The sequence below is a fragment of the Salmo trutta genome, chromosome 14 (assembly GCF_901001165.1).
Source record: "Salmo trutta chromosome 14, fSalTru1.1, whole genome shotgun sequence".
Taxonomy (NCBI): domain Eukaryota; kingdom Metazoa; phylum Chordata; class Actinopteri; order Salmoniformes; family Salmonidae; genus Salmo; species Salmo trutta.
The window spans coordinates 16,374,519-16,446,607 of NC_042970.1; the positions used below are offsets into that span (position 1 = coordinate 16,374,519).

General features: G+C 42.0%; 2 protein-coding genes across 6 annotated transcripts; both read right to left on the reverse strand.

The window, feature by feature from the left end:
* Positions 1-1,008: 1,008 nt before the first annotated feature.
* On the reverse strand, positions 1,009-21,659 carry LOC115207515 (tumor necrosis factor receptor superfamily member 1B). 4 transcript variants are annotated; one of them, XM_029774644.1, is made up of 9 exons: positions 21,455-21,659; positions 6,855-6,960; positions 6,367-6,492; positions 3,218-3,373; positions 2,980-3,091; positions 2,604-2,791; positions 2,109-2,183; positions 1,928-1,992; positions 1,009-1,812 (listed from the first exon to the last, which is right to left on the reverse strand). In XM_029774644.1, the coding sequence occupies exons 1-9, from the start codon at positions 21,530-21,532 to the stop codon at positions 1,333-1,335; spliced, it is 1,386 nt and encodes a 461-aa protein (XP_029630504.1). In that variant the 5' UTR covers positions 21,533-21,659; the 3' UTR covers positions 1,009-1,332. The 4 variants fall into 4 exon arrangements, with proteins under 4 accessions (XP_029630504.1, XP_029630505.1, XP_029630502.1 ...); XM_029774645.1 differs by having other exon boundaries at positions 2,980-3,073; positions 21,455-21,658; XM_029774642.1 differs by lacking the exon at positions 21,455-21,659 and having other exon boundaries at positions 6,855-7,222.
* Positions 21,660-22,904: 1,245 nt separating this feature from the next.
* Positions 22,905-32,154, reverse strand: LOC115207516 (tumor necrosis factor receptor superfamily member 1B-like). Of its 2 annotated transcripts, none has more exons than XM_029774647.1 (9): positions 31,880-32,154; positions 30,667-30,712; positions 26,166-26,270; positions 25,871-26,051; positions 25,440-25,651; positions 25,075-25,200; positions 24,732-24,887; positions 24,109-24,485; positions 22,905-23,332 (listed from the first exon to the last, which is right to left on the reverse strand). In XM_029774647.1, exons 1-8 carry the CDS (start codon positions 31,937-31,939, stop codon positions 24,427-24,429), a joined length of 945 nt encoding a protein of 314 aa, XP_029630507.1. In that variant the 5' UTR covers positions 31,940-32,154; the 3' UTR covers positions 22,905-23,332; positions 24,109-24,426. The 2 variants fall into 2 exon arrangements, with proteins under 2 accessions (XP_029630507.1, XP_029630506.1); XM_029774646.1 differs by having other exon boundaries at positions 25,075-25,275.
* Between the last annotated feature and the right edge of the window lie 39,935 nt (positions 32,155-72,089).

The following is a 72,089-nucleotide window of genomic DNA, read 5'->3' on the forward strand; positions in this document are numbered from 1 at the left end:
GCTGAACAGTTAATCAAATGGCCACCTGGACTATTTGCATTGACCCCACCCTTTGTTTTTGCACTGCTGCTACTTGCTGTTTATTATCTATGCATAGTCACTTTACCCCTACCTACATGTACAAATTATCTCGACTAACCTGTAACCCCACACATTGACTCAGTACCGGTACCCCCTCTATATAGCCTCATTATTGTTATTTTATTGTGGGACTTTTGTTTTTACTTTAGCTTATTTAGTAAAGATTTTCTTAACCAACAATGCAGTTTTAAGAAAATTGAGTTTAGGGCTTAAGGAAGCATTTCACTGTAAGGTCTACACCTGTTGTATTAGGATCGTCTGAGACCAGCCGCCCGGACAGCTGATGAAACTGAGGAGTATTTCTGTCTGTAATAAAGCCCTTTTGTATAACGACACAGGGCGAGACCCAGATGCAGACACAGGAGGCAGATGGTTTGAGTCTCTAATATTTATTAAAATACAAGGGGCGGGCAATAGGCAGGTCGAGGACAGGCAGAAGTTCATTAACCAGGTCAGAGTCCAAAAGGTACAGGGAGTCAGGCAGGCTCGAGGTCAGGGCAGGCTGAATGGTCAGGCAGGCGGGCTCAGTGTCAGGGAAGGCAGAACAGGTCGGAACCGGGAGGGCTAGAAAACAGAGACTAGGAAAAACAGGAGCACGGAAAAACATGCTGGTATGCTTGACAAGACGAACTGGCAACAGACAGAGAACACAGGTATAAATACACTGGGGATAATGGGGAAGATGGGCGACACCTGGAGGGGGGTTGAGACAAGCACAAAGACAGGTGAAACAGATCAGGGTGTGACATTTTGTGGGGGAAAACTCATTCTGATTGGCTGGGCCTGGCTCCCAAGTGGGTGGGCCTATGCCCTCCCATGCCCACCCATGGCTGTGCCCCTGCCAAGTCATGAAATCAATAGATTAAGGCCTAATTAATTTATTCCAACTGACTGATTTCCTTCTATAAAATGTAACTCAGTAAAATCTTTGAAATTGTTGCATGCTGCGTTTATATTTGTTTATATTGTATATTTACAACATTCACAGTAATTACATACATTATTCACATATCAATCATTCTTTGAACAGTCATTGACAATCTATTCAGGTGCTCAAGGCTTTCCAGCACAGCACGTTATGACAAGTCCATGCCTAAGACACATGAACAGTCATTCTGTGCAGTCTCTCTCCACCAATTCAGTCAGCAACAGTAGTAGCATTCATATAAAAATAGAGACAACAACCAGCGTGAAAAAAAACATAATTAAAACAAATCTATTGTCTGGTGCTGTCCTATTTGCTGCCAGTCCTCAAACATCATTTCCACTCTCCTGTATTGCCGTAAGTGCCTCTTTTCCGCCCTCTTGCTGTGGCATGTTCACATACACCTCCTCCTCCCTTGATAGAGGGAGCTCAGGGTCAGCCTGGGATGAGTCTATGTGGGTGCTGGTAGGTGTGGGGCATGACCCATTTCCTATGGCCACAGGGTAGTTAACAGTGATGTTGACATTAACTAGGGGACTAGATGGCAGGGGACTGGTAGGCTGGGGGCTGGTGGGTTGAGGGCTGGGCTGGGTGCTGGGCTGTGGAGGAGTGGACTGGAGGGGGCCTATTGACAGGCCCTCCAGGCTGTTGGAGCACCCTGACACCCAGGTCCTTCTTGTATCCTGCTGGTTCTCTGCCTGACTGGGATTGCTGCAGTTTCCCTTTCCCAGCAAACATTGCTGCTGTTCCTGATAGCTGGTAATGAATGAACTGTTCTGAAGAACCATTGGTCCGTCACTATCAAACTGAGAGAGAGAGAGAGAGAGAGAGAGAGATGTTTAAGATTGAGTTGAAGCTGTTGAAATGTTCTTGTCTCCAACATATGCTTTACTTAGGTCAAATGGCAACAAAAAAACTCACTTTAATGGCCTCACAATTTCCATTTCTATCTTCTGTAGAAGATACAAGCCTGGACCCTGTGAAGACTGTAAGAGAACATAGTAAACCTACACTAAAATGTTGGTATATGCATATCCATCCTTACAGTCGGTCAATTATATTGTTATTACCCTAATCAAGTGCTTAATCTCTAATGCTTTACCTTTCTTGTAAATGATTGTGCCTATGATCAGCAGCAGGATAACACCTCCGATAACACCTCCGATAGCACCTGAAACTAATAGACACAGGAGCAGAGGTACAACAAAGCGGTTTCCGTACATAGGAGAGATGGAGGCAAAGAAATTAAAAAATCCTGTGTGGTTCAACAACTTCATATCTCTGACACATGGACTGCTGTACAGTTGTAGAATCTTAATTTGATCACTCTTTTTTTGCTGAGAATTCTCATGCACAGCACGAAATGCAAACGTAATGTATTCAAGGTTTAAAAAAACTTCTAAAGTTTGTCATTTCCACTTTAAAATGTCAGACTTGATTTTCCATAACAAAAAATGTATCAACCCCTACAAAATATTTCCATGAATTGTAATCCACATAATAATTCACATTTCCTCTTGCTGCAGGATTATTTTCTTGTTGTAGCAAACTTTCTCAATTTAAGATCCTACATCTGTATTTAGCTGCCTATATTTACCTATACGAAGGTCAAAGCCTGGTGATTTGCCCTCTGTATGCAGGCTCTGTAGACTTGGTGTGGTATGCCCTGTACCAGAGGTCGGAATTGTGGTCGGTGGGCTGGTTGGTGGTCTAACCTTAGGTCCACACACCGCATTTGACGTGGTGTTACCATAAGTCAGTACACCCCTTCTCTGCGACACACAGCTGAGGATACAGTGTCATTGTATGAACATAATAAAGTTTGTGTGTGTGTGTGTGTGTGTGTGTGTGTGTGTGTGTGTGTGTGTGTGTGTGTGTGTGTGTGTGTGTGTGTGTGTGTGTGTGTGTGTGTGTGTGTGTGTGTGTGTGTGTGTGTGTGTGTGTGTGTGTGTGTGTGTGTGTGTGTCACTTACTCTGTGTGGTGCTGGCAGGTCTGGGTGTAGGAGTGCTGGTCAGAGAAGGTTCCATCAGGGCATGGTGCACAGTTCACATCTGAATCTGTTGTCCCTGAAACATTCACCAACACTAACACATTTACAGTGAAAAGTCATATTCAAACTTTCAACTTTCAGTATAATTTTTAATGAGGGCAGAAACATGTTGAATTTGTGAGAAATACTGTCAGGTCGAACTCCTGTCTAGCTATAGTACCTTCTATGGCAACACCATGGCCAGGCTGGCAGTGTGTATAACTGACACACTCCTTACAGTTTGGGTGTTGTTCCAGTATGCAGAACATCCCAGTCTGGCACATACACTGGGTTTTGGTGGTGCTGGAGCAATTCTGGGCATACTGCAGGCCTTTGTCTTCTCACATAAACAAATAAGATGCTCATTACAGATTAGATGTATCAACTCACACACACACACACACACACACACACACACACACGTACGCACGCACACACACACACACAAAGGAATAAATACAACAAATCTAAATCACTGCTACAGTGCCTTCAGAAAGTATACAGACATTTTTACAAATTAATAAAAAATAAACACCTCTTACATCTAGATGTTCCGCTAGCGGAACGCCTCACCAATATCCAATGGTAGAGCGTGGCGCGAATTACAAATACCTAAAAAATGCAAAAACTTCCATTTTTCAAACATATGACTATTTTACACCATTTTAAAGACAAGACTCTCCTTTATCTAACCACATTGTCCGATTTCAAAAAGGCTTTACAACGAAAGCAAAACATTAGATTATGTCAGGAGAGTACCCAGACAGAAATAATCACACACCCATTTTTCAAGCTAGCATATAATGTCACAAAAACCAAAACCACAGCTAAATGCAGCACTAACCTTTGATGATCTTCATCAGATGACACTCCTAGGACATTATGTTATACAATACATGCATGTTTTGTTCAATCAAGTTCATATTTATATCAAAAAACAGCTTTTTACATTAGCATGTTTTGTTCCGGTGAATTTACTAAATTACTCACAATAAACGTTCACAAAAAACATAACAATTATTTTAAGAATTATAGATACAGAACTCCTTTATGCAATCGCGGTGTCCGATTTTAAAATAGCTTTTCGGTGAAAGCACATTTTGCAATATTCTGAGTAGATAGCCCGTCTAGCTATTTTGACACCCACCAAGTTTGGCACTCACCAAACTCAGATTTACTATAAGAAAAATTGGATTACCTTTGCTGTTCTTCGTCAGAATGCACTCCCAGGACTTCTACTTCAACACCCAATGTTGTTTTGGTTCCAAATAATCCATAGTTATATCCAAATAGCTGCATTTTGTTCTTGCGTTCAAGACACTATCCGAAGGGTGACGCGCCGGCGCGTATCGTGACAAAAAATTTCAAAATATTCCATTACCGTACTTCGAAGCATGTCAAACGCTGTTTAAAATCAATTTTTATGCGATAAAATAGCGATAATATTCCAACCGGGAGACGTTGTATCCGTTCAGACACTGAAAGTAGAAAATTGGGTCTTCACATGCACGTGCACACCCGTGTCACTGTTCTCAGAACGACCACTTTCCAAAACCCCTACTGTTTTTCGTCCACGTTCTGGTGCCTTCTGAGAGCCTATGGGAGCCTTAGAAAATGTCACGTTACAGCAGAGATCCTGTATTTTCGATAAAGAGGCTACAAAAGGCCAAAAAATGGTCAGACAGGGCACTTCCCATATAGAATCTTCACAGGTTTTGGCCTGCCATATGGGTTCTGTTATACTCACAGACACCATTCAAACAGTTTTAGAAACTTTAGGGTGTTTTCTATCCAAATCAAATAATTATATGCATATTCTAGTTTCTGGGCAGGAGTAATAACCAGATTAAATCGGGTACGTTTTTTATCCGGCCGTGAAAATACTGCCCCCTATCCTAAACAGGTTAAATGTTTTGAGTAAATAAGTATTCAACCCCTTTGTGCTTAACAAGTTGTATAATAAGTTGCATGGACTCCCTCTATGTGCAATAATAGTGGTTAACATGATTTTTGAATGACTACCCCATATCTGTACCCCACACATACAATTATTTGTAAGGTCCCTCAGTCAGGTAGTGAATTTTAAGAACAGATTCAACATCAAAGACCAGGGAGGTTTTCCAATGCCCAGCAAAGAAGGGCACCTATTGGTAGATGGATAAAAAAAAGCAGACACTGAATATCCCTTTGAGCATGGTGAAGTTATTAATTACGCTTTGGATGGTTACTCCACAATACAGGAGCTGAAGTACGATGTTCGGCTGCATTAACAACACTGTTCGCTTGAAGGGTTTAGTAGGAAACCAGAAATCTAGTCGTGCTGAGAGCTTTTGTGAAAGCTGTCACTTCCGCAGGTAAGATAGGCGAAAATGACCAGTTGGTGGGCCAGTGACTCCATTTATGTAGGCAAGGGGCTCACTTCATTCGCCACTCAACCTGTCTGTCTCCAACAGATGATGTGATTGGTTACTTCAAATGTTCTCAAGTGGTTTAGTTACAGTTTTGACTTAAATCAGCTTGAAAATCAATGGCAAGATTTGAAAATGGCTGTCCAGCAATGATTAACAACCAACTTGTTGAAAATGGCCGTCCAGCAATGATTAACAACCAACTTGTTGAAAATGGCCGTCCAGCAATGGTTAACAACCAACTTGTTGAAAATGGCCGTCCAGCAATGATTAACAACCAACTTGTTGAAAATGGCCGTCCAGTAATGGTTAACAACCAACTTGTTGAAAATGGCCGTCCAGCAATGATTAACAACCAACTTGTTGAAAATGGCCGTCCAGCAATGATTAACAACCAACTTGAAAGAGCTTGAAGAGTTGTAAAAATAATAATGGACAAATATTGTACAAACCAGGTGTGCAGAACTCTTAGCAACTTCCCACTGGTACACACTGGTTGAATCAACGTTGTTTCCACGTAATTTCTATGGAATTAATTTGACCCAACGTGGAAAAGACATTGAATTGACGTCTGTGCCCAGCGGGTTACCCAAAAAGAGTCACAGCTGTAATCGCTCCCAAATGTGATTCTAACATGTATTGACACGTTGAATAGTTATCTAATCAAGATATATTAGTGAATCAAATGCTTTATTTTTTAAATAATGAAAAAATCTGTCTACAGACAGAAACAACATAACACATTCTGATGTCATATAGGGCAGAGTCTTACAGGCATGGAAACAACATTGGCTATGGATACGGTGGGAACATGTGTGTCTGAGCAAGTACAACGTCATTAATGTTTGAGAAATGTATGAATACTTTCTGAAGGCACTGTATATAACATGACCAATCATTTACTGCAATATATTCCACCCACCTTCTGAACACTTGGGACATCTGAAGCATTTTGTGAAGTAATTGAAGGTCCCACTGTATTGGCCACTGGGACATGGTTCACACACTGTGTCTGAGGTAGTGCTGCATTCATTCTTTCGGCGTGTCCCTGTCATGACATTTAAGCAATAAGGCATGAGGGGGGTGTGGTATATGGCCAATATACCACCGCTAAGGGCTATTCTTAGGCATGACGCAACATGCAACCCCCGAGGTGCCTTATTGCTATTATAAACTGGTTACCAACGTAATTAGAGCAGTAAAAATAAATGTTTTGTCATACACATGGCAAACTGTCTGATATACCACAGATGTCAGCCAATCAGCATTCAGGGCTCGAACCACACAGTTTATAATAATGCATAACTTACAGTAATCATCTCAGTACATGTACATCTTTCTATCCCTGAAATCCTGACTTTCATATTATGTACGGAAACAGTTTAATTAATGTTGACGATCATCCCTTACCAGGAGCACACTTGCTGCAGCACAGGTTTCTAGGTGTGTTATAGTATTCAGCTATTTTGTTGCGACAGGCATCAGCAGAGTCTGGTGTGTATGGCAGAGTGTACACCTGTAGGGAAAAAGAGACCATGAAGTGCACCTGATCAGAAGGAGGAATGATGAGTAACATATCCACCAATATTTTCCTTTTTCTTCTATTTAAACTCCTAGTACAACCCAAGGGTTGGATATTGTGTCCGAATAAAGACCGATTATATTCTATCTGTTGGAGACTAGGGAATGTACACTGAAACATTAGTGGTATAGTCATTATTTGCCAGTAGACACAGGGCATGTAAAACACACAATGTACTGACAGTAAAACAAATTTTAAAAACCTGTGGTAGGAGGAGTGGTAGGTGGTAGGAGGAGACAGGAGAGAGAGAGATTGAGAGAGAGAGACTTTTGATAAGCTGCCAGGACTGGCTACGTGGTCTGACTGAACAATACAGCTATACCACTGCCAAGGCCTCACGCTATCATACTCCCTCGCAGCCTTTAGGACAGAATGCCTTTAACAGCCATTTCCTTTTCACGTATGGCAGCCACCCAAAACAAACACATAACAAATCAGGAAAAGTGAATCTGGAGTTTTCTTGACTGGAGGAAACCCTCAATCTTTTTCTCTGGCACTCCCCTAGGACTAGTGTCATTGAGGAAAGTGGTGACTACAGAGGCGTACACAGGGTGGGGAGCAGTTACACGAGGGAAGAGTAATAATAGATTGTGGTCCCCACAGCTCTGCCACATTCATATAAATAACCTTGAACTGATGACAGTGCTTCATGCTTTGATGCCCTTCAGGACAGACAATATGTGTAGAATATTATGTTCATTATGCGCTGGGAGTGTGACCCTAGTCCCTGTGTCTTTGGTTCAAATGACGATGCAAGCCGATCATTCACTGTGAACACTTTAATTCCAATAGTAGCCAGAAGAATGATGGGAATAGTTCTAAACATGTTGTCACGCCCTGTTCTTTCACCTGCTCCTGTGATTGTCTCCAACCCCTCCAGGTGTGGCTTATTTTCCCCAGTGTATTTATCCCTGTGTTTCCTGTCTCTCTGTGCCAGTTCGTCTTGTATGTTTAGTCAAGTCAGTGTGTTTTTCCCGTACTCCTTTTGCTATTCTCCTTTTTCTAGTCCTCCCGGTTTTGACCCTTGACTGTTTTTGGACTCTGTACCCTCCTGCCCGACCATTCTGCCTGCCTTGACCACGAGCCTGTCTGCCACTCTGTACCTCTTGGACTCTGATCTGGTTTTGACCTTTTTCCCTGTCCACGACCATTCTCTTGCCTACCCCTTTGGATTAATAAACATTGTAAGACTCCAACCATCTGCCTCCTGTGTCTGCATCTGGCTCTCGCCTTGTGCCTTGATACATGGAGTTATAAAGATGTGGTTTTAACAAGAGAGAAACAATAAAAAAAGATACAATTAGTCATGTATAAGGAATCATCAACAACACAGTAATGGCAATTTGTTGGATATATGCACAGTGGCGTGTATTCATGGCTGCCAAGGGAAGCCAGGCTTCCCCCCCAAAAATTGGCCAAATTATCTTTTGTCTCTCTATTTCATAATTTTCCTTAAATTCGCAAGAGGCTGAATGTATCTCTCACAGGAGAAAGCATCCAACCGAGTGAAACGGCGCCCATCTGTCTCTCTATGTGTAAGCCATCTGATGATGTCTGGTCCAAATGAGTATGACATTGTTGCCACCCGTAGCATTGATTGCAAGGGAAGCCAGCGAGCATTTGGCCTCCCTTGATAGAAAAAATATACAAAATTTGCCAATCAGCGTTGAGCTAAACTGAGTTGAGCTCAATTGTGAATGGTCCTGGCACACTCAAAAAATGTGTCAAGGGAAGCCAGCTTGGATTTTGGCGTCACTCTAATCAAATCGCATTGAGCGAATTGTTGCATCTCGTTGTGTTGTTGTCCTCCGGTGGCTAGCTAGCTAAAATTGGCACTTTCCGAAATTAGCCATGGATAGGGAATTGGACTTGTGGTTGTATTTAATTCTCCGTACTGGCCAATGATTATAACGGCGATTCTGATCCAACCATTAATTCATACATTGTTGTCCCCCTGGCCTGAGAGGATGGAAGTTCAATATGTAGCTAGATGTAGAAAGCTAATGTTTACTAGCTAACATTGCCCATGAATGGAAGTTAGGCTAGCGAGCAAGCATTTTAGCCAGGTAGCCTAGGACAACAAAAAATAAAAAGTGGACTCTATGACAGAGTGATAGACCGTTTCGTCAACATGAAAGAGAGGAGGATGGCATTGGCATTTCTCTACCAGTAGGCTGAGTCAACATGTTTTTCTACTTACGTGAACGCGCACGCACACACACACACACACACACACGCACACAGAAACCAGAACCATGGACAGCCACATCATATTTAGCTTACGTTGATTGGTGCTGGAATAGTGGAGGCAGCGCTTTGTGGACTTCACTGGACAGAGGTTGATATCCAGTTGTATGATAAAACAAAGGTTGAATGTATTCTGCCACTGTGTCTTCTTATTGTCTCAGCCTTAAGGCCTATATATCACGGTCGCAAAGCCAATGAATTAACAGGTTAAGGAGCAAACAACGCAATTATCACAACACATTGCTTGGAATATGGCTTTTTTCTTGAAACTTGAAACTTAGCTCAATGACTGGAAATCTGCAGGAACACTTAGCATGCTAGCAGTTCTTGTTCATCCGACTCTGGGAAAGTAGATAACGGTCTTCATTGCCAAAATGTCAAACTATCCCTTTAATATAGAGGAAATTGGAGACTGAGCCCGCTGCACCGGCTCATTCCGGGGTACAGGAGCTGAAGCACTCCTGAAAGTGTCTGGAGTTGGGAGTAACGCATAGGGGTATTTTGCATCTGTGCGGTCATCAAATTGGCTAAATTTGCGACAGGAAAAAGTATTACATTTAGTGGGGTAACAGGGACAGAATCTAAAGCTATGCAATTACTACCCATGCTGTTTACAATAGGTCCAGTAATAATACCGGGCTCATTCTTTATGGTAGCTGGCGGAGAACCAATTTTGAGTTTGGATAATTTTTGCTAAATGCCAGGGCAATGGATTCTAAAAGGTAACAAATTAAAATTGGCACGACCAAACACTCCTCGCAAGCTCAGAAAACCTTAGGTAGGGGTTTTAAGTTCGTGAGACACTTTATTCCATGTTATTCTGAAATAGCTTTACAGAATTGACGAAAGGGAAGAGGTGTCCTCGCGAGCAATTAGAGTGGAGTTAATATTGTGAACAATTGTTTGTAGAGTTAACCTGTCTGGGCTAGGGGGCAGTATTTTCACGGCCGGATGAAAAACGTACCCAATTTAAACAGGTTTCTACTCTGGCCCAGAATCTAGAATATGCATATTATTAGTAGATTTGGATATAAAACACTCGGAAGTTTCTAAAACTGTTTGAATGGTGTCTATGAGTATAACAAACCTCAAAAACATGAGAAAAATCCAAGCAGGAAGTGGAAAGTCTGAGAATTGTAGTTCTTCTTTTGATTCTCTATCGAAGCTACAGTGTCTGGGGTGACGTTGCACTTCCTAAGGCTTCCAGTGGTTGTCTAAAGCCTTCAGAAAGTGGTTTGAGCATTCTCCTGTCACTGGGCAGAGTATAGGAGCTCAGTTACTGAGTGGTCTGCCTGGCAACAAAGGGATTGAATATGCGGGGTCACGCGAGCACGCCGTTCCTTCTTTTTCTTCTTGAATGAATATGCTATTGTCCGGTTGGAATATTATCGCAATTTTACATTAAAAATACCATAAAGATTGATTTTAAACAGCGTTTGTCATTCTTCTAAGTATGGTTATGGAACATTTTGACTTTTCGTCTCTCGTTCCGCGCTCACGCGTTATGTCTTTGGATAAGTGATCTGTCCGCACGAACAAAACGGAGGTATTTGTACATAAATATGGATTATTTCGAACAAAAACAACATTTCTTGTGGAAGTAGGAGTCCTGGGAGTGCATTCTGACGAAGATCAGCAAAGGTAATACAATATTTCTAATACTAATTCTGAGTTTAGGTTGCCCCGAACTTGGCGGGTGTCTGAATAGCTCACCGTGATGGCTGAGCTATGTACTCAGAATATTGAAAAATGTGCTTTCTCCGTAAAGCTATTTTAAAATCTGACATAGCGGTTGCATCCAGGGATAGTCTATCTATAATTCTTAAAATAATTGTTATATATTTTGTCAATGTTTATGATGAGTATTTTTGTAAATTGATGTGCACATTCACTGGACGTTTTGGTGGGAATACATTTTCTGAACATCACGCGCCAATGTAAAATGCTGTTTTTGGATATAAATATGAACTTTATCGAACAAAACATACAGGTATTGTGTAACATAATGTCCTAGGAGTGTCATCTGATGAAGATCGTCAAAGGTTAGTGCTTCATTTAGCTGTGTTTTGGGTTTTGTCCTTGCTTGGAAAATGGCTGTGTGATTATTTTTGTCTATGTACTCTCCTAACATAATCTAATGTTTTGTTTTTGCTGTAAAGACTTTTTGAAATCGGACAATGTGGTTACATCAAGGAGAAGTGTATCTTTAAAATGGTGTAAAATAGTTGTATGTTTGAGGAAGTTGAATTATGACATTTTGTTGTTTTTGAATTTGCCGCCCTGATATTTCACTGGCTGTGTCCCGCTTGTGGGACGCTAGCGTCCCACCTAGCCCATAGAAGTTAAAGAAACAATTGTAATTGTAGAGTTTAAAAAAGCAAGTGTGTCAAGCGCCAGCATATCTTTGCCTTCTTGGGTACAGTATCCCAAAGGTCTAGAGTCAGGCTAAGGGAGGGTGGGAATCATGTTAAACTTCAGTTTTTGCCATATATGACTATGCGTAGCTTAAAATAAGCATTACTAATACTTGTCATATTTTGTGTTTCTTTTTCTTTTCAAGTCTTTTGCTATCACTCTCTTAGGAACCCGAAGGAGGAGGAGAAAGTCAAAAGCTCCAGCTGAAATGGCATTATCAGTTGTACAACAGGAGGGGTAATGGCAGATAGAGTATGCATAGTGTGATTATAAATTTGAGGCCAGGGCTTTATGCCATGGAAGCAGATTACATAGTCAGTGGCCATAAGTCTCTGAGGTATAAACATACAAATCAACTGAGAATATTAATCATGTATTCATTTCAAAGTCTTTATAATGTTGAACAGTATGGAGTTACTATTCAAAAAGGAGGGACTGTTGGATTTTAGCTTGAAATATACTTATTCATGTTACCATACTAGAACTTATTGATTACCTTACATGTATAAGGAATATATATGTTGGGGTCAATGAAGGGTGGATAGGAACTTGGTGTATGGAAAGTTACTGAGTGAGACAAGGGGAAGTGCAGAAAGTTCATATTCTGTTCCATGTTTCTAAGGAGGGAGGTGAAGGGTAATAGTTAATTTCTGATAAGACAGGCCAGCTGTGGGACTAGGGAGGAGCGAGGACTTTGGCTTGAGGTCAAGTCAACAGATGACGTGAAAAGAAACCCTTGGGAGGGAGGCCAGAGGGGCCACCACAACGACCCTCTTACTACAGTCCTATCTCACACACATACACTTCCACACCCACAAAGGTTCAAGCATCAGGCAGGGCCATGACTACACCAGTGAGAGGAACCAATTAAGTTCCTGCCTAGCAACAGAGATGTATTGGCTGTCTAGATGTGTAAGGAGTAGGAGGTTATAAATATATGTGATTGTGTAATCATGCTGTCTTTGCAGCTGTATGACCCAGTGGGTGAATAAACTTGGTTTGAGCTTTTTCTAGTGATCCGTTTGAGTTTTTACACATTTTAAAGAAGACACTGGGATTGCAATATTTTTCCTAGAGTAGACTTTGGCACTAATTACAGGCAACTTTGTGAGATTATAAATAATGTTACAATCAAAATGTTTAGGGTTATGTATGTTATAGCAGAGGTAACATGAGGTAATGTGTAAAGTTACCACTCAAATCTTTAAACAGTTTTTCCCAAATTCCACCAAAATGTCTACTGCCCCACTGGAGGAGACAATACAGTAGACCACATGTATACAAACATTCCGAAAGCTTACAAAACCATTACCCTCCCCCACCTGGGACAGTCTGATCACCTTTCACTCTTCCTACTCCCCAATTATTTACCCCTCATTAAACACCATCTGTGAGGAAAGTCAAAGTGTGGCCAGAGGGGTCAGACTCATTACTACAGCACCAGTTTCAACACACAGACTGGAGATTGTTTGCCACACAGGCCACCCTTGAGCCAGCGACATCTCCATCGCCAACGAATTAAACAGGTTCTATGCTCACTTCAACAGGGACAACAAAGATCCAGCCATCAAAGCTGAGCTCCCCCAAGACGACCCCCCCCCCCCCCCCATCGATCGCAGATGTGTTTTCTGCACTGAGCAGGGTGAATGCATGCAAGGCTGCTGGTCCTGATGGCGTCCCCGGTCGTGTGCTCAGAGCATGTGCTGGGCAGCTGGCCGAGGTCTTCACTGTCTTCACTGACATTTTCAACCAGTCACTGGCCCAGGCGGTTGTTCCCATAGGCGATGTTGTTGCCGGTGATGTCTGGTGAGGACCTGCCTTACAACAGGCATACAAGCCCTCAGTCCAGCCTCTCTCAGCCTATTGCGGACAGTCTGAGCACTGATGGAGGGATTGTGCGTTCCTGGTGTAACTCAGGCAGTTTTTTTGCCATCCTGTATCTGTCCCGCAGGTGTGATGTTCGAATGTACCGATCCTGTGCAGGTGTTGTTACACATGGACTGCCACTGCGAGGACGATCAGCTGTCCATCCTGTCTTCTTGTAGTGCTGTTTTAGGCATCTCACAGTACGGGCATTGCAATTTATTGCCTTGGCCACATCTGCAGTCCTCATGCCTCCTTGCAGCAGGCCTAAGGCACATTCACGCAGATGAGCAGGGACCCTGGGCATCTTCCTTTTGGTGTTTTTCCAGAGTCAGTAGAAAGGCCTCTTTAGTGTCCTAAGTTTTCATAACTGTGACCTTAATTGCCTACCGTCTGTAAGCTGTTAGTGTCTTAACGACCGTTCCACAGGTGCATGTTCATTGAATGTGGTTCATTGAACAAGTATGGGAAACAGTGTTTAACCTCTTGACGGTTGCCTAGGATAGGGAGCGATTTTTGAAAAAAAATTGTGCCCATTTTAAACGGCCTCCTACTCAAACTCAGAAGCTAGGATATGCATATAATTAATACTTGTGGATAGAAAACACCCTAAAGTTTCTAAAAATGTTTGAATGGTGTCTGTGAGTATAACAGAACTCATATGGCAGTCAAAACCCCGAGACCGATCGTAACAGGATGTGGAATTCTGAATTGCGGACTCAACTTCATCACTTTGCCTATAAATCCCACCGTGAGCAATGGTTCATTGAGCACTTCCTATTGCTTCCACTAGATGTCCCCAGTCTTTACAAAGTGGTTTGAGTCTCCTACTGTGAAAACTGACAGAATGAGAGGCTGTGGAATGTGGTCACATGAGGAGGGCAATCACCATTATGAAGCCGGCGCTCCTGGCTACCCTCCCCTTTCGAAACGTTTAGAAAGACAATGCAATCGTCCCCCTTGAATCTTATTGGAGCTCTGGTTGAAAAAGGCCCTAAAGATTTATGTTATACAACGTTTGACATGTTTGAACGAACCTAAAAAAAAAAAAAAGCATTTTATTGAAAGAGGAGTCCCGCGGCCGACGGAGCTTTTGGAGCAGCCTTCAGAACGCGCTAACAAGAACAAGCTATTGGGACGTAAAGGATTAACTTTTTCGAACGAAAATACATTTGTTGTGGACCTGGGATCCCTGGAAGTGCTTTCTGATGAAGATAATCAAAGGTAAGGGATTATTGACAATAGTATACAAGAGTAGATTTGATATGCGATTGTTCCAAGATGGCGCTGACCTGTAACGGTAGCCTATTTTTCTGAGTATCGCATCCCCTTTTATCGCAAAGTGTGATTACCCAGTAAAGTTATTTTTAAATCTGGCATTGCAGGTGCTTTCAAGAGATGCTAATCTATAAATCTTAGAAGTTTAACAGTGTAGGTTCCGTCCCTCTCTTCGCCCCAACCCGGGCTCGAACCAGGGACCCTTGCACACATCAACAACTGACACCCACCGAAGCAACGTTACCCATCGCGCCACAAGAGCCACAGCCCTTGCAACACAAGGGGAAACCCTACTTCAAGTCTCAGAGAGAGTGAAGTCACCAATTGAAACGCTATTAGCGCACACCACCGCTAACTAACTAGCCATTTCACATCAGTTACACTCACCCCCCCTTTGACCTCCTCCTTTTCCACAGCAACCAATGATCCGGGTCAACAGCATCAATGTAACAGTGTAGGTTCCGTCCCTCTCTTCGCCCCAACCTGGGCTCGAACCAGGGACCCTTGCACACATCAACAACTGACACCTACCGAAACAACGTTACCCATCGCGCCACAAGAGCCGCGGCCCTTGCAACGCAAGGGGAAACCCTACTTCAAGTCTCAGAGAGAGTGACGTCACCGATTGAAACGCTATTAGCGCGCACCACCGCTAACTAACTAGCCATTTCACATCGGTTACAGAAGGACAATATTACATTTTAAAAATGTTTTCGAATAGTAATTTAGTAAATTGTAGCGCTGTTTCACCGGATGCATTTGAGGGAAAATAGTTAGTCAACGTAACGCGCCGATGTAAAATGCTGTTTTTATATATAAATATGAACGTTATCGAACAAAAGAATGCATGTATTGTGTAACATGATGTCCTAGGAGTGTCATCTGATGAAGATTGTCAAAGGTTAGTGCTGCATTTAGCTGTTTTTTGGTTATTTGTGATGCATGTGGTTGGTCGGAAAATGGCTATGTGGCTACTTTTACGATATACTCCTCTAACATAATCTAATGTTTTGCTTTTGCTGTAAAGCCTTTTTTAAATCGGACAACGTGGTTCGATTCAGGAGAGGTGTATCTATAAAACGATATAACATAGTCCTATATTTAAAGAAAAATAAAAACACTTTTTTTTTTGTTATGCTAATGGCGATCGGATTTTTCGCTGGATGCCTGACCAGGGGTTAAACCTTTTACAATGATGATCTGTGAAGTTATTTGGATTTTTACGAATTATTTCTGAAAGACAGGGTCCTGAAAAAGGGACGTTTCTTTTTTTGCTGAGTTTAGTTCAACTTGCAAAGTGCATTTTCAAAAGCCAGATCAGGATGATTGCAAAAAGCTATTTAGAAAAAAATCATAAAATTATTAGTGGGTCTTATGGTTGTGGAAGGCTTCTATTTAGCCTGTCACAAGCCCTGAATTCCTTTGATTATTGCTGAATGTTTGAAATGCAGTGTATTTTACCTTTAAATTGTACAACGCTTATTTAGAGAAAATATTCAAATTGAAATGTATATGTGAATTGCCCATATGTTTTCTTTTTTTAGATTGTTAGGCCATATTGCCCAGCCCTTGTCATGATCAAGGGCTAGCTTTGGGCTACCACACATGTTATTGCATCCCACTTTTGCCATTCATATTGTGCTCTTGCTATGTTGTTGCTATGTTTGTATAGCTTAATCATTAATATGTTTTTTGCAAATTGCTATTGATATGTTTAATAATGCTATTCATAGCGCAATGTTTTACAATTATAGCATTTGATAACCTAATTATGCATTCATGTACTAACATTATTGCTTGTTATTATTTGCTTCCGACTTCAACTGTAGTTCTGTTTCTTTATGTCTAATGCTTAACTCTGTGTTGGACCACTCCTGCACTTCCATATGGTTTCGACCTTTATTCTGTTTACATATGTCTAATGTTTAACCTTATACTGCTTCTTCTTCCTACTTCCAAAGGAAATAGTATGGGCACTGGAAAATTACTAGGCGACCGGAGACTCTCCAACATGGGTACTGGAAAATTACCAAAGAGCTGGATTTTTCACCCTCACATACAATGACATTCTAGACGATTCTCTGCTTACAACTTTGTGGCAACAGTTTGGGGAAGGCCCTTTTCTATTTTAGTATGACACTGCCCCTGTGCACAAAGTGAGGTCCATACAGAAATGGTTTTTCGAGACCGGTGTGGGAGAACTTGACTGGCCTGCAAAGAGCCCTGACCTCAATCCCCATCGAACACATTTGGGATTAATTGGAACACTGACTGCGAGCCAGGCCTCATCACCCAACATCAGTGCCTGACCTCACTAATGCTCTTGTGGCTGAATGGAAGCAAGTCCCCACAGCAATGTTCCAACATCTATTAGAAAGCCTTCACAGAAAAGCAGAGGCTGTTATAGCAGCAAAGGGGGGACCAACTCCATTTTAATGCCCATGATTTTGGCATGAGATGTTCTAGGAGCAGGTGTCCACATACTTTTGGTCATGTACTGTGCCTTATCAATATAAAAATGTGAAAGACTGTTCAAGTTTTGTAATTTAATAATAAAATAAAGCACTGAAGCTTCAATCATTTATTGAAAATAATTCTGTACAAAATTATTATTCTGGACAACACTCATGTTTGTTTGAGCATAATATTGTACATTTGACCGTCTGTAATTACTGAGGAGTTTATAAACACCATGTATAGGGGCGGCAGGTAGCATAGTGGTTAGTGTTGGACTAGTAACCAAAAGGTTGGAAGATCAAATCCCTGAGCTGACAAGTTAAAAATGTCGTTCTGCCCCTGAACAAGGCAGTTAACCCACTGTTCCTAGGCCGTCATTGAAAATAAGAATTTGTTCTTAACTAACTTGCCTAGTTAAAGGTAATAAAATAAGAGCAGGGAAAATTCTACAATAAGAGGGTCTCCCATTTACAGTATTTGAAAACTCCAGAAGAAGAAGGGATTTAATTCTGCAATAGACAGGATTCAAAACATCATAGTGTTTAGGAGCTTTAGAGAGAATAAGCAGCAAGAGGAGGGGATATAATTCTGGACTTGAAGGACTTGAAACACCATAAATGTTTTCAACCTTTTCTGGTTTAGTGCTCCCAGTCTCTGGCAAAGTGTTGCACAACTCTTATGTGGTGTTACATCACATGGCATGTTTCAGAACCCCTCTGGCTGAATGTTTCAATAAACCTTAAATCTGTCCCAATACCTTCACAAGCATGTGTTTAAATACTCCAGCAAAGTTAAGGTTTTGTCTCCTTTTTAAGGTGGTGGCAACTCAGTTGCCACTTTCTTAGTGTTACAAAGCACTTCATTTTAACAGTGTAGTTGCTCATTCAACATAGGTTAATTTGCTGCTACTTCACTCAATCCCGTTTTAAAAATCACACTTTCCAAACAGAAACATTGATGCCCAGACATATCCCATAGTGAGACATTGCAATGATATTCTCATAGAACCAGGGTTACATAAGTAACCTTATGTTTTGTTTGAATAACAGTAGTACACAGTGAAATATATATTGAGTTTTGCAAAAACAGTAGTATTTCTTCTGATGGTAAAATTGGTACCCGAGCGTGTCTAACGGTCATTGTGACGTCATCAGAAGGCGCAGCTGAACACTGTATGCTGGAAAACACTTGGTTTGTTCATTTTGATTAAAACGAAACCGCCATTAATTAAATATGAATACCAAACGTGTTTTTGCGTGGATTCCGCGAATGCTAGCTGGCTGTACTACAGACACCTGTCGTTGTCGTGGGAAAGACTCATTGTTATCTTTTCGTTAAACAACTGGTTACAGTAAATAGCCAACCTGGATACTATGAATGAATTGTGGTTTATTTGGTAGCATTTCGTAGTGTTACTCATTTTACTAATTGCATTAGTACTGTACAAGGTTAGATGTGTGTTATTTGATAGATTCCCCGCTCCCCCTACCTCGAGGGCTTCCAGTGGGGAGACCTGAGGTCAACCTACCCCCACCCCCCTCCCCATCTCGTACTTCTGAGTGGGAGACCTTCCCAGGCAGTAGCCTGCCTAGCTCAGAAGCTAGAATCAGGGCGCCCACTCCGACAAGGTTAATTGACCCACAGTCCCATACGGTTGTTATGGGTGTAAGATGGCACAGTGATGCCATCTGTTGGTAAATGTTAATTACTGCAACTCCAGTGTTTTCGGTGTACTTGAAATACCCGGATGTATTTCAATGTACGGAACAAGTCTGGTTACTCGCATCAATGCCTCTGTCTCGTCATTTAACATTCAAACAACGGTGACATGATATCATTGCCGTGAAGTGCAAATGAGCAATAGAAAACCGATCGCGCAAATGACATCATTCTGAATTTTTGCCCCCTTGGGCGGCTGCCCATGTCGCCTATACCTAAATCCGCCACTGATCCACAACTAGATAATTTAAAAAATTAACTATTGACCATCTGGGGCTAAATTGTAGGTCTACTCCTGGTGTGGTATTTGGATTTATTTCATTCCTTTCTGAACAGACAGCAGGAATTCTATAACTTTGGCAAATGTATTTCAATGTATATTGGCTGCTGCAGCACCTCCAGAACCCCTTCATTCTGCTATGATTCTATAAGGAAATAAATGATTTAGTGCAACGCAGGAGAGATGAGAGTTGCAGGCTCATGCCTATCAGTAGAGAGTGGGAGAGAGATCATAGCAAGTCAATGTCATTCTAGTTCTCTGCGAGATACAAGTGCGCTTCTCTTACCACAGCAATGGCCACGCGATGGTCTATATAGGCTACAATGTTGCGCAAATCTTAAACCCAGGCTCGCACAACGAGAATCAATTATCTGCTTTCACATGACGTTTTTTTAGAGGGCAGCCAGGAGAATTAGAGGAGTCAGATTGAATTAGCCTAACTCTGATTGCTTTTATTATAATTTCTACATTGCAAACAGTGAAAAGTATTTGTAATGCCAGGAGAGATACCGGATCCTGGTAAATGGGTTCAGGAACGAAACCAAAACTGAGAGGTACCGGGTCCTGTTCAGTAACAGACTGTTAGTTACATGACCTACAAGTATATTTTCCGACATTTTCGGACCACTAAACAACTATTGATTTAGGGCTCCGGAGTGGCACAGCTGTCTAAGGCACTGCATCTCAGTGCTAGAGGCGTCACTACAGACCCTGGTTTGATTCCAGGCTGTATCACAACAAAGTCCCATAGGGCGGCGCACAATTGGCCCAGCGTGGTCTGGGTTAGGCCAGGTAGGCCGTCATTGTAAATAAGAATTTGTTCTTAACTGACTTGCCTCGTTAAATATAAAATGAAATAAAAAACAATTAAAGAAGTCGCAAAGAAAACAGGAGCTGCCTCCACCATTTCAACGTTATCAAATCACCTCTTATTCTAATATAGTGACAACTGAAAGATACCAAAAACGATTTACTCCAGTAAGCTAAATATGATGTGGCTGTCCATGGTTTTGAGTTGTGTATGTTGTGCAAGTAGAAAACATGTTGACTCAGCCAACTTGTTGAGAAACGCCAATGCCATCCTCCTCTCTTTCATGTTGATCAAACATCTATCACTCTGTCATACAGTACACTTTCATTTGTTGTTGTCCTAGGCTACCTGGCTAAAATGTTTGCTTACATTTTAGTTATTTAGCAGACGCTTTTATCCAGAGCAACTTACAGTAGTGAATGCATACATTCCATATATTTTTTCCCCTACTGGTCCCCCGTGGGAATCGAACCCACAACCCTGGCGTTGCAAACACCATGCTCTACCAACTGAGCCACAGCTTGCTAGCCTAACTTCCAATCAAAGGCAACATTAGCTTTCTACATCTAGCTACATATTGAACTTCCATCCTCTCAGACCAGGGGCACAATGTATGAATTAATGGTTGGATCAGAATCACCATTATAATCATTGGCCAGTACGGAGAATTAAGTTAAACCACAAGTCCAAATCCCTAACTCCATCCGTGGCTAATTTAGGAAAGGGCCAATTGTAGCTAGCTAGCTGGCTATCCACTGGAGGACAACAACGACAACGAGATGCAACAATGAACGTTTTTCTGTCAGTGATGTACGCTCTCAATGGAATATGATAGGAGTGATGCCAAAATCCAAATTGGCTTCCCTTGACACCTTTTTTTGGTGCGCCAGGACCATTCACAGTTCAGCTCAGTTTAGCTTAACGCTGATTGGTTAATTTAGTATAATTGTAGTATCAAGGGAGGCGAAATGCTCGCTGGCTTCCCTTGCCTACAATGCTATGGCGGAAACAATATTTGGACCAGACAGCATCAGATAGATGGCCTACACAAGGGCGCTGTTTCGTTCGCTCTGATGCTTCCTCCTGTGGGACACATTCAGCCTCTTGCGAAATGAAAGAACATTATGAAACAGAGACACGAAAGATACATTATTTCATATTTTGTTTGGTCAATTTATTTGAATACACGCCTCTGTTAGCACTGGACCTACCCGCATTTGTCCTATAGAAACTGTCGTTTGCATTTTCCGTTTGGGGTAGTTTTTTGGGGGGGTTGCATTACCCGCCCCCTCCCCATTACACAGTAGTCTCGCTTGTTTTGGTCGCTCAACTCTCCTTAAAGTCCGCAGGACACTTACCGTGTTTTCAACAGGCTGAACCGTGATCGCGAGAAGAATCCTTACTGTAAGAATGCCACGTACAGTGTTTAGTATCATGATTGATTCAATTATTATTGGCCCTTTAAGATCTTGAGGAAATAGTCCATATAATAGTGAAACCGCGTAGATTGCCTAGCCTACAGAAGAATGCTCGAATTACCGCCCGACGGGAAGATAAATGAGCGTTTCCTTGAAATGCTGAGTGTTTGAGGAAACAGAGGGCGTCTTTCTACTTTCAGCAGTTACCCATTTAGTAACGGAATTACGACATCTAAACACTTAATAATTCAGAAACAAAATCTCTAACTTATTGGTAGGTCTACCATCAAATCCAAAATCAAATCGATTTATTAGTCAGATGCTTCGTAAACCACAGGTGTAGATTAACAGTGAAATGCTTACTAATCGGTCTTTTTCCAACAATGCAGAGTTAAAGATGCAATTAAAATATAAGTAGTGACACGAGAAATATATACTTGTTACTTCTGTGAACTTTCATTGTCCTCCAACCTCATGAGGGAGAGAAATTAGAAAATATCTTAACGACAGTATGTGGGTTTTTGGTAACGGAATTACAAGGCACAAGACAATATTTCTTAAACTTACAGAAGGAAAACAATTTTGTGTTTTGATGCATTTCCTATACCTTTTAAGACTTTTTCTATTATGTTTTCTAAGACCCCTTTTCCATTGATTTGTCCAGAAATCAATGCCTTTACTTATGCCTAGTTTTTAAGATGGAAATGTATCTATGCCTTCATTTCCCAAAAATATAGACCCTTACCTTTCATTTGACACCTAATTTGATATTCTCCTATTTCTGTCAAGGAACAGACTGGAGATCATACATGTACGTTACTGTATAGCAATGTCTTGAACATAAATTCACAGAACAATGCTTGTGACCAGATGTAGGCTACTGATAACATAGCAATTATATGCGGCTTCATGTCTGCAAATGTGGATCATTTTATTTGAAAGAGAATTGTATGATTATTGCTCTTCCCTGTAAGAGGACATTAAGACAGTAGCCTTGTAAAATTGTCATGTGATGCTGTCATTAAAATTATTCAAATGAAAATATGACCTATGCTGAACATGGCTATGTTTGAGTATAAATTGCCCAGACAGTCCATGTATTACTTCACAATGAAAATGACATGCTCTTTACACCCCAACTATCATGGTTATTGAAGTTACTTCACACCTCGTATGAAGTGCTTGTCTTTGCGGTTTCTGTGGTTGATACAGTTCAATTTGAGCAGAACGCTGGGTGCAGCTCTCACACTGTTTGGCTGCATTATGAACATGTACATTAGCATGGGAAACTCCAACTCACAGAGTCATTACCGCATATCAAACAGAACACGCATTCATCTCTTAGGTACTGCCCCAGCACTGCTGCTGTGAAGTAAGACCATAACATACAGTTCAAACAAGTTGTCACTCTTTAATAATAGAAGGCCTATAGACAGGCCTATAGACCCCAGTGGATTTCGCAATTCAGTCTGTCTTTACAGTAGCAAATAATATTCAGTCTCCACTCTCCCAGAGATGGTATGATATTGACTGAACTTCCTCACACTCTTCCCTAAATGAATCCTCAATTTCCAATTTTTTCTAGTTTTCAATTGCTGGTGGCTGGGACGGGGTAGCTCAGCTCTTTGCAGGTATCCTTCGGTGTACTCATTCTCTCTGGCCCCAGAGCGGAGCCCCAAGGGAGGGGGTAGGAGGACTCCTGCTGGGGCTTGCTGGTGAGGGGACAGCCCTCTCCTCCACTCTCCTCTTGATCCCCCTCCCTCTCTGATTTGTTGGATCCCAGGACAACCGTCCCTGGAGAGTAGATGTATATGGACCCTGAATCAAACACCAACAAGCACAAACATTATTAGATGAAACTATTGAAACAGGTGACACAAATTCATATATATTATGCACAGTAAATGCTGATGTAAAACCTGGTGGACTTAGTAGTGTAATAAATTAACAATATCACAGAGAGGAAGTGAAAAGCTTGCATCACTCAGCAGCATATGCTTCTGTTTTTGTATGCATGATTCTGGCTTCCTGTATCCTCACTAAATTAACCTCTGACCCTGATTTAAAGTATGCACTGCACTGGTACTACTGTTTCTTGGCAGGGAAACGTTAACAGGAAGTTCAAACTAGAAGAAGTATGTCTCAACTCGCGACCAAAGAAAACAACTGGAAAGGGTAATGTGAACTCGGACACAAGTGGGGGGAAAAAAACTCACTTCCTTGCGAAGAACATGGAGTCACATTTTTCCAGACCTGAGTTTTTCCGGCCCTATAGGCCAGGGGTAATCAACTCTTACCCTACGAGGTCCAAGCCTGCTGGTTTTCTATTCTACCTGATAATTACTTGCATCCACCTGGTGTCTCAGGTCTAAATCAAACCCTGATTAAAGAGGAACTATGAAAAAAAGGTCCAGCGTTTTGAGGTCCAGAGTTGAGTTTGAGGGCTCTAGGCCCTAGTTATTGGACAATGTAGCAGAAAATATGTCTCTCCAAATGTGTCTGCACATCACGCAAACATAAGATACAGTGTAATAATATGACATTCATGCATTTAATAAATCAGTAACAGTGCAGACTTGATGCACTACACCTACCCACTATGTTGCTAATGTTTTCTCCTCCAGAGGGGTCTACTGAGACATTCTGCATGCCCCCTGGAGGTTGCGACCCTGCACCCTCCTGTCTAGGATCTCCCCCAGTCTCCCTCCCCAGAAGATGCTGGGCCTCCAGGTGTGGGATTCTCTCCTGTGGCAGCTTGGCCTGCTTATAGGAAGCTGTCTGTAGGGCAGCAGGACAAGGCTGGCACTCCCACACTTTATAGCTCCCTCTTAGACTTTCCTTACAAATCTGGTCGTCCCAAAGGCAGAGAAGTCAACATTTATTCTTCTAGCAACAATTGACATTAGTTTGATTCAAACTTTATGCAAATAGAGAATAAGTACTGTACTCACATATTTCCTAAATATTGGACCTAAAGGAATCAAAATTATCTTTATAAGTGGTCAAGTCTTAGACTGAGTATAATAGTAATCAAAATACATTGTTTTTCACGTATGTATACACACAATGTTTCACTGTCTCCCCCTGCAGGGGAGTATAGGTGGTGTTAGTGTTCGCTTTGTCAATAATTGTTGCTAGTGTATTTTATTTCTTCTTATAGAAATATTCCATGCATCACTGCATATGTGTTTGTTATCTAACCACTTTACTCGCTCACCTTTCCACTTGTGCATGGACTCCAGTGACCTCCCCCTACACCCCACAAAGTAACCAACCAGCAGCAGAGTGACCCCTAGGAGCCCAACTATCAGCAGTGGCCAAGGGAGACTGGGAGGGCTCTGTCCAGAGGCTGGGACTGGGAGATGAGGTGAGTCTGGGGTGAACAGAGAGACAGAAGCAGGCTGTAGTGGTGAACCTGTCAGTGTTATGTTACTTTCACTGAATATAACAGACCATTTAAGGGACTACACCAAATACTAATTAATTTCTGAAAGAATTATGAATTGTCACATCTAGTAGAAATTGAGAGAGGGGATACTCTAGTCTTTTGAGAACTATACCATTGTCTTTTGTGGTAAGAGGGGGTGCAGAGGCAGACTCTGCAGGTGAGATGTCACTGTCCACCTTGCAGGGCTTTCTCCTGGTGGTGAGCTTGGTTGGGAGGGCGATGGAGGGGTGTCTCCTGGCTTGGGACAGAGAGGACCTGATGAGAGCGGCTGATGAACGGTCTACAGATTTGTACATTGGGGCTGTAGGATAGTCTGGAATAAATAGACAACATGTGTGATTAAATGGCAGGATGATGTCACGGGACAACAGGACCTCTAGTACTTGACTGGTGAAGCTTGTTAAAACACTTCAGGGGACAGAGCAGGAAATGCTTGGATTTCACTCAAGTATGAGAAAGCTTTTCTAAGAGCCATACCCTCAGGAGACCAAACCAGTCGAGATGCGGATCCCGCGGTGAGGAGTTTTCTGTTGGTGCTGACTCCACTAGATATAGCAGAACGAAGGGACAGCTTTGAGCTATGAGCAGGTAGAGGTGCAGTAGTAGAAGAGGTGGGGGAAGTCTGGGCACACACACGATCCTGAGAGGCAGTGCCCTCTGTTACCATGGTCATTCCCTTATGGCCACAACTGGTAGGAGAGAAGCCAGGAGATAACTTGTTTATCTAAATGAGAAAGTACAGTGTTCGATACTACTAGTACTAATAATCATTTCATTTACTGTAAAAGTAGGCCTTGGGTACAATTGTTAGTTTCAAATGACTCAAATCCAGTAGAAGGATTTGAGACATGTGAATCAGTACAGTGCATGTGGTGCTCAGTACCAGTGTTCTGTAGCTGTGGACTCACACTGTGTGGGGTTTGCAGGACATGGCTAGGTTTGGTGTGTTGGAGAAGGTGCCAGATGCGCACGGTTTACACCTCCTGCAGGTATACTGGGCAGTGCTGGCACAGAAAAAGCCCCTGTCACAGTGGCACTCACGGTTTGAGTCCCGGCGGCATTCCTTCACCTGTGTTAAGTGCCGATCAACTTTGCCCACCAACAAAGACAAGACACACAAACACACAAATTATCAATGAGACATTTGCTCTGAATATGTGTATCTACTCTATTCAACTAAAGTAAAATAACTCTAAAAGTTACCTGAGCAGGCTTCAGTACAGAAGTCACACTTAGGACGGCCATTAAGCTTGTACCAGTAGTAGCCATCGGGACAAGGGACACACTTACACTTGTTAATGATGAAGCCTACAAACACAAATGACAGAGAGGTGTTCACATAATGTATCAACATCCTGATTACACACTCATTCCTTCCCTAACTCTTTCTCTCTCTCAATGCATTGTCACTTTAGTAAGTACAATGGGTTCACTGAAGTTAAGATCCAGGGATGGAAGATAAATGATTCCCCAAAGACTGTTCTGAATGTGAAGTTGCCTGCAAACCACAACCAATCTTTCCTTTTAAAGATGCACTATGCAGAAATCGCTCTGCCAGTTCCTGGTTGCTAAAATTCTAATAGTTTGCTTAATTTCAGTTTGTGACAAAACAATCAAGTATACAATCAAGTATAGTTTAGATAATCATTGTACCATCTAAACCGCTGTGAAATATATTTTCAATAACACAAAATATTGTATTTTTATCTGTTTGTCGACCAGACTGGGGGCACCTGGCTCACACTTGGGAGGCAGCCCGGTTCCAAAATGAACATAATTTATTACATTTTTTAATTTTTATTTCACCTTTATTTAACCAGGTCAGCTAGTTGAGAACAAGTTCTCATTTACAACTGCGACCTGGCCAAGATAAAGCAAAGCAGTGTGACACAAACAACAGCACAGAGTTACACATGGAAAAAACAAGCGTACTGTCAATAAAACAATAGAAGAAAAAAAAGTCTATATACAGTGTGTGCAAATGGCGTGAGGAGGTAAGGCAATAAATAGGTCATAGTAGCAAAGTAATTACAATTTAGCAGATTAACACTGGAGTGATAGATGAGCAGATGATGATGCAAGTAGTGAAACTGGTGTGGAAAAGAGCAGAAAAGTAAATTAAAAACAATATGGGGATGAGGTAGGTAGATTGGGTGGGCTATTTACAGATGGGCTGTGTACAGCTGCAGTGATCGGTTAGCTGCTCAGATAGCTGATGTTTAAAGTTAGTAAGGGAAATATAAGTCTCCAGCTTCAGCGCTTTTTGCAATTCGTTCCAGTCACTGGCAGCACAGAACTGGAAGGAAAGGCTGCCAAAGGAGGTGTTAGCTATGGGGATGACCAGTGAGATATACCTGCTGGAGCGCGTGCTACGGGTGGGTGTTGTTATCGTGACCAGTGAGCTGAGATAAGGCGGCGCAATACCTAGCCCAAGGTAGATTGAAGCTGTCTTGGGGCTGGTGGTGGCTCAACACCCTTAAAGCGCTTTATGTTGGTGTTTCCTTTATTTTGGCAGTTACCTATATGTGCTCAGCTACTTCCTGTGCCATGACGTTTCATCACAGTTTTTCAATTACTGAATGGTTCAAAAAGATTTTGCTGAATGAAAGCATGAAGTAAATTCACCATGTATCAGTAACCACGTTTCCATCCAACATTTTTATGCGAGTAACGTACATGTCGGATAATGGAAACAGCAAATTTTGTCGGTAAACTTTCCAAATATCGACAAAACAAAATGCGCTAGACATGGTGGGATATTTTTGTTTTGGTAAAATTAATTACGCGAGAAATGGTGATGGAAATATTGATATAATAACCATCATATGGAAGTAAACTTGGGAGTCACACAATGATTTGTTATTCTGTGGACTTGTGGTTGTACTTAATTCTCTGTTTTGCCAAATGATTATAAAGGCGATTCTGATCCAACCATTAATTCATACATTGTGCCCCTGGCCTGAGAGGATGGAAGGTCAACATGTCTTTACAGTGGATGTAGTATGCTAATGTTAACTAGCTGGCCTGGCTTATCTTTCCTATGAAAGCTTCAATGCCATTCAACTCTCCTTCCGTGGTCTCCAACTGCTCCTAAACACAAGTAAAACTAAATGCATGCTCTTCAACCGATCGCTGCCTGCACCTGCCCGCCCATCCAGCATAACTTCTTTGGACGGTTCTAACTTAGAATTTGTGGACAACTACAAATACCTAGGTGTCTGGTTAGACTGTAAACTCTCCTTCCAGACTCACATCAATCATCTCCAATCCAAAGTGAAATCTAGAATTGGCTTCCTATTTCGCAACAAAGCATCCTTCACTCATGCTGCCAAACATACCCTCGTAAAACTGACCATCCTACCAATCCTCGACTTCGGCGATGTCATTTACAAAATAGCCTCCAATACCCTACTCAACAAGCTGGATGCAGTCTATCACAGTGCCATCCGTTTTGTCACCAAAGCCCCATATACAACCCACCACTGCGACCTGTATGCTCTCGTTGGCTGGCCTTCACTTCATCATCGTCGCCAAACACATTGGCTCCAGGTCATCTACAAGACCCTGCTAGGTAAAGTCCCCCCTTATCTCCGCTCACTGGTCACCATAGCAGCACCCACCTGTAGCACGCGCTCCAGCAGGTATATCTCTCTGGTCACCCCTAAAGCCAACTCCTCCTTTAGTCGTCTCTCCTTCCAGTTCTCAGCTGCCAATGATTGGAACGAACTACAAAAATCTCTAAAACTGGAAACACTTATCTCCCTCACTAGCTTTAAGCACCAGCTGTCAGAGCAGCTCACAGATCTCTGCACCTGTACATAGCCCATCTTTAATTGAGCCCAAACTACTACCTTTTCCCCTACTGTATTTATTTATTTTATTTATTTTGCTCCTTTGCACCATATTATTTATATTTTAACTTTTAACTTTCTTCAAACTACAAATCTACCATTCCAGTGTTTTTTCTTGCCATACTTTATTTACTTTGCCACCATGGCATTTTTTTGCCTTTACCTCCCTTATCTCACATCATTTGCTCACATTGTATATAGTCTTATTTTTTTCTACTGCATCATTGATTGTATGTTGTTTTACTCCATGTGTAACTCTGTGTTTTTGTATGTTGTCGAACTGCTTTGCTTTATCTTGGCCAGGTCGCAATTGTAAATGAGAACTTGTTCTCAACTTGCCTACCTGGTTAAATAAAGGTGAAATAAATAAATAAATAAATAAAAAGTAAGTTAGGCGAGCAAGTATTTTAGCCAGGTAGCCTAGGACAACAAAAACGAAATGGCGTGTACTGTATGACAGAGTCAGACCGTTAAGTCAACATGAAAGAGGAGGATGGCGTTGGCGTTTCTCTACAAGTAGAGTGAGTCAACATGTTTTTTTTCTACTTGCACGCACACACATATTTGCACACAGAAATCAGTACCATGGACAGCCACATCATATGTATCTTACGTTGATTGGATTAAATCGTTTTTGGTATGTTTTAGTTTTCACTGTATTAGACTAAGCATTGGTAATTAGATGAAGTTGAAATGGTGCTGGAATAGTGGAGGCAGCTCCTGTTTTCTTTGCGACTTAACTCGGTGGTTCTAGATCAATAGTTCCGTAGTATTCCGGAAATGCTTGAAACGTTACATTGATTGACCATGCTGCAGGTCATGTAACTGTTTGCACATGCAATTTGTTTGATGGACTTTCTGGTTTTGGAAGGAAACAAATGTGTGGTTGAATTTATTCTGCCACTGTGTATTTTTATTCTCTCAGTTTTAGGCCTATATATCACGGTGTCATGGTATGAAGTTCAACTAACAGGGTATTGAGCAAACAACGCAAATCTCACAACACATTTTACCCACGCACCGCTACCGTTTATTAGGCTACAGATGAAATACGTTATTATGAACTTCAGGTGTTGAAAGTGCACGCGGTGATTATTAATGCTCCTTTCCAATAAATATCGAGGGCCTTATTCTGGAGACTTGATTATCGATGCTTGGTTGCTTTTTGACCAATAAAAATAATATCGCTCTTTCATCCATAATAATCTCATCATGTAGGCTACATGTGTCAAACTCATTCCACAGAGGGCTGAATGTCTGTGGGTTTTCGCGCCACCCTTGTACTTGATTGAATTAAGGTCACAAATTAGTAAGGAACTCCCCTCACCTGCTGGTCTAGGTTTTAATTGAAAGGAAAAAACTAAAACCCGCAGACACTCGGCCCTGGGTGGAATGAGTTTGACACCCGATGTAGGTTTTCATACCCGCACTGTTTCTGCGAGCTGTTGGCTAGAGCGCATGTGCCAAGACCAGAGTGGGCACATTTGCAATATAAGGCTAAACATTTTTTTTAACAAAACCATCAATCATTTATTTTTTACAAAACCAATAGTAGATTTGAAAATTCGATGGAAACCCATTTAACTTGTATTCTTTATTTGGTACATGAGAATTTAACCGCAAAAGGTATGTTTATGTGCATCACGTCATCACGCACAGCCTTCTATCTGCAACTGGTCAATTTGATGGAAACATCTCAGGTGGGAAAATGCGCATATTGTTTTTATGTGGATTTTAGAATATTTGCATGAAGATATGTTGCCAATTAGATGGACACGTAACTACTGTGAGACACGTGTAATCTTTCACCACACTTTTACACTCTAGATCAGGGAGGAAGCTGATTACTTTACCTGAGTCACAGGAACGAGGACAGCTAGACAACAACACAGAGCAAACCTGAGAGAGAGATAGGGAGAATATTTTTCATTAGAATAATCATTATTTTATTTCGCAACAACAGGATATTTCATTTCCCAGAGTGAACGTCAGCTATGACGAACATTGCACGCACGATTGCATGATGGAAATGCCAAGGCCACCTCACACTTATCTACAGGACACCTAAAGTTCCTCTCAAAACCACAGACCAGTATCCAGTTCAGAAAACAGTGACCAATGTCACAGAATGTACCAACAAATACCTGGCAAAACCACCCACACAAACAAACCAACAAATTAGTGGTATTTTTTTTATACAAAACAAAAAAATGAATAGTATTATAATACTAGTTATTATTATTATTTGTAGTAATAGTATTATCTCCCTATTGGGAAAGATTGTTTGACTAAGTGGACAAATTCCAAAGGGTCAACTTGAGCTCCACATTCAAGTTCATGTTGACACATATTAAGCTTATTATGGCTGTAGGCTACTGGCAATTATGGCTGTAGGCTACTGCTGTCATAAGTTAAGTTTTTGTTAAGCAACAAAATAACAACTACACAATTGAAACTCTTATATTAACAGTTCTTAAAGATTGATAAGCTTTATAAAACAGTCAATAAACTAACCCCTAGTGTTAACTAACATTTTATTGGAGCATTCTTGATTTCAGTGGATGACCTGTTCTACATATAACTATGTACAATACCAGAATGACTTTTTACTGGCAGTATAGGACCAATTACCATCAGGCCTCGCTGGGGTTATGGTTAAAAAGCTTTCTGTTCCTGTAAGAGCAGTGGCTACCTAGTCATTTCTTCCTTGTTCACTTACCTGCAGGCTATTTTCCATTATTAAAACATGTATCAGCCAAGAGAGAATAGTGTTACGTTTAAGAATAATGGTTACACTGCAATTTATAACAATGTCAAATGTGACAGACTACTGTAATTGTAACTATAAAATATTTATTATAAACACAAATAAAAACACCAATAACAACAATCATTATAACATATGATAATAAACCACCATCATCATCTCCACAATAATCAGAAACATGTCGTCATAATAATTGTCTAGGTCTCATCATCCTCCTCATTAAAAATACAATTACATTAGGTCTACCTAAACTAAACCCAATCGCATCAGTAAAACATACGGCTGGCTAGGCTACTCACCAGATTAGAAAGGCAAAGTATTCTCAAAGGACATGAGGAAATACGGCGCCGATAATCCATTTCAAACTACTGAGATGCTAGTTGTAAAAAAGGTCGTCTTTCAAAAGAAACAAGCCGAAACGTGTTGATTTACCTTGCCTGATTGAATCTCTCTCTGATCAAGGTGCTGAAATAGATGCGGTGGATGTTTTGTTCATGTTCGAGTTTGGCGGGGTTATGTCGTCAGTGGGTTGTCCAATAAAGAAGCAGATGAACATAGCGCGGGTGTTGGCCACCTCCATCTGCGGTAACCGCTCCTGGACCGACTCGGGTAACATAACAAGTCATGAAGAATTTGAAGAATTTACGCCACATTTAAATTCTGGTTTCCCCAGATCACACCTGTGGTGAAGAATTTACAGCACTAGAGGCTTAGCCTGGTTGCCATCTGTTCATTTATTACATTACACTCCTTGCCGCTCCTGTCATTTGGAAAATACCAGAACGTTAGCTAAAAAGACTGGTCCCAGACACGTTACTAGAGGCTGACTGCGTCACGAAAACCAACTTTCTGATATTAACTTGAAGATCTTGAATGTTGATTTTAGTATAGACATTTTCAATTGTGTGATAAAGTTGACATTTTCCTGAGCCATACCTCTATATCTTCGACACATCCTTATTTCAGATAAAGGAAAGGAGCGATGAGGATTGATTTTCTAAGTATTCAAACAGGGTCTTCCTCTCTGTTGATTTATACATGTTATAATGCAGGGATTTTTAAAAACTTTTCTTGCTCATGGAACCCCGCCCAGGCAAACCGGCGACCCAGGGACCCCCATCATATGTTAGCAAAAAACAAAATCACGTCTTGTCCTGTCTTCAGGTGAATGATAATGTCAAGTAGAAGTAATTACCATTTAAAAATGTTGACCTTCCCACAGTCAGTGGTATAAAGAAACTAAGCGAAAATAATTTGAAGTACAATTTAAATCGTTTTTTTGAGTATCTGTACTTCATTTTACTATTTATATTTTTGACAACTTTCAAGCCTACTTTTACTCCACTACATTCCTCAAGAAAATATATACTTTCTACTGCCATACATTTTCCCTGACACCCAAAAGTACTCTTTACATTTTGAATGCTTAGCTGGACAGGAAAATGGTCCAATTCATGCACTTATCAAGCGAACATGTGGTCATCTCTAGTGCCTCTGATCTGGTGGACTCACTAAACACAAATGCTTTGTTTGTAAATTATGTCTGAGTGTTGGAGTGTGCCCATACCTATCCTTCAATTTTAAAAACAAGACAATTGTGCCATCGAGTTTGCATAATATAAGGAATTAGAAATTATTTATAGCATATACTTTCTAGTTTTTATTATTTCAATTCATAGGATTCATACAATACATTATTCATTTATATATATATATATATATATATATATATATATGCTTACTTACTTTATATATATATATATAAAATCCCCCCCACCCCTCACCGGCAATCGGATAGCATGTAAAATAAATCATGCGATAAAAACAAATAAATTAACATTACATAGTAAATCTGCTGAACAATATTTTATATAGCCTCAGAAATAGTGACAAATTACTGATACACATTCATGGGTGTAAAGGTCCATTGGTTAAGAGTTCAGAAATGTCCACTGTTGCTTTTTTCCATGTGTCCAGAGTGGACACCTTGGTCCTGTCACATCTGCTCCTGCCACACCCCCCCCCCCTGGTGGTCATCTGATGTCTGCTTGACCTGCAGCCATTCCCCCAGTACACTCTCTCTCTCCCCCTCCCTTTCTGTTTGTGTGTGATTGTGTGGTTGGAGACAGGTGTGCTGGAGTCAGAGCAGATCCCTACCAGCTGCAACTCGTTCCATTATTAAGACCTCTACAAATACTCAGTTCTGCCACTTCCACTCTGCTAGATTGTAATCTCTGCTCAGTCAGTTTATGATTCTATTATTATTATTATTCAAGATCCTGTTACCCTGCTGTACCTGTTTCCCTGCTTGACGCTGTTTATCCTCTCACTGCAGTTTTGCCGCCTTGACTCTGGCTCCTGTTCCACATATCACCACCATGCTACCCTGTTCTGGACTCACCACACCACCACTCCCTTGGATTCCCCTCCGGACCTGTTTACCCTCAATCAACATGACCAAGCTCTTAAAACCCTTCTGGAGACTATCAATGAGTTTTCACAGAACCTGTCTGTCCTACAGAGTCAAATCTTCGCCCAAAGCTCACAACCTGTCCCTCCGCTCCGCCCCGGGAGCCGATTGTTCCTACTCCAGAGCGCTAAGATGGTAATCTCGGAACCTGCAGAGCCTTTTTGGTACAATGTTTACTAGTATTTGAGCAACAGTTCTACTCTTATGCTCGTGGAAGAGCCAAGATTTCAATTTTTTTGATTGGTTGCCTCTGTGGAGCAGAGCTTTCCTGGGCCCTGCTGTGTGGGAGAGACAGTCACCCATTTGCTTCTCCTATAGTAGATTCACGGAGGAGATGAGAAAGGTTTTCGACCACATGGTTTGTGGAAAGGACGCTGCTAAACGACTCCTGTCCCTCCATCAAGGCTCCCAGAGTGTTGCTGAAATGGCATGTGAGTTCCGCACCCTCGCCGCAGAGAGCGGCTGGGATGAGGAGGCTCTTCAGGGAGCATTCCGGAACTCACTGAGACCCTAAAGGACGAGTTGGTGTCCAGGGAGGAGACTGATCTTGATTAACTCATTTCTCTCACTATCCACATTGACAACCGTCTCCGGGAGCGGCGGAGGGAGAGGGTAGTTAAGGTTGCAAGTTCCTTAACATCTGCTTCAGTGCCTTGTTATATTCCTTCGACTGTATCCCAACCCCAGGCATGTTCTGAACCTGAACCCATGCAGCTCGGCCGGACCCGTCTATCTCCGGAGGAGAGGCAGCGGCGTGTCGATACTAGGAGCTGTCTATACTGTGGCCAGGTTGGTCACCTGGTTTCCACTTGTTCCCTGCGTCCAGTAAGAAGAGGCTCGGGCGATATGGGGAAAATACTATTGGGTCAAATCGCCTGCCCATCTTCCCCCAGACCCATGTTTGAGGCCAACGTTGTGTGGCAGTCAGGCTTTTCCTCTAGCTGCTCTTATAGATTCAGGTGCCGACGAGAGCTTTTTGGACCGAGGTGTTGTCAACCAGTTGGGCCTGGACACTGTTCCACTTAATTCACCTCTCGATGCCTACGCTCTCAATGGTAAACTTCTCTCCCGTGTCTGTGAGAAAACCGTTCCAGTCATCCAGCGTCTCTCTGGTAATCACCAAGAAAAAAATCAGTTTCCACATAATCGACAGTCCCTATTCTCCTCTGGTTCTGGGACATCCATGGTTAAAACTACACAACCCACAGATTGACTGGACCACCGGGAGGGTCACTACTTGGAGAACATTTTGTCATTCCAATTGTCTACATTCTGTCCTTCCACCTGCCTTGTCTGTACCCCAGTCCATTCCAGAACCCCCGGACCTGTCTTCTGTTCCTCCAGAGTATCACAGTTTAGCTTTTGTGTTCAGTAAGCACCACACCCCATTTCTGCCGCCTCATCGCTCATACGAGTGTGATATTGACCTCAAGCCTGGAGCTCCCCTCCCCAGTAGCAGGTTGTATAACCTTTCTCGCCCCAGATCTAAGAATACCAAGCCTGACGCCTTCTCCCGTCAGTTCACCGCAGACAACACAGGTTCCGAGCCAGAAACCATTATGCCATCCTCCTGCATCGTTGCTGCTGTCTTCTGGGAGATTGAGTCCTGTGTTCGTCAGGCTCAGCTGAACCAGTCTGATCCAGGAAACGGTTCTTGTAAGGCTCTGTTTGTGCCAGATTCAGTTTGCTCTGAAATTCTTCAGCTGGCCCATGCTACTCACCTTACCTGTCACCCTGGTATGAACCGGACTGTCGCCTTCCTGCGGTAGCGATTTTGGTGGCCCACCATGGTGAGAGACGCTCGGGAATTCATCTCAGCCTGCTCGGTCTGTGCCCGGAACAAAACCTCCATCAAACCTACGTCCGGTCGGCTTCGCCCTCTTCCCATACCCAGTCGCCCCTGGTCACACATAGCTCAGGACTTCATCACTGGCCTTCCTCCATCTAATGGTAACTCAGTCCAGGACCACAGGTGCCGTTGTCATTGCACCTGGAGGAGGGACCGGTCTGTTCTTCGTGCCTCCGCCAGGACCCAATCCCAAGCTAACCGTTGCCGTGCTCCAGTCTTTTTAAAATATTTTATTTTACCTTTATTTAACTAGGCAAGTCAGTTAAGAACAAATTCTTATTTTCAATGACGGCCTAGGAACAGTGGGTTAACTGCCTTGTTCAGGGGCAGAACGACAGATTTGACCTGGAGTCTACACCCCAAAAAAAAAAAAAAAAAGGATTTCCATACCTCACACCCTGACAAGCCGGGTTGTGCACCAGGTGGCGCCCGTGGGGGGCGGGGGGTGTATTGTCACATCTGCTCCTGCCACACCCCCTAGTGGTCATCCGGTGTCTGCTTGACCTGCAACCATTCCCCCAGTTCTCTCTCTTTCTCTCTCTCTCTCTCTCTCTCTCTCTCCACTGCTTTTGAGGGGCATCTGTCCATTTAGAAGTTTTGACCAATGGGTGTTCTGCTCCCCATGGGACCCCATAGGCTCGCGTGGATAGGCGGAGTTGAAGGTAAAGACAAAATGATTAACCTGGACATTAAAACACTGGCGGATTTCCTGGAAACTGAGGAGTCCATTCAAATTGAATATATCTTTGAAAGTATACATATCCTTCTTAGGCCAAGAATCTGATATAAATAGTTTCTTACACGATAATAATTATTTATTACGCCATATTGGAGATTATGAATGCAATTTAAGATTAGATTTCATATGCTTCTCTGTAGCTTTCCACACATTTACTGAGTGTGCTATAATGGGTCCAAACAATAATGCACATTTTCTAGGAGTCAATCCAGAAAATAATACATCTTGTAATCTAATTGGTGAAACTATTGACTCTTCTATAGCACGCCAAGGAACAGAAGCCTCTGGGTTTATCCAGGTCTTCAGTAAATTCATTTGGAATGATAGGTGATACATTTTTGGGATTTTGAACTGCAAATCCACCTGATGCTTTTGTTCTCTGTAGTGTTGCATATTTAATCTGTGGTCTCTTTCTCCCCCAAATGAACTTATTCATGACAGAGTCAAGTTTAGACCAATGGTCTACAGGAGGAGGCAGTGGTAACATGGAACTCATAAAATTGATATGAGGAAGGACATTCATTTTGATAATTGAGATTCTAGCATGCAAAGAAGTGCATCAGACCATCTTTTTATGTATTTTTCTAAGTAGTTCTTCCTGCCAGTAGTGTGAATAGATGGGGATATGGTAATGCCTAAGTAGGTGATTTGTTTCTTCACTGGGATCATGGGTGGTAGTTGCATGCTTCCCATAGCTGAGTTAAGAGATAGTAGAGCTGATTTAGACCAGTTGATCTGAAAATAGACATTATTGGCTGGAGGGATTTCTGAGCGTTTGCGACGTAGAGCAGTATGTCATCCCGTGTGGCTCAGTTGGTAGAGCATGGTGTTTGCAACGCCAGGGTTGTGGGTTCGATTCCCACGGGGGACCAGTACGGAGAAAAAAATTATGCATTCACTACTGTAAGTCGCTCTGGATAAGAGCGTTTGTTTGATTTTGATATGTGAGGAAGCCGAATTCTGACGTATGCTTTGTGCCAGCGGTTCAAGAGGGAGCAAATAGCATAGTGGAGGCGGGACAGCCTTGTTTACGTCGTCGTTGTATGATAAATGGATTAGAATGGTTAGTGCCAGTAGATATAATAGAAGAATGATTCACATACATGGTGCGAATAATTTGTCTCAATCTGGTCCCAAAACCAAAATGTTCAAGAACAAGCCATAAATATTGCCACTCTAAGCAGTCAAAGGCTTTCTCTGCCTCTAATGATAACACAGCAGACGGGGTATCCAGAAAGGAAGCCTCAGCAACCACATGAAACAGGCAGCACATGTTATCAGCTGCCTGACGATCCTTAATAAACCCTGTTTGTTCAGGATGTGTAGAGCTTGTTAATAACTATCTCTTGGTGCATGGCTAGAACTTTGGCATACATCTTCATTTATGTTCCGATTAAACTGATTGGCCGAAAATTAGCACAATTTGTGAGGTCTTTTCCTTTCTTAGGTAAATAATAGCTGTATTGATGTTTCTGTGGAGCTGTCCTTTTTCAATAGCAATGTTAAGAGATTCAAGAATAACTGGTCCTAGCTCATCCCAAAATTTGAGAATGAGTTCAGGAGGTATTCCATCAATACCAGGCGATTTTTTTGTATTTTTTTATTTTTTTATTTTTTTAAATCTCTTTTTTAAATCTCTTTTTTAAAAGAGCAGCTTTCAGTTCAGATAAAGTGACAGGTTCTTCTACTAAAATTATTTATTCTTGAGAATGTTTGGGCAACGTAAGGTTTTCCAGGAACTGCCGACAAGCAGAAGTATCAAAGCTATGTTATGAACTTATAAATCTGAATAATATGCTCTAAAAGTTGCATTTATTTCTGTAGGATCCAGATTTCAATCCCCTAGTAGATCTGATCAACTGTATTAATCTTGTTTAAGCTGAAGTGACAGTAACTCCCTTGAAAATAGTGTTTTTGTCACACCCTTTGCATAATGAATTCTGCTCTACGTCGCAACAGGTCATTAAGTTCCTGTGTAATTGTTCTTAGCTCAATTTCTCTCTCTGTTGAATAGTTATTTTTAAGAGAGTCTTCCTGCATTTTACAATGATTTTCGAATTCACAGATTTTCTGTAAATTAGAGGAAAAATGTGTAGTTTCCTCTTATGAAACCTTTAACAGCTAACCATACCATAGTTGAGTCCTCCTTATTTCTAAAAACTATTTTAAATTGAATCTAAACTGAAAGATGAAGTCAGAGTTGTGTAGTAAAATATTATTAAACCTCCATCTCAGTGCACGCTTTTTCATTGGGAAGGTTTGAAATGTATAAAGAAATCAAATAAAATTGTATTTGTCACATACACATGGTTAGCAGGTGTTAATGCGAGTGTAGCGAAATGCTTGTGCTTCTAGTTCTGACAGTGCAGTAATATCTAACAAGTAATCTAACAAATTCACAACAACTGCCTTCTACACACAAATGTAATAAAGGGATGGAATAAGAATATATACATATAAATATATGGATGAGCGATGTCCATGCTGCATAGGCAAGATGCAATAGATGGTATGAAAAACAGTTGAAGTCGGAATTTACATACACCTTAGCCAAATACATTTAAACTCCGTTTTTCACAATTCCTGACATTTAATCCTAGTAAAAAATGCCCTGTCTTAGGTCAGTTAGGATCACCACTTTATTTTAAGAATGTGAAATGTCAGAATAATACTAGAGAGAATAATTTATTTCAGCTTTTATTTATTTCATCACATTCCCAGTGGGTCAGAAGCTTACATACACTCAATTAGTATTTGGTAGCATAGCCTTTAAATTGTTTAACTTGGGTAAAACGTTTTGGGTAGCCTTCCACAAGCTTCCAACAATAAGCTGGGTGAATTTTGGCCCATTCCTCCTGACAGAGCTGGTGTAACTGAGTCAGGTTTGTAGGCCTCCTTGCTCGCACACACTTTTTCAGTTCTGCCAACAAATTTTCTATAGGATTGAGGTCAGGGCTTTGTGATGGCCACTCCAATACCTTGATTTTATTGTCCTTAAGTCATTTTGCCACAACTTTGGAAGTATGCTTGGGGTCATTTGGAAGACCCATTTGCGACCAAGCTTTAACTGCCAGACTGATGTCTTGAGATGTTGCTTCAATATATCCTCATCATTTCCCTTCCTCAATATGCCATCTTTTTGTGAAGTGCACCAGTCACTCCTGCAGCAAAGCACCCCCACAACATGATGCTGCCACCTCCGTGCTTCACGGTTGGGATAGTGTTCTTTGGCTTGCATGCCTCCCCCTTTTTCCTCCGAACATAACGATGGTCATCATGGCCAAACAGTTGTATTTTTGTTTCATCAGACCAGAGGACATTTCTCCATAAAGTACGATCTTTGTCCCCATGTGCAGTTGCAAACCGTAGTCTGGCTTTTTTTATGGCGGTTTTGGAGCAGTGGCTTCTTCCTTGCTGAGTGGCCTTTAAGGTTATGTCGATATAGGACTTGTTTTACTGTGGATATAGATACTTTTGTACCTGTTTCTTCCAGCATCTTCACAAGGTCCTTTGCTGTTGTTCTGGGACTGATTTGCACTTTTCTCATCAAAGTACATTCATCTCTAGGAGACAGAATGCGCCTCCTTCCAGAGCGGTATGATGGCTGCGTGGTCCCATGGTGTTTATACTTGCGTAATATTGTTTGCACAGATGAACATGGGGCTTTCAGGCATTTGGAAATTGCTCCCAAGGATGAACCAGACTTGTGGAGGTCTACAATTGTTTTTCTGAGGTCTTGGCTGAATTCTTTTGATTTTCCCATGATGTCAAGCAAAGAGGCACTGAGTTTGAAGGTAGGCCTTGAAATACATCCACAGGTACCCATCCAATTGACTCAAATGATGTCAATTAGGCTTCTAAAGCCATGACATAATTTTCCAAGCTGTTTAAAGGCACAGCCAACTTAGTGTATGATAACTTCTGACCCACTGGTATTGTGGTACAGTGAACTATAAGTGAAATAATCTGTCTGTAAACAATTGTTGGTAAAATTACTTGTGTCAATGTCACGGTTGTCGTTGGTAAAGGAGGACCAAAATGCAGCAGGTATGTGTATGCTCATCTTGACGTTTAATAAATTCAAAATGAACACCAAAATAACAAAAGAACTAACGATCAACAAAACAGTCTGGCAAGGCACAAGGCTAAACACAGAACAATCTCCCACCAATGACAAACACACCCTAATATATGGGACTCTCAATCAAAGGCAAATAGACACACCTGCCTTCAATTGAGAGTCCCAACCCCAATTAGCCAAACATAGAAACAGGCACACCAGACTAAACATAGAATACATGAAAATCAAACAGTGCCCAAACACCCCGGAATACTTAAATCAAATGCCCCTTCAACAAACACACCACCCCGAACCACATAAAACGAATACCCTCTGCCACGTCCTGACCAAACTACAATGACAATTAACCCTTATACTGGCCAGGACGTGACAGTCAAGCACGAAGTAGATGTCCTAACCGACTTGCCAAAACTAGTTTGTTAACAAGAAATTTGTGGAGTGGTTGAAAAACAAGTTTTTAATGACTCTTACCTAAGTGTATGTGAACTTCCGACTTCAACTGTGCATATGAGATGAGTAATGTAGGATATGTAAACATTATTAAAGTGGCATTATTTAAAGTGACTAGTGATACCTTTATTAAAATGGCCAGTGATTTGGATCTGTATGTTGGCAGCAGCCTCTCTATGTTAGTGATGGCTGTTTAACAGTCTGATGGTCTAGAGAGAGATGCTGTTTTTCAGTCTCTTGGTTCCAGCTTTGATGCACCTGTACTGACCTCGCCTTCTGGATGATAGCGGGGTGAACAGGCAGTGACTCGGGTGGTTGATGTCCTTGATGATCTTTTTGGCCTTCCTGTGACATCGGGTGCTGTAGGTGTCCTGGAGGGCAGGTAGTTTGTCCTGTAGGTGTCCTGGAGGGCAGGTTGAGACCCAGAGCCTTAAGCTGAATGATGAGCTTGGAGGGTACCATGGTGTTGAATGCTGAGCTGTAGTCAATGAACAGCATTCTTACATAGGTATTCCTCTTTTCCAGATGGGATAGGGCCATGTGCAGTGTGATGGCGAATTGCATCGTCTGTGGACGATATGATCCTTGACTAGTCTCTCAAAGCACTTCATGATGACAGTAAAGTCATCTTTGCCTTCTTTGGTACAGGAACAATGGTGGCCATCTTGAAGGGGATAGCAGACTGGGATAGGGAGCGATTGAATATGTCCGTAAACACACCAGCCAGCTGGTCTGCACATGCTCTGAGGACGCTAGGGACGCTACGTCTAGGGATGCCGTCTGGGCCAGCAGCCTTGCGAGGGTTAACACGTTTTAAATGTCTTACTCATGTCGGCCACATAGAAGGAGAGGGAGGGCCCTCGGTCCTTGGTAGCGGGCTGCATCGGTGGCACTGTATTATCCTCAAAGCGGGCAACAAAGGTGTTTAGCTTGTCTGGAAGCAAGACGTCAGTGTCCGTGACGTGGCTTGCTTTTTGTAGTCTGTAATTGCCTGTAGACCCTGCCACATACGTCTTGTGTCTGGGCCGTTGAATTGCGACTTCATTAGCTTTGTTACAATCCCCAACTACAATAAATGCAGCCTCGGGATATGTGGTTTCCAGTTTACAGAGTCCAGTGACTCTATGTAAACAGGGGGGGAGGGGTTGGAATGCACAGCTGTGACTATAATCGAATAGAATTCTCTTGGGAGATATGCGGTCGGCATTTGATTGTAAGGAATTATAGGTCAGGTGAACAAAATAACTTGATGTCACAGCTGTCAAAAGGAGAGGACCAAGGTGCAGCGTGTGTGTAGTTACACATTTTATTTACTCTGTGAAACTATGCAATACATCAAATAACTGAATAGACAAAACAACAAACCATGATGCAGAGAAACAAACACTACTCAAAAATAATCACCCACCAAACCCAGGAAGAAAAACCCCTACTTAAGTATGATCTCAAATTAGAGACAACGAGGACCAGCTGCCTCTAATTGGAGATCATCCCAAACAAACCAACATAGAAATACAAAAACTAGAACCTAAGAACATAGAAATAGAACACATAGAATAAACCCCCGTCACGCCCTGACCTACCATAGAAAATAACAGCTTACCACTTGAGTTCCTGTATGTTGTCATTATTACACCAAGAGTCGTTAATCATGAGGCATACACCCCCGCCCTTCTTCTTACCAGAGAGATGTTTGTTTCTGTCAGGGCAACGCATGAAGAAACCTGGGGGCTGTACTGACTCTGACAACATATCCCGAGTGAGCCATGTTTCCGTGAAACTGAGAATGTTACAATCTCTGTCTCTCTGGAAGGCAATTTGTGCTCTAATTTCGTCCACCTTGTTGTCTAGAGACTGGACATTGGCGACTAATTTGCTCGGAAGTGGTGGGTGGTGTGCTCGCCTTCTGAGTCTAACCAGTAGGCCGCTCCATCTGCCTCTCCTGTGGCAACCGCGTTGTTTTGGGTTGGCCTCTGGGATAAGATTGCATGTCCAGGGTGGAGGTCCGAACAAAGGATCCGCTTCAGGAAAGATGTATTCCTGGTCGTAATGATGGTAAGTTGACATCGCTTTTATATCCAATAGTTCTTCCCAGCTGTATGTAATAAGACTTAAGATTTTCTTGGCTAACAATGTAAGAAATAATACATTTTAAAAAATGACTGCAAAGTTTCCTAAGGACTTGAAGCGAGGCGACGGCATCTTGCGTCTTGAATGGGATTATGATCAGAGAATGTCCGATAATGTTTTTAGAAATTCCATACCTGTAATATCAGTAGATGTTTAAAAACATAGTCAATTCTCGAGAAAGTCTTAAATCTAGCAGAAAAGCATGTATAGTCCTTAGTTGTGGGAATATGAAATCTCCAGCAGTCATTAAGACGAAGATCTTTAAGAAATGGTTTAAGTGCATTGGAAACATTCACTTGTGATGAGCTATGAGAAGAACCAGATAATCTTATAATCAATAATAGCATTCATGTCAGTTCCAATAATAACCATATAATCCGATAAATTGATCAGGCTACTGGTTACAGAAGGGAGAAAATCTTTGTCATGAGTTAAGAGCATAAATAGATAAAACTGCTATTTTCCTTCCGTACAGAGTGGAACATATGTAAGTAAATCTGCCCTGTTTATAATTTTTTTCAATTGTACGGGGTAGATTGCGTTTATGTAAAAAAAAAAAAAAGCACCCCTTTAGATTTAGATGTAAAGCAGGAAGCAGCTGCCAGTTTTTAGTATTTTTATGGACATCACCCTCTTGTCACGACTTCCACCGAAGGTGGCTCCTCTCCCTGTTCGGGCGGTGCTCGGCGGTCGTCGTCGCCGGCCTACTAGCTGCCACCGATCCCATTTTCCTTTTCATTTAGTTCTGTCTGGTTTTACACACCTGTGTCTAGTTTTTCTGATTTCGGAGGGCTTTTATTTCCCCGCTGCAGGTTAAGCTGTGTGCGGGATTATTGCTGTATGGTACATGTAAGGGGTGCGTGCACCACGGGCTTTGTTTTGTTTGAAGTACGGTATTGTTTACCGTGGACATATTGCTTGTAGCTAGCGGAGTCGAGGTTTCTCCTCTGTGTGTATCGTTCCCTCCCTGGGAGTGGATACGACATTTGTGCGGTTTTCCTTTGTGTCCGTGTTGCGCCTTCGGAACCGCCAAATAAACTGTTGATTTCCCCTGGAACCCATCTGCTCTCCTGCTCCTGATTCCACACACCCCCCACCATCGAGAGGCACTGTTACACCTCTAAAAGATGTCTCTTGCAATAGAGCAATGTCGACTTTATTCTTATGTAATACGTCAAGACATTTAATTCATTTATTTGGCTAATTACAACCCTTCAGATTACAGGACACTATCACTAAATTTGCCATGATCCATCTGTGGTGATGTGAATACCCGTTTAATGGATAAAAGGGGAGAAAAGTAACTTATGATAGCTAGAAAATGACTATTCACTTGTCAACTAAATAATTGTAAACCAGATATTCCAGAAAAAAACAAACATATCCATTGTTTGATAAAATTACAAAACCCTTCAGATTGCCATTCCATCCCAATAACCCTGCGAAATGTATCAAAAAATTTGAAACAAAGAATCCCTCCCCTCCCTGACCGATTATGACACAAGTCTGCCCTCTCCACTCAGTGTTAGACCCGTGACTGAACGCAGCGGTGTCTATCACTAAAACCCTCCCAATACCCCAGAATGTCTCACTCCATTTCCTAAGTATCTTGCATTAACTGGCACAGTGAAGATATGAGAACGACAAGAAATGCTCAATTGACTGAATGATTAAGTCTTAACGTAGCACAAACATGGAGAACTAACTTGCTAAATAATTCAGTGGCGATAGTTGACTTCTCTAGCTACGCAGTTGTTGTTATAGCAACATGAGACCAGTTAGCTAGCCAGCTACCACCAGACAAAGTTATCACACGAACGTTATAAACATAACTAAGTTGTGAAATACAATTTTAGTTTATAGAAGCTAGATAAACTATCAACAACATGTAGGTTATACTGAACACTACTGAAGAGATAATTGGTTAGCTAGCTAACAGTTGTGATGATGACTTAATTAGCTAGCTGCTAACTTTATTAGCTGTAACGTTACTTTCCCAATCACCCAGCTAGCTGGAAAGCTAGTTCGCTAGCTAGTGTAAGGTATAATTATCTTTTTACATCAGCATATGTTTTATTGTTTTGTTAAGCTACATGCTTGTGTGATTATTATGTCCTAAGAGACCGTGTATGTGACTGGCTGTGGCATATTGCTGGGTAGTAGGGGTGTAGACTCTTGACACACACACACACACACACACACACACACACACACACACACACACACACACACACACACACACACACACACACACACACACTGCCTGGTTGTGGAACCACTCAAGGACGTGTACGTGAGGGACTGGTAGAATGGAAGATAGCTGTAGCAAACTGTCCTAACTGTGGCATAAAAACAGACACTGTCCTTGGGTGTCTGACTCTCGGATACACACATGAAGATAAACTGGAAGACAACTACGTTTGGCAACAATGATGCGTCTAGAGGCTGGGACCAGCCTGCACGCCAACGATAGGATGAGTAAGTTTAAACCACGCTCATCCTCCCTCTGACAGGCCAGCAGTGAGCTGGAACTATCTCTGTCAGAGTATTTAATGAAAAGCAAAGGATGTGTCACTCAGTTCTCTGTCTGCCCTGCGAGGTGTTACAGTGAGCCCGTATATACGAACATTGCATTTATCACTATTTACTTAGCTTAATAAACAGCTGTGAAACAGTACTAGAGACCAGAGTTTCTCTTTGTTCTGACACCAGATTCGAATTGACGCAACCCAACACTAGCTAGCATGCTGGTGCTCCGTTGTCGAAGTTCATAATGATCACAAGTAAAGTTAATTAGATCAAATGTTCCTCAAAACTCCTTGGAGTTGTGGAAAAATTATCTTGACCAGTTCACTTAATCCATAGGTTCCCTGGTGCTTGCATGGCCCCGTTGTTGAGTCTTCCTCCTCACAACAGGACCAGTGGCGTGGTGCTCACTGCAGTGCTTGTGGTTGTCCTCACCCAGTGATGCCACGAACTCCTCGACGTCTTGTGCTGTGGTGAATGACAGACACTCTCCCCTGTGTGTGACCCGGAACGTTGCTGGATAGGTGAGGGATGGCTGGATGCCTCTCTGTCTGAGTTTGTTCCGGACCTCGTTGAAGACTTTGCAGCGTTGAGAGGTGTGTGTGCTGTAGTCAGGGAAAAACCGCAGAACCTTACCATCATGGTGAATGAACTCTGCTGCTCTGGCTCCTTGTACAATGGCTTGGCAGTCGTTGTATCGGAGGACCTTGAAGATTAGTGTCCTCATTAGTGTCCTCGGGTCTGTCTGAAGCATTACTAGTTCCAGATCCCGAGTAGATGCGATGGGCTCTTTCTATTTCAACCTTGTGAGATATTGATGGGATCCATTTAGGGATCTGTAGGAATTCAATGGGATCGTCAGTCTCGTCTCCTTCTTTTGAATAAATTCATCTTGCATTTGAGAGACGTGAGCGGTCCTCCATTTCTGCCATCTTGAGCTGCATCTTCTCCAGTTGTGAAGAACAGTCGTTGATTTTCCGTTTCCTTTCCCTATTTTCACCTTGCAGATTGTCCACTTTAGTAGACAGATTGTCAATCACTTTCATCCTTCTCTCAACGTCGATTGCAATAGCTTCAACAGCCGTGAAAGTCTCTTGATGTTTTCTGTTGAGTGGTTCCACCGCCTCAGCTAACCCGTTGTAGCATATCCCTGAGAGAGTTCTGTTGCTTGGCTAACGTCTCAGATATTGCGCCAGCTATGAAGGCCTCAGTTTCAGTGCTGAGGGCTGTCTTCTGACGCTTAACTGTAGGGGAAGAAGTCTGAGAAGCGCCGTTTACCTTGCCTCCTTGGGTTCTCGACATGGTTAGTCTTGGGTTTGTTGTCTAAGAGTTCCTTTTTAAAATAATGTAATAAAATATGCAGCGCTTTGGTGACGAGCGACCATAACGGCCGTTGTTAACGTGACTTTTTTGCATTTACTTTCACTTTTGATACTTAAGAATCAAAGGTAATAGTACATGCTAAAATATACTTAAGTATATTTAAAACCAGAAACTTGTACTCAAGTAGTATTTTACTGGGTGACTTTTACTTGAGTACAGGTGTGCCAAGCTTGTAGCATGATACCCTAGAAGACTCAAGGCTGTAATCGATGCCAAAGGTGCTTGAACAAAGTACTGAATAAAGGGTCTGAATACTTATGTAAATGTGATATTTCAGTGTTTTTTATATACATGTGCAAATATCTCTAAACCTGTTTTTGCTTAGTCTTTATTGGGTATTGTGTGTAGATTGATGAGAGAAACAAAACTATTTATTCGATTTTAGAATAATTCTGTAACGTAACAAAATGTGGAAAAAGTCAAGGGGTCTGAATACTTTCCCGAATGCACCTTAACGCACATTTCTTTGTGAATTTGGTTGGGTCCCCAAAAAGTTAAATATTGCAGCTTTTTTTACCTTTATTTAACTAGGCAAGTCAGTTAAGAACAAATTCTTATTTATTTTCAATGAGTGGGTTAACTGCCTTGTTCAGGTGCAGAACGACAGATTTTTACCTTGTCAGCTCAGGGATTCGATCTTGCAACCCTATGGTTACTGGCCCAATGCTCTAACCACTAGGCTACCTGCCACTTTAAGAATCAATATAGTTCAACATCTGTTGTGCATGCTTTCTATCTGGTTTTGGTAATTTAATTCAACAATTAACTGTTTTTCCATCCTGAAAATTACCACTTTGATGGCCAGCTTAACAATTTTCTATACAGTAAAAACCTGTAATTACTTCCAATGACTAATTTTCGCCTTAAAGGGATAGGTCAAGATTTTGTCAATGAAGCCATTTATATACTTCCCCAGTGTCGCGTCTGGACTATCATTAAATGTGAAGACTTATTTTATCATATCAATTCTGTAATTATTACGTGATTAAAATAATAATGTAAACTTTAATTAACTAGGAAGTCAGGGCACCAAAAATACTATTTTTAAATTGTTTGCAGACCCCAGTTTGAAAATCCCTGTTATAATGAGTCAAGTCAAATTGCCTCTAAGGTATGCAAAACACTTACACGAATGTCAGCTATATTTGTCCCTCTTGAAACCCAATAAATCATCACCACAAAGACATCAACATACCTTTATTTAAAATATTTTAGGTGAAAGCTAATTTCATTTGGGATTATCAAAAACACATTAATTAATTATGATCATTGTCAAGCCTGACAAATAAAACTGTAACGGTTGTCGTCGGATTGAGACCAAAACGCAGCGGGTATGTGTACTCATCTTCTTTTATTAAGGAAAGAAGGAAAAACCTAAATAAACATGTACACCAAAAGAACACAACGACGAATAACCAGTCCTGTAAGGCCATAAGCTATAAATGGAACAATCTCCCAAACACATACCCATATATAGGACTGGCAATCAGAGGCAACGAGAAAACACCTGCCTCCAATTGAGAGTCCAAGCCCAATAAACTAGACATAGAAATACAAACATAGAACATTACCCAAAAACCCGGAAATAATAAATCAAACACCCTACTAAATAAACCACCACCCCGAACCACATAAAACAAGTACCCTCTGCCACATCCTGACCAAACAACAATAACAAATAACTGGTCAGGACGTGACAGTACCCCCCCCCCTAAAGGTGCAGACCCCGGATGCACCTCATAAATAAACAAAAAAAAAATACAAAAAAAAATAAACTAAAGGGAGGGAAGGGAGGGTGGCTGCCGTCACCGACGGCACTGTGCTACACCCCCCCTCCCGAACCCACCTATACAGGAGGTGGTTCTGGCTCCGGCCTACTGTCCTCCAGAATGCAGACAGACTTGCTCAGTTTCGGGCCGTAGGCAAACTCCCCTCGTTCCGGATCGTAGGCAGACCTCTTCCGTTCCACACTGTAGGCAGACTCATTTGATACACAGTTAATCATATTTAGTTCCGGATCGTCAACAGACTTACTCAGTTCCGGGTTGCTGATAGACTCCCTTGGTTCCGGGTCATAGGCAGACTCACCCGGTTCTGGGTCACAGGCAGACCCCTTCGATTCCGGATCACAGGCAGTCTCCCTCGGTTCCGGATACTCTGCACTGCACACTGGTGCCGGATACTCTGCACTGCTCACTGGTGCCGGATACTCTGCACTGCACACTGGTGCCGGATACTCGGGGCTGCACACTGGTGCCGGATACTCGGGACTGCACACTGGTGCCGGATACTCGGGACTGCACACTGGTGCCGGATACTCGGGACTGCACACTGGTGCCGGATACTCGGGACTGCACACTGGTGCCGGATACTCGGGACTGCACACTGGTGCCGGATACTCGGGACTGCACACTGGTGCCGAACTCTCGAGGCTGGGCTGACGCACTGGAAGCCTGATGCGTGGTACTGGTACTGGATGTGCCAGTCTGGGGACACGCACCTCAGGGCTAGTGCGGGGAGCGGGAATAGGACGAGTCGGACAGGGCTGACGCACTGGACCATAGAGGCGTACTGGCGGTCTCAAGCGCAGGACTGACATCGCTCTTACTGGCTGGATGCCCACTTCCCCCTGGCAAATGCGGGGCACTGGTACTGCTCATACCGGCCTAAAAATACTTGGCCTCGTACCCATTACCCCGAAGCACGGGACCTGTCCAGTCACTGGTTGCCCAAAAAAGGTACGGGGATTTGGCCTGGGGCTCACTCCTCGCCCAGCCAAACTACCCGTGTGCCCCCCCAAAAAAAATTATTGGGGCTGCCTCTCGGGTTTAAACACCAGTCGTGTTCCCCTGTAGCGTTCACTGTCTTCGCTCCACTTCCTCCATGGACCTTCTCCGGCCATAATTTCCTCCCACGTCCACTTCTCACGATCGTCCCTCCGTTGCTCCTTCCTCCGCTGCTTGGTCCTTATTTGGTGGGAGATTCTGTAACGCTTGTCGTCGGATTGAGACCAAAACGCAGCGGGTATATGTGTACTCATCTTCTTTTATTAAGGAAAGAAGGAAAAACCAAAATAAACATGTACACCAAAAGAACACACCGACAAATAAACAGTCCTGTAAGGCCATAAGGTATACATGGAACAATCTCCCACAAACACGAAACCAAACACATACCCATATATAGGACTCTCAATCAGAGGCAACGAGAAAACACCTGCCTCCAATTGAGAGTCCAACCCCAATAAACTAGACATAGAAATACAAAAGACTAGAGACCACATAGAAATACAAACACAGAACATTTCCCAAAAACCCGGAAATAATAAATCAAACACCCTACTAAATAAACCACCACCCCGAACCACATAAAACAAATACCCTCTGCCACGTCCTGACCAAACAACAATAACAAATAACCCTTATACTGGTCAGGACGTGACAAAAACTAAGGAAATTGAGGGCATCTCGACAGAAGTAATTACACCAAGGTTATTATAGTTTTGTGTTTTAATGTTATTTTTTCCCAAAAAAATTCTAGTTTAGTTTCAGTTATTTTTTAAATTGGATTTACAAGTTTTTATTTAGTTTTAGTTGCGTTAAAATATTTATTTCATTTTTATATTATTTAGTTTCAGTTTTAATGTTCGGGACAGAAAGAATACATGGGAGGCTAGGAGCCATTTGTGATATCTGTTATTACATCTTGCAATGGCTCACCAGCTGCTCCTTAGACTGTGGCTGTGTAAAGGGGAATCCAGGGATGCTGCCGTTGTATCCACAGAGCTCCTCAGATCCAGGCTGCTGAGCTGGGGCCCAGTGCTGGGGACTGTGTTGGACCAGCCTGACAGACAATACTGTAAGGAACATCAAAGGCTTGTGATGGGAACTAAAACTAGAACTAAAACCTGGGGTTGAACTATTGGCCAGGTAAGCAATGAGAATGAGCAATTGACAATTAACAGAGATTATTAACCAGGTTGTTCGAGCCCTGAATCCTGATTGGCTGAAAGCCGTGGTATATCATGGGTATTTTTAATTTTTTTTAATTTTAATTTTTTAATTTCACCTTTATTTAACCAGGTAGGCAAGTTGAGAACAAGTTCTCATTTACAATTGCGACCTGGCCAAGATAAAGCAAAGCAGTTCGACAACATACAAAAACACAGAGTTACACATGGAGTAAAACAACATACAATCAATGATGCAGTAGAAAAAAATAAGACTATATACAATGTGAGCAAATGATGTGAGATAATGGAGGTAAAGGCAAAAAAATGCCATGGTGGCAAAGTAAATAAAGTATGGCAAGAAAAAACACTGGAATGGTAGATTTGTAGTTTGAAGAAAGTTAAAAGTTAAAATATAAATAATATGGTGCAAAGGAGCAAAATAAATAAAATAAATAAATACAGTAGGGGAAAAGGTAGTAGTTTGGGCTCAATTAAAGATGGGCTATGTACAGGTGCAGAGATCTGTGAGCTGCTCTGACAGCTGGTGCTTAAAGCTAGTGAGGGAGATAAGTGTTTCCAGTTTTAGAGATTTTTGTAGTTCGTTCCAATCATTGGCAGCTGAGAACTGGAAGGAGAGACGACCAAAGGAGGAGTTGGCTTTAGGGGTGACCAGAGAGATATACCTGCTGGAGCGCGTGCTACAGGTGGGTGCTGCTATGGTGACCAGTGAGCGGAGATAAGGGGGGACTTTACCTAGCAGGGTCTTGTAGATGACCTGGAGCCAATGTGTTTGGCGACGATGATGAAGTGAAGGCCAGCCAACGAGAGCATACAGGTCGCAGTGGTGGGTTGTATATGGGGCTTTGGTGACAAAACGGATGGCACTGTGATAGACTGCATCCAGCTTGTTGAGTAGGGTATTGGAGGCTATTTTGTAAATGACATCGCCGAAGTCGAGGATTGGTAGGATGGTCAGTTTTACGAGGGTATGTTTGGCAGCATGAGTGAAGGATGCTTTGTTGCGAAATAGGAAGCCAATTCTAGATTTCACTTTGGATTGGAGATGATTGATGTGAGTCTGGAAGGAGAGTTTACAGTCTAACCAGACACCTAGGTATTTGTAGTTGTCCACAAATTCTAAGTTAGAACCGTCCAGAGAAGTTATGCTGGATGGGCGGGCAGGTGCAGGCAGCGATCGGTTGAAGAGCATGCATTTAGTTTTACTTGTGTTTAGGAGCAGTTGGAGACCACGGAAGGAGAGTTGAATGGCATTGAAGCTCGTCTGGAGGGTTGTTAACACAGTGTCCAAAGAAGGGCCAGAAGTATACAGAATGGTGTCGTCTGCGTAGAGGTGGATCAGAGATTCACCAGCAGCAAGAGCGACATCATTTATGTATACAGAGAAAAGAGTTGGCCCAAGAATTGAAGCCTGTGGTACCCCCATAGAGACTGCCAGAGGTACAGACAGTAGGCCCTCCGATTTGACACACTGAACTCTGTCAGAGAAGTAGTTGGTGAACCAGGCGACGCAATCGTTTGAGAAACCAAGGCTACTAAGTCTGCCGATGAGGATGTGGTGATTAACAGAGTCAAAAGCTTTGGCCAGGTCAATGAATACGGCAGCACAGTAATGTTTCTTATCGATGGCGGTTACGATGTCGTTTAGGACCTTGAGCGTGGCTGAGGTGCACCCATGACCAGCTCTGAAACCAGATTGCATAGCGGAGAGGGTGCGGTGGGATTCAAAATAGTTGGTAATCTGTTTGTTGACTTGGCTTTCGAAGACCTTAGAAAGGCAGGGTAGGATGGATATAGGTCTGTAGCAACTTGGGTCAAGAGTGTCACCTCCTTTGAAGAGGGGGATGACAGCAGCTGCTTTCCAATCTATGGGAATCTCAGACGACACGAAAGAGAGGTTGAACAGGCTAGTAATAGGGGTTGCAATAATTTCGGCAGATAATTTTAGAAAGAAAGGGTCCAGATTGTCAAGCCCAGCTGATTTGTAGGGGTCCAGATTTTGCAGCTCTTTCAGAACATCAGCTGAATGGATTTGGGAGAAGGAGAAATGGGGGAGGCTTGGGCGAGTAGTTGTGGGGGGTGCAGTGCTGTTGAATGCAGTAGGGGTAGTTAGGTGGAAAGCATGGCCAGCCGTAGAAAAATGCTTATTGAAATTCTCAATTATAGTGGGCTTATCGGTGGTGACAGAGTTTCCTATCCTCAGTGCAGTGGGCAGTTGGGAGGAGGTGTTCTTATTCTCCATGGACTTTACAATGTCCCAGAACTTTTTAGAGTTGGAGTTGCACGAAGCAAATTTCTGTTTGAAAAAGCTAGCCTTGGCGTTTCTAACTGCCTGTGTGTATTGGTTTCTAACTTCCCTAAAAAGTTGCATATCGCGGGGGCAGTTCGATGCTAATGCAGAACGCCACAGGATATTTTTGTGTTGGTTAAGGGCAGTCAGGTCTGGGGAGAACCAAGGGCTATATCTGTTCCTGGTTCTAAATTTCTTGAAAGGGGCATGCTTATTTAAGATGGAGAGGAAGGCATTTTTTAAAAATAACCAGGCATCCTCTACTGACGGGATGAGGTCAATATCCTTCCAGGATACCAGGGCCAGGTCGATTAGAAAGGCTTGCTCGTTGAAATGTTTCAGGGAGCGTTTGACAGTGATGAGTGGAGGTCGTTTGACCGCTGACCCATTACGGGTGCAGGCAATGAGGCAGTGATCGCTGAGATCTTGGTTGAAAACAGCAGAGGTGTAATTAGAGGGCACATTGGTTAGGATGATATCTATGAGGGTGCCAGTGTTTGCGGCTTTGGGGTTGTACCTGGTGGGTTCATTAATAATTTGTGTGAGATTGAGGGCATCAAGCTTGGATTGTAGAATGGCTGGGGTGTTAAGCATGTCCCAGTTTAGGTCACCTAGTAGCACGAGCTCTGAAGATAGATGGGGGGCAATCAGTTCACATATGGTGTCCAGAGCACAGCTAGGGGCCGAGGGGGGTCTATAGCAGGCGGCAACGGTGAGAGACTTGTTTTTGGAGAGGTGGATTTTTAAAAGTAGAAGTTCAAATTGTTTGGGTACAGACCTGGATAGCAGGACAGAACTCTGCAAGCTATCTCTGCAGTAGATTGCAACACCGCCCCCTTTGGTCGTTCTATCTTGTCTGAAAACGTTGTAGTTAGGGATGAAGATTTCACAGTTTTTGGTGGACTTCCTAAGCCAAGATTCAGACACAGCTAGGACATCCGGGTTGGCAGAGTGTGCTAAAGCAGTGAATAAAACAAACTTAGGGAGGAGGCTTCTAATGTTAACATGCATGAAACCAAGGCTATTACGGTTACAGAAGTCATCAAAAGAGAGCGCCTGGGGAGTAGGTGTGGAGCCAGGCACTGAAGGGCCTGGATTCACCTCTACATCCCCAGCGGAGCAGAGAAGGATAAGTATGAGGGTACGGCTAAAAGCTATAAGAATTGGTCGTCTGTGACGTCCAGAATAGAGAGAAAAAGGAGCAGGTATCTGGGGGCGATAAAATAGCTTCAAGGTATAATGTACAGACAAAGGTATGGTGGGATGTGAGTACAGAGGAGGTAAACCTAGGCATTTAGTGATTATGAGAGAGATATTGTCTCTAGAAATATAATTGAAACCAGAAGATGTCATAGCATGTGTGGGTGGAGGAACTGAGAGGTTGGATAAGGTATAATGAGCAGGGCTAGAGACTCTACAGTGAAATAAGCCAATAAACACTAACCAGAACAGCAATGGACAAGGCATATTGACATTAAGGAGAGGCATGCTTAGCCGAGTGATCAGAGGGTCCAGTGAGAATCAGACAGCTAGCCGGACCATAGGTAGCAAGCTGGTGGAAGATGGGAGGGAGGAGGTCTGTTTTTAGCCGCCTCGTACGTTTCCGTCTGTGGGTTAGTGGGGTTCCGTGTGGAAGGGGGGACCTGTCCAAGTTGGCAAAATAGTGAGTTATAGTGGCCCAAGAAAAGTGTCCGACAGACCTATTCAGATCGCAGCCGAAAAGACAGCTAACGATTAAGCTGGCCGCAGATGGGCGATCAGGTTACGTCGCGACGGAGGGGCCAGTTGGACAACTCCCTCGGGCAGATAACGTCGGTGATCCAGTCGTGACAACAACAACAACACTTTTTACTGTTCTAATTACGTTGGTAACCAGTTTATAATAGTAATAAGGCACCTCTGGGGTTTGTGATATATGGCCAATATACCACGGCTAAGGGCTGTATCCAGGCACTCTGCGTTGCGTTGTGTCTATGTATGCCTCAACACTATACACGTCAGCTACTACAGCAACTGAAATCACTGCAACACTTAACAAAGAGCTGCAGTTAGTTCCAGAATGGGTAGCAAGGAATAAGTTAGTCCTTATTATTTCCAAAACGAAAAGCATTGTATTTGGGTTGAATCATGCACTAAACCCTAAACCTCAACTAGATCTCGTAATGAATAATGTGGAAATTGAGGAAGTTGAGGTGACTAAACTGCTTGGAGTAACCCTGGATTGTAAACTGGTCAAAACATATTGATACAACAGTAGCTAAAATGGGGAGAAGTCTGTCCATAATAAAGCGCTGCTCTGCCTTCTTAAAAGCACTATCAACAAGTCAGGTCCTAAGGCCCTAGTTTTGTCACACCTAGACTACTGTTCAGTAGTGTGGTCAGGTGCCACAAAGAGGGACTTAGGAAAATTGCAGTTGGCTCAGAACAGGGCAGCACGGCTGGCCCTTAAAAGTACACGGAGAGCTAACATTAATGACATGTATGTCAATCTCTCATGGCTCGAAGTGGAGGAGAGATTGACTTCATCACTACTTGATTTTGTAAGAGGTGTTGACAAGCTGAATGTACCGAGCTGTCTGTTTAAAATACTTGCACACAGACACCCATGCATACCCCACAAGACATGCCACCAGAGGTCTCTTCACAGTCCCTAAGTCACGCAGTACTACACAGAGCCATGACTACATGGAACTCTATTCCACATCAGGTAACTGATGCAAGCAGTAGAATCAGATTTAAAAAGCAGGTAACCTTATGGAACAACGGGGACTGTGAAGAGACACACACAAAGATACAGACAAATACATACACATACATTTCGATAATGTTGTATGGTGGTATTTAAACATTTTGTATTGTAGACATGTAGTGGTGTAATAATGTTACATGATGTACTTTTTTATCTTTTGTTTTATATGTAATGTAAGTGCGTTAATATTTTGGACCCCAGGAAGAGTAGCTGTTGCCTTGGCAGCAGCTAATGGGGATCCTTAATAAATACAAATCCAACATGGTTGGGAACAGTCGGCTGCTGATCCTGGAACAGAACATATTTAAACAACAAGGAGAATCAGATTCAGAAAGGACCGTTATTCAGGGTCTCTTCTTCAGTAAGCAATAGTGACATTATGTCGGTCTAATCCAAAAACGTGCTAAAGTTACTCATACACTTGGTGAATGCCCATGGTGTGCTGGGGGTTTTCCTTCTTTATTGACGGTGATGGGGGTGAGAGGTCCTCTTCAGATCATCTGTAAGGAGGGTATATCAACAGTCATTCATCAAATAATAATACTTTGCTATTTCAGTCATAGCCCTCATATTCTTTTGGTTAAAAATACTTGAACCCCAAATCACATTCACAGCTCAAGAAAAATATATTAGATTAAGTAGATGCACTTAGCCTGCTTGTTGACCTGTCGAAGTGTGCAGATCACTGAAGAACTGCTCAGAGCGCTCTGTCATGGAGCTCTATGCATCCACAATCCCTAAGGGAGGAGGGGAAACAGTGTATCAATTTCAAACAGATAAACATTTCAGCTGCTACCCAACTAAAATGGTTGGGTTAGCTTTATTTCTGTGTAGAATTCATTTCTGCTAACTAGTCATAGCCCAGTAAAGGCTGCTGTCTCTCTGAGGCTGACGTCTGCTCCAGTCCAGGGGATTGGAATGTGTCGTTACCCACCTCCCTCTATGGACACAAGCAGAGGGAAACATTTTTAATGAGACTATGAAAGGTGAAATGTGCTGCTCAATAAAAACACAGCAGTGAGTTCAGTGGGATCAAGCAGTTGTATTGCTCCACTTTGATGATACAGTGCCATCTAGTGGGAGAAGATGTAGCCTTTCTTTAAATGGTCTATGGTAGTAGTAACAGAGTAATTGCAACAGTAACAACTTTGTATTAGGACTAACAAGTTAGACCTTCATTGGAAATTAGCCTAGTCATTGTTTTTTAATTGCATAGTAGTGGAGTTGAACAGAACTGTCCATACACCACTTCTGTAATAACAAAATCACCCGTTCACTCTCCTGATTATAGAGAATGGGCCTTGTAAAGGCCCTCCTAATATCCAGTGATCTGACAAGACTTGCAAGACAGCCGTTGGCTCGGTCTTGAAAAAGTCCTGTATAAACAGTAGTGTGTTCTGCAGCTTGGCCTGGTTTGAGCTTGTGTCCTGTATAAACAGTAATGTGTTCTGCAGCTTGGCCTGGTTTGAGCTTGTGTCCTGTATAAACAGTAGTGTGTTCTGCAGCTTGGCCTGGTTTGAGTTTGTGTCCTGTATAAACAGTAGTGTGTTCTGCAGCTTGGCCTGGTTTGAGCTTGTGTCCTGTATAAACAGTAGTGTGTTCTGCAGCTTGGCCTGGTTTGAGCTTGTGTCCTGTGATAAGGGATGGTGTGGAGGTCTGACAGAGGGTGATTTTCACAGATTCCACTGCCTCACCTGAGGAAAACGGGTTCAGCATAATTTTTTATGGAAATCTTATGATGTGACTGATATGCCAATATTAGTCTAGAGCACAGTTACATGCACAAGGCATAAGGTTAATATAATAGTTTGTTTAAAACATTTACATGCTTTGCAAGAAGAACGATTTCCCTAATAATCTTGTTTACATGGGCACATCTGAAGTCAGGCTTCTGATGGGACTTTTGATGAATGCAGAAAATCGGCAATGACCATGTTATTTTTGCGAATACTTTTTTATTCTGAGTTCGGACATATAACGTTTGTATGTGAAAACAATTTATGAGATGCATACTTAAAGTTTTTCCAAACTCACTTCACTGCTTGCTGACTATACACTGTACTGCAATATTGTAGCGGGTTTACTAACGCGTTAGCTCTGGTAGCAATATTGACTATGACGTTAGCTATATAGTGACAATGATGTCGGCTGTGTGTAGCAGTTAGCGGTTATGATATGAGGGTTTTGCTTGGAAAGGTTTTTTTGACTGGTCACAGACAGCTGATGTGTTGTGCACTGAAGTCCAAAAGTGAAGGGAAAAGGTGAGAAGAGAAGAGCGTGTAGATGCCAGAAGGAATTAACGAGCAAAGTGACCATGCTGTCTGTAGCTGCTATGAAAATGAACTGTGTTTCAAATCAAATCAAACTTTATTTGTCATATGTGCAGAATACAACAAGTGTAGACCTTACAGTGAAATGCTTACTTACAAGCCCTTAACCAACAGTGCAGTTCAAGAAGAGTTAAGAAAATATTTACCAAATAAACTAAAGTAAAAAATAATAAAAAGTAACACAATAAAATAACAATAACGAGGCTATATACAGGGGGTGCCGGTACCGAGTCAATGTGCAGGGGTACAGGTTAGTCGAGGTAATTTGTACATGTAGGTGGGGGTGACGTGACTATGCATAGATAATAAACAGCGAGTAGCAGCAGTTTACAAAACAAATGGAGGGGGTTGAGTGTCAATGTAAATAGTCCGGGGGCCATTTGATCAGGAGTGTATTCATTCCGACGATTATGTTGAAAAATATTTCTTAAGCGGAAGAAAACGGAACGAAACGGGGAGAAACATACCTGTATTTGTCCAATAGAAACTCTAGTTTGCGACACTTGGACTAATGATTACACCCTAGATCATCTAGATGCAGGCTAAATAGTGTGCAAGGTGGAATTGAATGTGTCACTGTCTGTCACCTTGATTACTAAAAATGGTGTCTCAACCTGTGCATCTATGTTGTAAACTTTCATTCATATGCTAGGTTGTAGCAACCTCATGATGGGTATAGGGGAAAACTCAAGTACAATGTAATAACCCAAACCTATCGATGTTACATTGAACTGGGTGAATGGAATATGAATGAGAGTCATCCAATATGCTGTAATAGAAATAAGGCCATGCTCATAAAAAAAATGGAGTCCTCCCTCATCTTAAACGTCACCAACCGCCACTGCAAGCAGAGTAAGCTGTTTACATGACAAATGCCATACTCTGCCTTCTGACATAATCAGTTTAATATTGAATTATTAGTTTGCATGTAAAAATACTCTGGCATCAGTTATTTTGCATTCAACTGACATAGCTAGCGAGCTTGCTATCTACATCCAGTCCTCTGTGGGGCTGTGGCCTGTGTCTCAGTGTTGTCCCTCTCCTTGAACTGTACAGTAGGTTTGCTGTAACAACGCATCATGGTACAACACATTTGATTAGATACTGTTGTGATGTTAGTTACCCATAATGCAGGTCATCACTAGTTACCATAGCCACAAAGTCATAAACCTGCCTATTTCTTCAATTGATCTTCTTTTAAAATCAGATTTTAACATAACCCTAACCTTAACCAAAGACATTACAGTATGAAGATAGGCTAAAACTGCTTCTCCAATAGAAATCCCCGATCACATGGCGATCTTGGCTAGCTAAGCTCATGCGCAGAACCTCGTCATTGGGTCTAATGGTCTTCTCGCGTCAAAATCAAAGGCATTTCTTCGATATAAAGTTGTTTTTGACCAAAATGAAAACGTGTCAGTTTGTCGCCTTGAGACAATTGAGACATGGATTGTGTATGTTTGCCATTCAGAGGGATAATGGGCAAGACAAAATATTTAAGTGCCTTTGAACAAGGTATGGTGGTAGGTGCCAGGCACAGCAGTTTGGGTGTTTCAAGAACTGCAACTCTAATGGGTTTTTCACACTCAGCAGTTTCTTTGTGTATCCAGAATGGTCCACCACCCAAAGGGCATTCAGCCAACTTGACACAACCTTGGGAAGCATTGGAGTCAACATGGGCCAGCATCCATGTGGAACAAATTCAACACCTTGTAGAGTCCCTGCCATGAAAAAATGAGGCTGTTCTGAGGGCAAAAGGGGTGCAACTCAATATTAGGAAGGAGTTTGTACTCAGTGTACATTTAGGTTTCAAAACTGTGATTTGTCAGGAAGTCAGTATTCTATTTTTAATTCAAACGATAAGGAGTGACATAACACATGCCCCAGATCAATATATTATCCCCTTTACTGATTGTCTGTATGATGTCTAATATAATGGGTATTTTTTTATTTTACCAGGTACGTTGACTGAGAACACATTCTCATTTACAGCAACGACCTGGGGATTAGTTTCAGGGGAGAGGAGGGGGATGAATGAGCCAATTGTAAGCTGGGGATGATTAGACAGCCGTGATGGTATGAGTGCCAGATTGGGAATTTAGCCAGGACACCAGGGTTAACACCCCTACTCTTACGATAAGTGCAATGGGATCTTTAATGACCTCAGAGAGTCAGGACACCCGTTTAACGTCCCATCCAAAAGACAGCACCCTACAGAGGGCAGCGTCCCCAATCACTGCCCTGGGGCATTGGGATATTTTTTAGACCAGAGGAAAGAGTGCCTCCTACTGGCCCTCCAACACCACTTCCAGCAGCATCTGGTCTCGCATCCAGGGACTGACCAGGACCAACCCTGCTTAGTTTCAGAAGCAAGCCAGCAGTGGGATGCAGGGTGGTATGCTGCTGGGTATATTCCTTATTAGTTTATGAATACTGGTACTTGTGAAATTTAGACAAGGTCAATGCAAAGTTTTTCATTGTGCCATCATAAAGGACAATCTGTGCTTGTAAAAGCTTAGATATTTCTGAGTATTCATCCACTGCTTACTAGCAGGAGGAGATTCGTTTATCTAGAATTAAACCTGTCCATCCGTGGTGACATAATCATGGCACTGCAGGTGGCGGGGGGTGGAGGAGTGGGGGGGGTCACAGTCATAATGATATGCATACTCCCGTGTTGAACGGTGCTGAGCTGTGTGGGCGAGCTGCTACTCTGTATTCCAGTCATGGCTCGTTTGCATTGAGATGTGTCCCAGCCAGTCCAGTGTGATTGGCTGACCACATTACTGTGAGTTGCACCCCATTATCATTAAATGGTGCCAGTCATGAAGTCATATACTCCTCTGTGTCCCTGTAATTACTCTCCCACTGTTGTGCTCCAGGCAATTACTGCCTGCTGCCAGAATGCCTCATCGTCCATTAACCACTGATAACGGACATCACAACAACAAAACAAAAAAAGAGGGACTTACACAAGATTTACAAACATATCATTATTAGAATTTTTAATAAATGGGAACCTTCAGTACTGTAAAAGCCCTGGTTCATTTGATATTGGTAATCGTGGATAAATGTGAAGCAATTCTGGAAATGATTAATGTGCGTATGGTACCAGAGCTCTGGGAGCTTGTTTGGGGACTAAAAGGGTAAAGGGTGAACTAAAGAAATAGCCCCACAGTGGACGTGTCGTAATACCCATAAAACGTAGAGGTCAAACCTGGAAATGGTTCTAATAATTTTTTCACCATTCATTTTTCCCATAAGGGATTTTAGAACCACTTCTAACAAGGTCTGTGTTTCATGTAGACTTTCCCTGGTGTGACGTTTTGATAACCGTGTAAATCTCTCTCGAACCAGGTGACTTTTATGTATTCGGCTCTATTTCCTCTCAGATTTGAAAATGTTAATTAGCATCAAAGTAGACATTGTGCAAGACTATAAATCCCTGCAAGCTCCGGCACCTTTTCTGTCAGCTAGCTAGCTTCTAGCTACCTTGATCCAAAACAAAAGATACATTGAAAATGTTAATTTACTTTTCCATATTTAACTAATATTTGTTGGCTTATTTATGGTTTGGTCTTGTGTCTTCTACAGAATACTATCCTAGTAGCAGTTAGATATTTACATTATGCCATTAATAGTAGGCAATTGTTTTGCAAAAAAAAGCTAGCTAGCTACCTAGATGAAATTAGCAACATGCCCTTATTTTACCAGATCCTCTTCTCTTTCAGCCGGTGGAGGTCTATATTTAATCCCTTATAATGTCTGCCAGCTATATGAACGAGGTGAAATCTATTTCAATTCATGGTGTCAGAATGCAATGCTATATTAACGCAATTCAGAACTAACTTGTTGACATGTTCTGTTGCAGATTCAAAGCCAGATTGATTGCAGAATCATGAATGAATAAGCATATTTATTTGACAAGAATGCACCTAGTCACCCATCAATCACATCAAACACCCGAACTCCAACAATTACATTATTTTAAATACATTTAAATAGTAAACAATGCATAAAATATGCATTTTATACATAACATACAAACATGTGACTTGAAGTAAAGATTCAATCATTTTATTCACTAATGCCTCAAACCGGGGACATTGAAGGGCACCATATTAATCATTATTAATAACCGAGAGCGCTTTTCCATGTTAGGAATTAGACCAGCACAAATAACACAACACGTAAAACAGCATATTGTAATTTTTGGTGGGTCAGTTACAAATGGAGAAACAACTGGATGCTTAAAGTAGGTTTAATATAAAATACTATTCCAGCAGAATGAGAAACACTCAAAACAAGTAAGCCATGCCTAAATGCAGCTATATCAATACACTTCTTGTCAATTGAACAGGTCCATGTTGCTGCTGTCAATTGTGAGCAGCACATTTACCACTGCATTCAGTTTAAACCCCGGAATAAGAGGAGTACAGCATTACACAGGCGAAAAAAAAGGTAGCAACAGCAGTACACCACAACACTTTTAATGCACTTACAGATGAGCTGCGGTAAGCGGCGATTAAATGACAACAACCGGGAACGCTGTTCTCTACACACGGTAGACGGATTTTCTCATGGTTCAATTGCCGTTTACCACGGCCCGTGTGTAAGTACCTTTAAACGTGTCACTGAGTCTAGATGTTATCAAGTCAGGAGAGGAACAAGTGAAGGAAGTAGCATAGGGTAAATGGGCGAAGGTAGGGTGGGTTTATAGAGATAAGATGGAGAGTTCCAAAGCACAACTCAATATTAGGAAGGTGTTCTTAATGTTTTGTACACTCAGTGTATGTCTGCCGCAAAGAGACAAGAGAGAGCATGAGAAAATGAGTTTTGATCAGTCATGGAAATAAAAGTGCTGAAAGCATGTTGACTCACTATTTAAAAAGAAGATGGAGAACAAGCTATAGGATGAAAAATACAGACTACCCACCCCCCCCAGCCCTCACCCATAGACACAAACAAACAAACATTATCAAGAACGCCTAGCTTCACCATCAAAGTTAGCTGGCTAGTTAACTATCAAGCTAGACTGTTGGCTTATAAAAGCCAAAGAAATCTAAACTCGTTTTTATGAATTTCTCATGCATTTAGATGGCTAGACAAATAGACGGCTTATGTAGCCATCTAGCAAGGCTAATGTTGCTAACTAGCTAACCATGAGCTAGAGATTTTTAGCTTTGCCTTGATTCGGCAGGCTCATCCAGATCATCATGGCCCTGGTGAGTGACTTGAAGCTTGAGACAGGCATTTGGTGTTCTGTATGATAGACACATTAGCAGCTAATTAGCATTAGCAAATACAGGCAAATATATTGATAAAAGCCACTTTGTCCAAGAGAGATTTACACAGTTATCAAAGCATCACACCAGGGGTAGTCTACACGAAACACAGCCCTTATTTGAAGTGTTTCTAAAATCCCCTATAGGAAAATTGACCATGTTTGACCGCTAGGTTTTATGGGTATTAAGACTCATACTGTGGTAAACTATATCATGTCTCTAATATGATCCATTTCATACCCTGTAGAGGGCGATGTCGTGTGACTTTAAAATAACTATTTTAGATAAGAATGAACTGTAAAAGTCAATAACAAATGGAAATGTCTTACACAAGAAGTTAACCAGGACACTGTGTTCATGCTGCGGCTGAGCTAAGTGCTCCAATCATGTTAAAACTCATTTCAAATCCCATCTGGAGTAGCTGAATGTATTGATCTCATCATAGTTTTACAGGGTGTAGAAATACTGTGGGCCCTTCACTGCTAGATTGGAACCTTGTTTTTACCATATGATATTGCTCTTTCTAATTTCCTCTGAACTAAAATTCCCTGTGGGCTCCCCTGCTGTGGAGCTGCAGGCGTCATACTGGGTCTACGGAGACCAGTCCAAGTACGCTACAGTACACGGAAAGAAAAATAAACCAAAGCCAATGTAAATATACATCAAATGTTTGTATAAGTCACGTAAGGTGTTCTCTGACTAGTTTGGTTCCCATTTAATACAGAACATACCATCATTTGAACAGTTGGTTTTGTTGCAATCACCATCATCATTCATAATTTCATGACATTAAATCTTTCCACCTTCTTTCTTTTAAGGTGCCCAGAGCAAGGTAAATGCCACAAAAAGAGATGGAATCCCCCTCTACCTCTCAATTTAAGATATGATTTAATCTCCACTATATGATTCTAAAATACTGACTCTGATTTAAACTTTTGTCTGTGGGCTAGGCGTACTGCCTGACAGGGACACCTCTAATATTCTTCATTTGAAATCATGTTTGATAAGCAGTAAGCAGGACTGGGAAACATACTCCATGGAGGAGATTGTGATGGACAGTGAAGGGTCAGGGTGGGTGATAGGATCAGGCTGAGAGGGGATGCCTGTCACAGCAGGTGGCAGTGAGATATTGAAGGGGGAGGTCGCCGTGCTGATAAAGAGACACAGAGGGTCGATTGTTCCCACCATCCTGCCGATAGCAGGTGGATGCCATTAAGATAAAGAGGATTAGGCCTGGCACAGGGAGAGGGCTGTACTGGCTGTCCTGGCTGCCATGCTCTGATGGACAGGACAGCAGGAGAGATCATACTGGGTGAGAGATAGAGTCCAAGAGGAGGTATGCAGAGACACAGTCTCCAAAATAGGTTTGCAGATACTCTACCTTTCAGCATCAACACAGGAACCACAAATGCATTAAGTGATCAAAGACACTAAAGGCTGTATACAATCCACACTGAACAGTGTCAGGGCAAAACAGAATCCTTCCTAGGTTGTAGAAACACGTGTTCTTTGAGTTCCCTTTTTCCTTCACACAATAAAAAGGCTTCTAATCAACTGAGGGGATCGAAATGTGCAGCCATTCCAGGATGGGAGGAATATTGTTTTGTCTTCCTCCATAAAAATCCAGGTACTGGCATTATCTATCATTCTATAGAGCGCTGAGTGTCAGAGAGGGATTATGTTAAGAGCACAATGAGAAAAACAGAACCATGGCAACGGAGCACTCTTTAGCTAGTATTTAGGTGTGCAGGGCACCGATGATGGTTTTCCTGGAATGGAGTGAGTGCTTATCTGTGTATAATCATTGTAGACCCTTAGTATTCCAGGAAAGGATCTCCCCATATGCTATCCAGGCAGATCCCCCGTGATACAAGTCAGTATTCGACATCCATCCATATCTGAGGACGTCAGGAGATGATGTGGAAACCGGCCACTAGAGGCAACAGTGGGCACTGATACCTTCAAGTAGGTTTCGGTTTAGCCAAAGTATTGTGGACAGGGATGGCAGATGGGTGTAAGCATCTGCCTCTAGTTCCAAAGATTCCATTTTCAAATCTAGTGATAGAAAGTTGTTTTTGATATTTTAGTTTTAAGCCTATCTCAAAACTTAAAGGGAAATGTCAAAATGTTCAACTCCAGCACCACCCCAACATCAACATATGTGTATATGCAATAGCACTCTCATTTTGAATTCATCAGTTGACCGCCTGGATTTTGTGTAGCCCTTTACACTCGTACCCATAAACTCGTTGAAAATGTCAGATTTGGGCACTGATATGTAGCTAAACTGGAATGCCGTGGATGTATAGTAACATGCTATCAATGACGTCAGACCTCAAGCTCTGCGCTTTACAATGTATGGGTTTTGACTGACAGCCGTTCTGAATTTGGGCACCATGCATGACAAGAAGTTGCCCTCATAATCGTGCAACTCTTGCATATTTTGAAATTATGTAAATTAAGAGGACTCTATGTATTTTGCAAGATAAGACGATGATTATAAATACAGCTTTGATGTCATACAGGCAAGCCAAATACCCTTGAGTCCAAATGTGCACTTCAAATTTCCATATCATAAAACTCACGTCATATACAGTTTCAACGTTTATGATCACTATGTTTGATGTACAACTGCAAGATGACATGACATCAAACCTTGTGTTGTTCTGAACAGAATGAGCCTGTTTGTCTATTTTGAAGTAAATTTGTCACAGAACACACACCTGAATGCACTCATGACTCTTTTCGATGCGCGCCAAAATTGCGATCTGTTTCTCTAAATTGCCTTGTGAAAGCCTAACACTGTAAGATCATATTTTATAACTTAGGTAGTCATGTTGGCAATAGAACAAGTTTTCAATTATTTATTTTTATTATTTAACCTTTATTTAACTAGGTAAGTCAGTTAAGAACAAAATCTTATTTACAATGACAGCCTACCAAAAGGAAAAAGGCCTCCTGCAGGGACAGGGGTTGGGATTAAAAATGTTTAAAAAAATATAGGACAAAACACACATCACGACAACACTACATAAAGTGAGACCTAAGACAACAACATAGCATGGCAGCAACACATGACAACACAACATGGTAGTAACACAACATGACAACAACATGGTAGCAACACAACATGGCAGCAGCACAACATGGTAGCAGCACAAAACATCATACAAACATTATTGGGAACAGACAACAGCACAAAGGGCAAGAAGGTAGAGACAACAATACGTCATGCAAAGCAACCACAACTGTCAGTAAGAGTGTCATGATTGAGTCTTTGAATGAAGAGATTGAGATAAAACTGTCCAGTTTGAGTGTTTGTTGCAGCTCGTTCCAGTCGCAAACTGCAGCGAACTGAAAAGACGAGCGACCGAGGGATGTGTGTGCTTTGGAGACCTTTAACAGAATGTGACTGGCAGAACGGGTGTTGTATGTGGAGGATGAGGGCTGCAGTAGGTATCTCAGATAGGGGGGAGTGAGGCCTAAGAGGGTTTTATAAATAAGCATCAACCAGTGGGTCTTGCGACGGGTATACAGAGATGATCAGTTTATAGAGGAGTATAGAGTGCAGTGATGTCTCCTATAAGGAGCATTGGTGGCAAATCTGATGGCAGAATGGTAAAGAACATCTAGTCGCTCGATTGCACCCTTACCTGACGATCTATAAATTACATCTCCGTAATCTAGCATGGGTAGAAAGGTCGTCTGAATCAGAGTTAGTTTGGCAGCTGGGGTGAAAGAGGAGCTATTACAGTAGAGGAAACCAAGTCTAGATTTAACTTTAGCCTGCAGCTTTGATATGTGCTGAGAGAAGGACAGTGTACCGTCTAGCCATACTCCCAAATACTTGTATGAGGTGACTACCTCAAGCTCCAAACCCTCGGAGGTAGTAATCACACCTGTGGGGAGAGGGGCATTCTTCGTACCAAAACACATGACCTTTGTTTTGGAGGTGTTCAGAACAAGGTTAAGGGCAGAGAAAGCTTGTTGGACACTAAGAAAGCTTACGTACAAATGATGCCTACCTGACCCAGATTGGGATTAATAATGGCCCGATTTTGCATATTGCGTAAACAACAACAGTAATTGTGTGATAATATATAATATATGCCATTTAGCAGATGCTTTTATCCAAAGAGACTTACAGTCATGCTGCATACATTTTACGTACAGTACCAGTCAAAAGTCTGGACACCTACTCATTCAAGGGTTTTTATTATTTTTACTATTTTCTACATTATAGAATAGTAGTGAAGACATCAAAACTATGAAATAACACATATGGAATCATGTAGCAACCAAAAAGTGCTAAATAAATTCTTCAAAGTAGCCACCCTGTAATGGGAATTTTAATGTTTGTGCTTTTCTTATAACTCATTTCTGTGTTCTATTTATGTGCTGTTCTATAAACCAATTTCTGTGTTCATGCAAGTGGCTGACTGTACAAATCACACCTATCAATAGCTGCAATTTGGCAGTACGGCCAGATGTTGTTTTGAGAACGAATTTCAAGGTCTCAGCTTAGAGAGGAGAAGCCGCGTGAGGTGTTGGTCGGTCACATGAATGAAACAAAACGGTAATGATTAATTAATTATGCTAAATCATGCAAATATAACTTGTTTGTGTATAGCCATAAATAAGACAACTGCTGGGTCTGCCCAAGCAGAGCTCCTGATTGACATGTGTACTATGGTGCATTGAGTTGGTTGGAACCTCCCCAGCGCGCTGACAAGTAAACAATGATTAATTTAAGATTGACCTCGAGTGTCCCTGTGTAAGAAGTTTTCCACAACAACCCTTTGCCTTGATGACAGCTTTGCACACTCTTGGCATTCTCTCAACCAGCTTCATGAACTAGTCACCTGGAATGCATTTCAATTAACAGATGTGCTTTGTTAAATGTCAATTTGTGGAATGTCTTTCCTTCTTAATGCATTTAAGCCAATCAGTTGTGTTTTGGCAAGGTAGGGGTGGTAAAAGACCAAGTCCATATTATGGCAAGAACAGCTCAAATAAGCAAAGAGAAATGACAGTCCATCATTACTTTAAGACATGAAGGTCAGTCAATGCTGAAAATGTCAAGAACTTTAATAGTTTCTTCAAGTGCAGTCACAAAAACTATCAAGCGCTATGATGAAACTGGCTCTCACGAGGGCAGCCACAGGAATGGAAGACCCAGAGCTACCTCTGCTGCAGAGGATAAGTTCATTAGAGTTACCAGCCTCAGAAATTGCAGCCCAAATAAATGCTTCACAAAGTTCAAGTAACAGACATCAACTGTTCAGAGGAGAAAGCCTGAATCAGGTCTTCATAGTTGAATTGCTGCAAAGAAACCAATACTAAAAGGACACCAATAAGAAGAAGAGACTTGCTTGGGCTAAGAAACATGAGCAATGGATATTAGACTGGTGGAAATCTGTCCTTTGGTCTGATGAGTCCAAATTTGAGATTTTTGGTTCCATCCGCCATGTGTCTTTGTGAGACGCAGAAAAGGTGAATGGATTATCTCGGTATGTGTGGTTCCCACTGTGAAGCATGGAGGAGGAGGTGTGATGGTGTGGGGGTGCTTTTCTGGTGACACTGTCTGTGATTTATTTAGAATTCAAGGCACACTTAACCAGCATGGCTACCACAGCAGTCTGCAGCGGCACGCCATCCCATCTGGTTTGTGCTTAGCGGGACTATCATTTCTTTTTCAACAGGACAATGACCAAACACACCTCCAGGCAGTGTAAGGGCTATTTGACCAAGAAGGAGAGTGATGGAGTGCTGCATCAGATGACCTGGCCTCCACAATCACCTGACCTCAACCCAATTGAGATGGTTTAGGATGAGTTGAACCGCAGAGTGAAGGAAAAGCAGTCAACAAGTGCTCAGCACTCGTTCAAAACTGTTGGAAAAGCATTCCAGGTGAAGCTGGTTGAGAGAATACAGAGAGTGTGCAAAGCTGTCATCAAGGTAAAGGGTGGCTACTTTGAAGAATCTCATATATTAAATATATTTTGATTTGTTTAGCACTTTTTTGGTTACTACATGATTCCATATGTGTTATTTCATAGTTTTGATGTCTTCACTATTATTCTACAATGTAGAAAATAGTAAAACAAAATGAAGAAAAACCCTTGAATGAGTAGGTGTTTCCAAACTTTTGAATGGCACTGTATGGTGGAGATGTAGGGTTGTGTTCCAAACAAAATAACTACAAGTGTGCTTGCTCTAGTTTCTTAACAGCACAGGAGAGCTCAAAACAGCACCTTACAGTTGAAGACTATTCTTTGAGTCATAAAAGTGCATTGAAATGACTTAGGAACTGTGCACACTTTGGAAAGGTGTCTGGCCATGTGGAGACACCAGTCCTCTCACTCAAACCCTTGTCATTTGTCTTATGTTGCATCTACCCCACCTTTTCCAGGATTATTCTTATCATGTTACTGAATGTATCAAGAGGATTTTCAGATTTCGTTATCAACAAATGCAGTGAAAAGTACAGTAAATGTAAAATGTATTTATTTTTTATTTATTTCACCAAGTAGGCAAGTTGAGAACAAGTTCTTGTTTACAATTGCGACCTGGCCAAGATAAAGCAAAGCAGTTTGACACATACAACAACACAGAGTTACACATGGAGTAAAACAAACATAGTCAATAATACAGTAGAAAAATAAGTCTATATACAATGTGAGAAAATGAGGTGAGATAAGGGAGGTAAAGGCAATAAATAGGCCATGGTGGCGAAGTAAATACAATATAGCAAGTAAAACACTGGAATGGTAGATTTGCAGTGGATGGTAGAAATACTGGGGTGCAAAAGAGCAAAATAAATAAATAAATACAGTAGGGGAAGAGGTAGTTGTTTGGGCTAATTAAAGATGGGCTATGTACAGGTGCAGTAATATGTCAGCTGCTCTGACAGATGGTGCTTAAAGCTAGAGAGGGAGATAAGTGTTTCCAGTTTCAGAGATTTTTGTAGTTCGTTACTGGAAGGAGAGGCGGCCAAAGGAGGAATTGACTTTGGGGGTGACCAGAGAGATATACGTGCTGGAACGCGTGCTACGGGTGGGTGCTGCTATGGTGACCAGCGAGCTGAGATAAGGGGGGACTTTACCAAGCAGGGTCTTGTGGGTTTGGCAACGAGTATGAAGCGAGGGCCAGCCAACGAGAGTGTACAGGTCGCAGTGGTGGGTAGTATATGGGGCTTTGGTGACAAAACGGATGGCACTGTGATAGACTGCATCCAATTTATTGAGTAGGGTATTGGAGGCTATTTTGTAAATGACATCGCCGAAGTCGAGGATCGGTAGGATGGTCAGTTTTACGAGGGTGTTTGGCAGCATGAGTGAAGGATGCTTTGTTGCGAAATAGGAAGCCAATTCTAGATTTAACTTTGGATTGGAGATGTTTGATGTGAGTCTGGAAGGAGAGTTTACAGTCTAGCCAGACACCTAGGTATTTGTAGTTGTCCACATATTCTAAGTCAGAACCGTCCAGAGTAGTGATACTGGACGGGCGAGCAGGTTGTAACGCCCTGGCCATAGAGAGGGGTTTTTTGTTCTTTATTTTGGTTAGGCCAGGGTGTTACATTGGGTGGGCGTTCTATGTTCTGTTTCTATGTGTTTTTATTTATTTGTTTTGGGCCGTGTGTGGCTCCCAAATCAGGCACAGCTGAAGTTCGTTGCTGTTGATTGGGAGTCACACATAAGTGCATGTTTTTCCGTTGGGGTTTTGTGGGTAATTGTTTCTGTTCAGTGTGTTAGCTGTCAGTACTGTTTAGCTGTTGGTTGTTTCTTGTTTTGTAGTTATATAGTGTTCTTTCTGAATTGAGTTATGAACACTAACTCCGCTGCACCTTGGTCTTCTTCCGACGACAGCCGTTACACAGGTGCAGGCAGCGATCGGTTGAAGAGCATGCATTTAGTTTTACTTGCATTTAAGAGCAGTTGGAGGCCACGGAAGGAGAGTTGTATGGCATTGAAACTCGTCTGGAGGGTTGTTAACACAGTGTCCAAAGAAGGGCCAGAAGTATAAAGAATGGTGTTGTCTGCGTAGAGGTGGATCAGAGAATCACCAGCAGCAAGAGCAACATGATTGATGTATACAGAGAAGAGAGTCGGCCCAAGAATTGAACCCTGTGGCACCCCCATAGAGGCTGCCAGAGGCCTGGACAACAGGCCCTCCTATTTGACACACTGAACTCTATCAGAGAAGTAGTTAGTGAACCAGGCAAGGCAATCATTTGAGAAACCAAGGCTGTTGAGTC

What these genes read in the sequence shown, in the direction of transcription:
- LOC115207515 (XM_029774642.1), bottom strand. Translation starts at nt 7,185, where the DNA reads ATGCCCTGTGTCTACTGGCAAATAATGACTATACCACTAATGTTTCAG. An exon ending in CACAATCATTTACAAGAAAG is followed by an intron (nt 1,993 to 2,108) that starts GTAAAGCATTAG and finishes GTTCTCTTACAG; the next exon opens with TCTTCACAGGGTCCAGGCTT. An exon ending in GAAATTGTGAGGCCATTAAA is followed by an intron (nt 1,813 to 1,927) that starts GTGAGTTTTTTT and finishes TCTCTCTCTCAG; the next exon opens with TTTGATAGTGACGGACCAAT.
- LOC115207516 (XM_029774646.1), bottom strand. Translation starts at nt 31,939, where the DNA reads ATGGATTATCGGCGCCGTATTTCCTCATGTCCTTTGAGAATACTTTGC. An exon ending in TCCTCGTTCCTGTGACTCAG is followed by an intron (nt 26,271 to 30,666) that starts GTAAAGTAATCA and finishes TTGTGTTTGTAG; the next exon opens with GCTTCATCATTAACAAGTGT. An exon ending in CTGTACTGAAGCCTGCTCAG is followed by an intron (nt 26,052 to 26,165) that starts GTAACTTTTAGA and finishes TGGTGGGCAAAG; the next exon opens with TTGATCGGCACTTAACACAG.